Source organism: Nicotiana tabacum, chromosome 7 (assembly GCF_000715075.1).
Source record: "Nicotiana tabacum cultivar K326 chromosome 7, ASM71507v2, whole genome shotgun sequence".
Lineage (NCBI taxonomy): Eukaryota > Viridiplantae > Streptophyta > Magnoliopsida > Solanales > Solanaceae > Nicotiana > Nicotiana tabacum.
In genome coordinates this window covers 116,252,720-116,324,808 of record NC_134086.1, presented here as the reverse complement: position 1 = coordinate 116,324,808, position 72,089 = coordinate 116,252,720, and the positions used below count along the sequence as shown (strand labels likewise).

The following is a 72,089-nucleotide window of genomic DNA, read 5'->3' as shown; positions in this document are numbered from 1 at the left end:
TGTCTACGCATGTAGCAACACTGTATTGCCTATCAATATAGTTGGTTGCCTCTAAACAAACTTGTTGAAAGCACTTCAAGGCATGTGCGCACGACATGTGGTAGATGGTCCATTTCCCACATGAACACAACCTGCTGGCTTCATTCACCGTCTGCAGATTATTCCCCCGGTGTCCGCGTATAGCGGTCTTAACTTAAAAAATACCCCGGTCGTGATCGTACTGTAAAAATGAATGCCAATGTGCTCGCCTCTTGTACCTTTCAAATCTTCTCATCAGTATTGGCATAAATTGAACACCTCTGTCCATCCATGCCGATGCAGCTCCATGCCTTTTAACAAACCTCTCCGCACTCTGTTTGAATGTCATGAGGACCATGGCACTGACAGGCAATCCACGGGCAGACTTCAACAAGCTGTTGAATGACTCCGACACATTTATAGTCAGGGCTCCCCATCGTCTGCTGCCATCAGCATGCAATGTCCACATGTGAAGCTCATGTCCCATCAGCCAAGTATAGGCTCGTGGATCTAACTACCGGATCGCTTCCATGCGCCTCATGAATTTGCACTGCTGGTGCTTAGTTGCAGCCATCCACATTAAATCATGCAAGGCCTTGTCAGGATATTTCTTCTGGAAATTGGCCTTCAGGTGCCTCACACAGTAACAGTAGTATGCATAGGGTTCCTGTCATTCATGCAAGTGCCGTACAGAACTTAAAATACCACCATATCGATAAGATATTAGACAAATACCTAAACGCTGTTTGACAACGTGCTGCTTCAAGTGGTTAAAAAAAGCGTCCATGTCTCTTCGCTTTCGTTGGCACAAATGGCAAAAGCTAGTGGAAATACTTGTCCGTTGGCATCTACTGCAATCAAAAGCTTAATATCATACTTTTCATAGACATGAATACCGTCTATGGAAATTACAGGACGACAATGCACAAAACCGTCAATTGCTGGTTTAAATTACCAGAACACATAGTTAAAATTATATTCGGGTCTGTCCGGACTCCGCTCACACCTCCATTCAACAACAGTCCCGGGGTTAAAGTGTTGTAGTGTGGCCATGTACCTGGGCAGAGATGAAAAAGACTTATCCCAGTCGCCATAAATAAGTTCAAAGGCACGTTTGCGACCGAGATATGCCTTTCTTTTGGTTATAGTACTACCATACTCCTGGTAGACAGCTGCAATACACTTTTTAATCTTGAACCTAATGGAAACTTCCAAATATGAAATCAAGACAAGAGAAATCAAGTCTACATCCAGATTGTAGTGATTCTCAGTGAATGTACCCATTTCACATCTGTGAGTGCTAATAAATTTACCCACTTTCCACAAACCTGATTTCTTCTTGCTGGCACGCAACATCCAGTGACAACCCATAAAGTCTCTACGGCATACAACCTTGTATACCTCCGTAGTTGACTTCCTTACCGTCATCTCACAGCACTCTCTTACGTTGTAGATTTTTACAGCCCTGATTAGGCGAGCTTTATCAGGGAAATACATGCCCTTTGCAAGCACCGCTGGTCTAGACTCATCCCACATCGTTGACCAAAATTCATCATCATCCCTTGTGAGGGCATCCTCGTCCGGTATACTTGGCAAATTATCAAGGTAGGGAATATTTCGCTCATGAAAGGGCACGTGAGACTCGTACACTCTTGATCTAACAGGAGGTGGAGGAGCATGCTCCCTCGTCAGTTCAAGTTCGGCATCCACTTCCTCCTCGTCATCATCCTCATCATGGAAGGGTGTGTCATCTCCAGACTCATCGGCATTGTTGTCATAATCACTATCATCTTCCTGACTCTGCGCATCTGCCAAATCACGAGTCAGTACGTCGTCTATGGGCAACTGTGTGAGGTCAGGAAAATCAAGTTGCTCGTTTTCACTACACAAAAAGAACAAAATGATAAGCTACCCAACCAGATAAATACTTTACATACAGTTATATCATTTTACTTACAAGTCGTACTGTGTTGACGTTCCATGATGGATATTTTCTTGTTGGTGATGACTCCCGAATGGACCACCGTGGTCCAATACACCAGAACTACGCATATTCCAACTAGGGGCGGGATCATAACTTGTAAAATTCATATCCGGACGGTACCCCCTATGAAAAATAAGAGTGTTAATACAGAATCCAATTAAAACATAAAATAAACATCGCTAAAGCGTAGAAAATTGAAGTTTACCAGTCGTCTTGTGGATTAATAAAGTCGAAAAATTATTTTGTGGCTGCTCATTCGCCGGTGGTGACAAGTTTAAATCAAGGCAAGCTCTTTCATCAGCAATCTGTCCGGCAAAAATTGCTCCAGAATAACCACCCGGTTATCCCTACTATGCACACCCTCATTATTCTTCAACCTTAACGTACATTTCCAACAATTTTATTACAATAAATTCTTTGTATTCATCCGGAATTCGCAAAAAATCTCTAAGAGTTTCATCATCTTCGATGTTAAACTCAGAATAATAAGCAAACCCATGCGGAGTCACTGAATACGAAAATCTACCGGTTACTTTAAGGTTCACCGAGCGTTTCCCCACACTCATTTTTTTACGTAACAACGATATCAATTTATCGTACTCTATTGTAAACGACAATTTAACATGACACTGTGGAGGTGAGCTATACCTCACAGAGTTATTCTCCATTACAACCTCACCCCCTCCCCCAATATAATGAAACCTTTTTTTTTGGCTTTTCGGACATTATAAAAAATTATAAACAAAATGCTTGATAAGAAGAAGAGAGAAGTATGAACGAAAGTTTGAAAGAAAGTTTTGAATGGATTTTCATAAAAATCAAACGCCTTTAAATAAGGTAAGTCCGAGATCGGGATGTAGAATTTTTTTTATGTAAAACGCAGTATAATATCGCGTTTTATATATTTGAATTATTGTTATGTCAGTTATCCGCAGAATACTTATTGGTGGGTCCAAAAAGTAGTATAAAACACAGTATAATACTACATTTCAGTGTAAAACGTAGTATTATAATACGTTTTACACTAAAAAAACAAATATTCTCTGCAGTCCTGCAAAACTCTTATTATTGGTGGGCCCAATTTTATAGGGAAATGCAGTATAATACTACGTTTTCCTTAAACACAATATTATACTACGTTTCCCTTAAAAATAATTTTTTAATAAAATGCAGTATAATACTGCATTTTATGTAGAAATGTAACCTTTTTTTTAACTATATAAATGTATTTTATATCCAAAAAGGTAACATTTCAATTTCGGACTCAAAAAATTAGTTGTTCACAGGTACAACTCCCCCCATCTTTTCACAACATAACCACCTATTCAAACCCAGAAACACACTTGAACAGCCACGGGGAAAATTAGTCTATGACCAGATAGTGTCAGAAGAATCCTTTTTTTTTTTTGAATAAAATACCAACAGAGCAACTTGTGAAGGATAAAACACAGGAACACCAGATATGTAAGCTGTTCACAACGAACTGGCTCCAAACACATTCATGAGCACGTAAAGATTTGAAAAGACTTCAAATAACAAACTCTTGACAAAATTCCTCAAGACTGGCTTGCTCAACCAGAAGAATGACATGATAAAGTATGTGGTGTTATTTGATCGGCTAAAGGATGACTTTAAAAATATAAAATGTGTAAGGCTACCATTGGATACAACTCTAGGCCACTAGCAAAAGTATCATGATTTTCCAAAGAGATCTTCATGCAGTTGATTCCTTCAGATAAGCTATAAGATCTGCACGCTCCTGTGGCTTCTTCAACCCAGGGAAGACCATTTTCGTCCCAGGAATATACTGCACAAAAAACACCTCAGATGATTAGATGATACACATAGCATTCATGAAAAACTAATATCAAGATAATTCTAGCACATTCAATTGTTGCTTATGTCAGCATCACATAAAAAAAAAATTAAAGAGCACGACCATGTAAAGCAAGAAATGATAAACACAAGAAATATGCAATCAACCAGAGGATCAATGTACAGAGTCACTTCACACCAGAGCAATTGATATTGACTACCCCTGAACCTGCAGAAATAAAACTTTCGCATTTGGGTGCTGTATGATCGTGGTCATGCATGCTTGGCTTCAACTCGTATATAGCTTCCCACAGCAATTTATTTTTAAAATAAGATAGTATCATTGATCCCCTGTTAACGCCACCAAATGGAATACTACACATCACCCCGCAAAAAGGACGTAACTATACTCCATTCTGACCTCCCTCTTTTTACTTTCCTTTAAATGCATATTATCACATATGTCGATGGGTGGTTCAACTATGTAAACACCACAACTTTATCAGAAAAGAAACTATGTATACATAACTTTATCAAAAAAGAAACTATGTGAACAACAAAGTCGAAGGCCTTGAGCTCCTAAAGATGATCAAGCGGCTAAAGTTTACTCTATTTTCACACTATACAACCTCCATTTTTTATGGTCCTATTCAATCCTGAATTGGTCCAATTTTAACACCTTTAGAATCCAGAGGAGACACTGAGCAATTGAGTGACTACAAAAAAAATGTTCTTCAATGTTTCTTAAGCCCATAGTTAGAAGCTGACTTGTAAGTATTTCAGGCCATCTTGAGGTGAAAAACATTTAAACTAGTGCAGCATTAGTTACAAATTGATACTCAAAATTTCTCGAGTCTACAGGTGCAAATATCTCAAATTCACTTCCAACATTAGGATCTCAGGTTTTGGACATCAACTTTCTGCTTAAAGAGCATAAATCTCAGGACAATGCTGCTTAGATAAAGGTATGATTTCCTCAATGCTCAAGTTCTCTACTCATCCCATCATTTTCGCACATCTTAGCAATATCTTGCAGTACCTCCCTTACTTGAGTAGGAAATAACATTCAAAAACCTTAAACCCGGCTAATTCAGTAAGCATAGACATCTTTTTGGATATCATTGTTAAAGTCATCATGTTAGAACAAAAAAAATCCAAGTGCAACACTGACGAACTGACTTCCAGGAATTTATGGTATCTAAACACTAAAGATCAAAGAACAAAGGGAAAAGCTTGCTTTGCCTGCTGAAGCTTTATTTCAGTAAGTTGGGCTTCGGTATGCATAATCTACATCTAACAGCCTGTTTGGCCAAGCTCTTTTTTTGGGACCAAAAATGCTTTTTTTTTGCCACAAGTGCTTTTGGTAAAAAATTGAGGTGTTTGGCCAAGCTTTTAGAAGGAAAAAAAATTGTTTTTGAGGAGAAGCAGAAGCAGTTTTGGAAAAGCAGAAAAAAGTAGTTTCTCTCCAAAAGCACCTCTCTGAGAAGCACTTTTGAGAAAAATACACATAGAAGCAGTTTTCAAAAGCTTGGCCAACCACTAATTACTGCTCAAAAGTGCTTTTCAAATTAATTAGCCAAACACAAACTAGTTAGAGGGTGTTTGGCTAAGCTTATAAGCTGGTCAAACTGGCTTATAAACGCTTTTTGGCTTATCTACACGTTTGGTAAAATTAAAAGTGCTTATAAGTTAAGTGCTTATAAGCCAAAAATAAGCCAAAAGCCATAAGTTGGTCTCCCCAACTTATCAAATTTCAGCTTATAAGCACTTTAGGTTTGACCAAAATATTTACTATTCTATCCCTAAAATACTTTTTTTTAAAAACAGAATTCTTCATATACCCAATTCTTCAGCTGCTTATTATTTATTTCAGCACTTTTATCCAAACACGTAACTGCTTATTTTTTAAATCAGCTTCAACACTTAAAGTGTTTTTCAGCACCTAATGCTTATCAGCTACTCTAAATCAACTAAGCCAAACGGGCTCTTATCACCAAAAGCACTTTTTGAAAAAAGTGTTTTTGAGAAAAGCACTTCTCAAAATAAGCTGATTTTAGAAGCTTGGCCAAACAGGCTATAAATCAGCTTCACTCAACAGAACAGCCCGACTTTAACTAGATTAATCAAGTGCCAACACCCAACCTGCAGAAGGGTTTTTAAGATATGTGAAGGGATGAAACAGAACAAAGAGGATCATTTTTTAACATGGTTCATTCACTTGCTCATCAACTCACAGCTTCACAGGAGTGACCAAGAGAAGCAGGGGATGCCCGATTACTACATGCGGGGAAGATCTTCCTAAAAGCTTTACACCTTGGTTATTGCGAGTTAAATACCAGGATAGGCTGCCACTCGATTTCTATCCTCATTACTTTCTCGCTACCACCTATTTTTGCTGGATTTTTCCAATCTGGACCTCTTTCATTCATTTCAACTTACGCGGTCAAGAGACTCAAATGTCATAACAAACTAACAAACAAGAATTACGAGGCTAAGTAAAATCTACAGCTGTTTCAGAGATGAAAAATATCTTTTATTTTAATGACCAGGATGTTTTTTAACATACTAAACCCTTAAAAGTTATCCATGGTCGAGAAGGAGCCCCACAAGGCGTTCCTCCTTAATCGCTTTCACAATAAAGCATTCAAATAGAAAACTCAACATAACTGGCTGCCAAATCACAATGGGACTTGACTTGAGAAACAGACCAAATGATCAGTGAATGGATGTGTGAGACCATAACAAATGGACCTCAACTGGCACATGTTTCATCTTGCATGGTAAGGGAAAAAGCACAGGTAAAGAGCTAAAGTTGGTCAGACAAATTGGGATAACATAGAGAGAGATAATTATTCAGACAGATGAAATCCGCCAAAACTATCTTTAAGTAGGACTCAAAAGCACACAGAATGCCAGAACACAAAACACACATGTGAGAACACATACAGGTAAGAACACATATGTGAAGCACTAAAACCAGTCACCACATTACAAAACAAAAGTCATACACAAACATAGATGACCCTCACCTTCTTCGGATTGAGCAAGTATTCATATAATGTGTTCTCTCCCCAGATCACAGCCATATTCTTATTTGCAGCAGAGTAAGAGTAACCTGGAGTTGTACCAGATTGTCTTCCAAAGAGCCCGTTCAAGTTTGGCCCTGGAAAAAGTTAGACATGTTAGAAAACTTTGAATGTGTGCAAAGCAGACTAATTGCCGCCTCTTCTGCAAAATTATATGCAGGAGGAGGGAAATGCATAAAGTAAATTGTGTGCTCAAGCATCAACCATATGGTAGAATACAGAAGAATGGAAGAGGACAATATGGACAGAGACAGAGAAGGATGAAAATTGAAAATCTCAAGAACAAGCTTAACAGAATCCACACAAATATTGATTGCCATGCCTCCTGAAATACCTGAACTATCATACATGCACAATCCGAACAGTTGAAGACAATTCCATAATGATGTACACCTGACGATGATCGAAAATCTTGCAAGCGCAGCTAAATTTTAGTTAAAAGGGTGAACTATTATAGCAGCCGACACGTGCCTATCCTTTCCCAACCCTTACGAAGGAGAGAAATTAAAAGAGCAAGTTTCATACCTCAATACCACTATTTTATTTTCTTTCCCCTTTCTATATTTCAAACTAAATAAGAGGTACACATAATATAAAATCAACAACAACGGGCCCAGTATAATCCCACAAGTGGGGTCTGGGGAGGGTAATATGTACGTAGACCTTACCCCTACCCGAGGGGCAGAGAGGCTGTTTCCAGGACACATGATATAAAATCATAAATTATAAAATTCCTTAAACACAGTCTAATGCAATTTGGAAAATATAGCATAAATTTTCAATTGCTAATTCCCCTGAATTCTGCAGTTTATTATAATATCCATGTCCATAAGGCAAAATCATGCACATGCATCTCAAATAGTACATTGTGGCACCTTGATCCACCTTTGACTCCTAACAACTACAGATTTACCATTTCGTTATAATAAATGTAGCAGATATCAACCAAAATTGTGTATCTTATCGATATGTACCTACCTATCAAAAAAAATAAAAAAATAAAAAAATTATAGACATATTTATCACGACCTCCTTAAATTAGTTCTAAAAAGTAATCTAGAAGCAAATAAAAATACACATGGAAAGCGGCACAGCACACTGATAAGTAACATAGACAGGTTTACCAATACCAACTATGGATAGACACACATTTACACTTCGAATTTTACTCCATTGGAACCTCATTCAAGGAAACTGTGACAAGGAATATTCACTAATTGCATCCTCAGCTGCGGAAACAAAAAAAAATTACTATGTAAAATGTCTCCCATATGATCCTTCTCAAAAAAATAAATAAAAGTCTCTCATATGACTTACTCTTCTGGTTTTCTCTCATGGAGTTAATTCCTTCCCTCTTCTCCCTCTCTCAACCTCTCCTTTCACTACCTAACCAGTTTAATTCTTAATTCTACAGGTCATGTCTCAATAACAATGCTGCATTAGCAGTCAGTATAAATTTATTGAAAATCAAAACAAACATACGCACCACCTCAAAAGTCCAAACCAAAAAGTTAAATCCACAAGGAACCATCAGACGCTATCTAAAAGTTAGTGACTGCTTTTAAATTCCATGAAAGTCAGTGAATCCACTTATAGAAAGGCAGATCCGCGCGATGAATAAGAAACAGCAAATCAACTAAAGAGTAAAAGCTCCGCAGGAAAGCAAACAAAAATTCATGCAAAAACAAACATGATATATACTCAACGAAATTTAAAGCAAACAGAATACTCGTAATATATAAAAGTAACGACTAACGATGAAACGAGTCTATAATTGTACGACACGTGAATCTACTACACAGAAAATTCAGATCCATGATGAATGATAAGCGGTGAACTAAAAAAAGGACCAAAAACACCATAGGAACTCAGAAAATAATAATACATGTAAAGAAACAGCAGAAAAACACAGCGATACACTCAATCTTACTGTGTTTCTGTGTGTAACAGAAAAATACCTTGTTTGTGACCAGCGCCTTTATCGACGGTGTGACACTGAGCGCACTTGGTTTTGAAGATTTTCTCTCCGGCTTTGGGAATACCTGCTGGTGCTTCCTCGAACGTTGCCATTGTTTTCTGATTTCCAATAAGCAAAAGCAAATTGAGAAGTAGCAAAATGACAAGTTTAGTTTTGAGGTTCAGGCGAAATAAAAAGGGAAATTCTTCAGGGTTTTGGAGAGGTTTCTAGAGCTTTCTGATTCAACGAAGAGCCTTTTCGGGTTAGTGAAAATGCAAAGTGGAACGTGTCTCGAGGGCGGTGGCACGCGTCTCTTCTATTTTATAAAAAATGACAAAACGACCCCTCGCTTGCGTTTGCTGACTTTCCGTGCAAACCATGAATTAAGCTGAATTTTGTTTAACAAAAAAATTGGAAAAGCGATACTATAGTATAGAAGACTTGTTGACTTATATAACTTTCAAATATACCTGCTTAACGGGCCGGGTAGATCCGTTACCGAATCGGACCATACCGGTTGTAACCGGACCAGCCCGGACCAATAGTTAGGGAGCTGGGTTAGGGGGTTGGTCCATATAAAAATAAATTTGGTTAACTGGAATAGTCAAACTCGATAAATAAAAAATACTATTGAATTGGTTAACCGGCCCGGACCGGTTCAACGACTATTTTCAGTTTTAAAAAAAAAGAAGGGATATGACCGTTGGCAACGGTCAGCTTGAAATTTGGTCGTTGCCCAACGGGTTGATTGCAAGAATAGCCCTTTTTTGGGCAATTTTTTAAAAAGATAACACTTTTAGTAATTACTAATTTAGCCCTTTGAAAAACTATAAATACACCCCTCTCTTCTTCATTTCTTCACTCATCTATCATTTCTCAAACTCAAATTCTCAATTATCATTCTCTCATTCTTCACCTAAATTACAATCAATTATTTGGCTCTTATTTTTTTTTTTTGAATTTAATTTATCGTATTATTTATTATTTGAAGTTTGAACAATTGAACTTCTAACTTTGAACAATTGACGTTCTTCGTGGTAACATTAGAGTTGCGAAAATCATCAAGTGTTCAATATTGCGGAATTCGGTGCACTCCCTCCAACTCTTTCTCTTAATTACTATTTTATTTGCATATTTAATTTTTGCTAGTAGTTAAATTTTCACAATATGTTTAATGCTGCAAAAAGAGTTTGTAATAAGGTTGCTAATCGGGGAAATAGAAAAAGAGGTACTACTTCAACATCTAGTAGTAATTTAAATAATTTTACACATGTTTCTGAAGCATCACCTGATAATAATATAGATTATGAACAATTACAAGAAAATTCGGTAAAGAAGATAATGAATTAGAAGTTGAAGATGAGACACCACTTACACCTAGTAGTGCTGGAGTTGGTAGCAAGGGTGGTGGTCGTGGTGGTAGTAGTAGACCACCTGTGGTCCCGACTACTAATCGGAGAAAAAGAAGTAAGGTTTGGAATTTTTTTGTCAAAATAGAGAATACTGATAGAGTTAGATGCAAACTTTATAAAGATGATTTTAAACATAAGACTGGAGGACAATTAGGGGGGACTGAGACACTTAGTAAACATATGAGAATTACTCATCCTATAGAATGGGGCTCTGATTTAGATGAAAATCAAGAAACTCTAAACCCTAGTACTGGAGAACTTATGAAATATGATAAAATGAAGGATCGTGAGGAGTTAGCAAAAATGATTGTTTTGGATTGTCTACCTTTTTTCTTTTGCTTTTTCATCATATCTTATTATGTATATTCAAAGGATTTATAATCCTTTATTTAAAGGTATCCCTAGAAGTACTTGTAGATTTGATATCTTTAGACCTCATGGACAATATCAGACATACATACGTTATTTGTTTGACCACATTCCTTGTAGAGTTTTTCTAGCTTCTGATATTGGCCATGTTGTTAATGAAAATGATTATTTGACAATTACATGTCATTGGATATATAATAATTATTGTATGCAAAAACGTATTATCGCTTTAAATCTGATGAAGATCAAAGTCATATTGCTATGTTTATAAGTACTACTATTTACAAAGTTGTTGAATTTTATAATCTTAAGAAAAAAGTATTGTGTATGTTTTTTGATAATGCTTCTAACAATAATGCCGCAATTTCAATATTAAGACTGTATTTGCAATCACCACTTGACGAAAATTTTCATGTTAGGTGTGCATGTCATGTTTATGTTATAAGTGGCCTTGATTTATTTTCAACTATGATTACTCATGTTAAAAGAGCAGTTGGTGTTATTCAAGGAAATAATAGACAATCTTGAATTAGAAAATTTAAGAATAAGTGTACCGAGCATAACCTTAACCTCATATTCATGCCAGACAAAATTGTTACTAGATGGAATTATACATACTTATTTTTAAAATGTTGCTACAAATATAGATTGTCAATAACTGAAGTTACTAATGCACATTGTACTGATCCAAACCGTATGTTAACAACTACTACTTGGGAGGCCATTAATGATGTTGTTAAATTTTTACATAAATTTTATACAGCTACTGTTGAGTTTTCTGGAGCATATTACCCTACTGTTACTATGGCTTTAGTATATATAGCTGAAATTTCTTTTCTACTCTCTGAATTTAAGAAGAAAGAAAAATATAAGGATGTTGTTGAAAAAATGCAAGCAAAATTCAAAAAATATTTCATTCCAATTCCTCTGATTTACTTAATTGGTACTATTTTAAATCTTTCTATTAAGATGTCTGATTATCACCAATTAATTAATGCTTTATATACTTATATTGAGATTGGACCAACTGAAACCCTAGATATATATATTGTTGTATGAACAAGCTAAATGATTATTTACATCAATAATATAATTATTATGCAAATATAGTTGATGATGTTGCTCTTAATGTAGGCAATGTTAATCCCACTATGCATTGTACCACTTCTACTACATCTACTACTATGGATGATGATGAAGGCCTTGATGGTTTTAATATTTGTTCTACATTTTCTACCACTCAAACCAGTAGCAGGAACATTGATGAACTTCAATTCTACTTGCAAAAGCAAAAAGAGCCTCGCACAAATGAATTTTCACCGTTAGGATGGTGGAATGAGAATGAAAAGCAATTTCCTATTCTTTCCGCTATGGCTCGGGACGTGCTGTGCCAATTTCAATTGTTGCATCAGAGAGTGCATTTAGTCAAGCAAGACAATAACTAGGAGACACCCGTCACTCATTGAGAAGCAATGCCTTAGAAGTTTTAGTATATTTCAGAGATTGGATTAGATCGGAACGAAGAAATCAGGGACGTGAAGATGTTGATAGACCAAAAGACGAGGAACTTGGAGATATATTAACACATGGTAACCTATCTGAATTTAACACTCCAGAAGATGGCCAAGAAGTTCATATTGATTATGAATAACTTACTAAGACAATGCAAAACCTTTGAATTTACTCTTGTTTCATTAATTTACTTGTTGTTAAATGTAAACTTTAATTTGTAAGTTTGAAATAAAAAAAGCACTTGCAAATTATAAGTGCAATTTTTTTCCATCTTCATTGTATTCTATTATCTTACATTCTTAATGAAATATTCAAAATTTCAAATATAAGGATTTTAAATCCTTTGCATCATTTATTCAAACACTCTTTTCATAAGATTTTTTTTATACTTTTAATTTATACTAATATAAATTACGATAGTTATACAAAATGCAAAAAGAAAAAATAGCTCGATTTTGTAACGAGCCAGTTTAGAGTAGGTCTGTTGTGTCATTTGTGATTTGTGTACAAAATTTGAGGTCAATCGGACGTGATTTGATAGGTTTCAGTGTCGTTTGTAGAATTTGGAAATTTCAAAGTTCATTAGGCTTGGATCCATGTGCAATTCGTATTTTTTATTTTGTTTGAGGTGATTTGAGGGTTCGACTAAGTTCGTATGATATTTTGGGACTTGATGGTATGTTTGGTTGAGGTCTCGAGAGCCTCGAGTGAGTTTCAGGTGGTAGCAAATCATTTTTGCACTTAGCTTGTTAGCTGAAGTTTTCTGGTGTCTCTGATTTGGTTTCCTCTTATGCGATCACGTGGGCGGGTTCGCGATCGCGTAGGTGTGGCTAGGCTGTGAGTCACGAACGCGTGGGCTATGCCGTGTTCGTGAAGATATGAGGATGGCAGTTGGCTTTCTAATGTTTGTGCTTCGCGATCGCGTGATGTGAGACGCGATCACATAGATTGAAAGAGGCAGAGGTCCGCGATGGCGGGAAGGTCACCGCATTCGTGTAGAGTAAATTTAAGGGGCAGTCTAAGTTGTTCTATGCGAACGCAAGGATTCTTCCGCGTTCGCGATGAAGGCTTAACTGGGCAGGTTTAAAAGATTCAAAATGAGGGTTTCGAGTTCATATCACAAAATTGAATTGAGAGCTCGGTAGAAGGTGATTTTTGAAGGGATTTTCACGTGGATGTTTGGGGTAAGTGATTTCTATCTAGATTTGGTTAATTTCCATGATTATACCTTTGATTCTACCATTAAATTTGTGATTTAGGGTGGAATATTGGGGAGAATGAGGAAGAGTTCTTGGGCTAGATTTTTGAGGTTTTGAATGGAATTTTGTTATTGGCTTTGAGCAAATTTGGTAAGGTTAGACTCATGGTTGGATGGACTTTCGGATTTTGTAACTTTTGTCAGACTTCGAAACGTGGTCCCGTTGGCCGGGTTTGAGCCGATTTCGGATTTAGAGCTATAACTTCGTAATTTCTTATAGAATTGATTCCTTTAGTCCGTATTAATTGTATTATACTTCTTGTGGCTAGATTAGGGATATTTGGAGGCCAATTTACGAGCCAAAGGCGTATTGGAGTAGAGTTTTGGCTTGGATTGAGGTAAGTAACAGTTCTAAATATGGTTCTGAGGGTACAAACCCTAGATTATGTGTTATGTGATTGTTTTGGAGGTGACACACATGTTAGGTGACGGGCGCGTGGTCGTGCACCATGAGAATTGTGACTTGGTCCATTCTGTGGAACTGTAAAGTTGAATAACTTATTGTTAGCTATATGCTCACCATGTGTTATAGAAATTTGATTCTAAATCATGTTTAGGCTATGTGTTAGTACTGGAGGGACCCACAGAGGCCGTGATACCAGTTGAATTACTTGTTAATTGATACTTGTACTCAGTCGTAATCTTACTTGCATATCTTACCTCCGTCTCTGTTATTCCTTGTTGATATGTTATATTATTTCTGTTTTGGACCGATTTTCATGATTACTGAGTCTGTGAGACTAAAGAGGTTGATGACTTAGTAAAGGCGAGGGCCTGATTGTGATATATTGATACTATAGCACGTGAGTTATCCGTGCGGATCCAAATATTTATATTGTAGCATGTGAGTTCTCTGTGCGGATCCTAATATGATACTATAGCACGTGAGTTGTCCGTGCAAATACAGACATTGATACTATAGCACGTGAGTTGTCCATGTAGATTATAGCGCTTGGGCTGTAGGAGCCCCTCCGGAGTCTGTACACCCCCAGTGAGCGCAGGTACCTATTGGATGCGAGTGTTGACGGCTAAGTGCCGAGTGATGAGCTATTGAGAAAGTCTGAGTAACTGTTTCCTTGAGAGGTTGCATTTGTTTTCATTGTTGTTGCACATAGCTGCCATATATCACTATTTGAACTTCTAGGAGATATATTATCCGGTTTTTACTTGAACTTGGATTGTATAAACTGATTTGACTTAAAATGTCGGATTTGAAAGCATGCCTACTTTCTTTTGTTGAGACTACTGAACTTGAACTATAACTGTGTAGCTCGTCACTATCTTTTAGCTTTTTATTTAGTATTGTTGCTTATTGAGTTGGTTGTACTCACGCTACACCCTGCACTTCATGTGCAGATCCAGGTGTTTCTAGATACGATAGGTGTTGATCTTTTGCACAGCTGATCTTTGAAGACTATGAGGTAGCTGCCCGACGTTCACAGTCCTTGTTTCTCGTTCCCTATCTTTTCCGTTATTGTACTTAGATTCAGACTTTCATAGACATTTCTTTTCTAGACTGGTGATGTGTAGATGCTCATGAGCTCAGTGACACCCCGATTTGGGAATTGTTTTTCGCATTTGTGTTTTGGATTTTTAGCTCGAATATGAAAATTTTGTCATTTAAAACTACTATTATTCATTTTCTGTTAAGTTTTGGAAATGTTGGTTAGCCTAGTACCACGATAGGCGCCATCATGACAAGTTGTGATTTGGATCGTGACAAGTTGATATCAGAGCTAGGTTACATAGGTCTCGCGAGTCATGAGCAGGTTTAGTAAAGTCTTGTGGATCGGTACAAAGACGTTGGTACTTATCTTCAAGAGGCTTCCAAACCCTTAGGAAACTTCACATTCTTGAATTCTTGTCGTGCGAATCGGTTGATTCCGGTAACTAAACTTCTATTATTCTATTATTCCACAGATGGTGAGGGACACGTACTACTAGACAGGATGGTCGGCCACTAGTCCCACCAGTTAGGGACGCAAGAGGCTGAGGTCGTGGTAGAGGCCGTGGTAGGGGAAGAGGCGCAACTCGTACTCCTTCAAAACCACCAATCGCTCTAGCACAGGAGCAGGTCCCGGATATAGTTGAGCCAGTGGGGCCAGCTCAGGAACCAGTTGTGCCCATCGTGATTCCAAGCCTTCAAAAGGCCTTCGCTCATATTCTAACTGCGTGCACTAGTCTTGCTCAGGTGGTCACAGTTCTGGCCGCATCAACCACTTCTTAGGCCGGGGGAGGTACTTAGACTCCCGCTACTCGCACACCAGAGCAGGTGATACATGGACTCTAGACACCGGAGGCACTACTAGCCTATCTGGTTACAGTTGCTCAGGCCCATGTGGTTCCTGCTATGATTGATGATGAGTAGCGGAGATTGGAGAGGTTCGGGAGGCTCCAACCTCCATCTTTCAGCGGGGCAGAGTCGAAGGATGCCCAGGGTTTCTTGGACAAGTGTTAGAGGATTCTTCGCACATCAAGTATTTTGGAGACTAGTAGGGTCTCGTTCACTACTTTTTAGTTTTCTGGGGATGCCTTCAGTTGGTGGGAGGCTTATGAGAGGCACAAGTCGGTCAGTGTAGCACCACTTACTTAGAAAGAGTTCTTTGTTCTCTTCTTGGAGAAGTTCGTGCCACAGTCTCGCAGAGAGGAGCTGCACAGGCAGTTTGAGCAGTTATGTCAGGATGATATGTCTGCGACACAGCATGAGATAAGGTTTTCTGAGTTTGTCCGTCATATAGTTTGGTTAGTTCCCACTGATAGAGAGAGGATCAGGAGGTTCATCGATGGCCTCACATATCAGTTGCGGTTGCTTATGACTCAAGAGAGAGGGTATACGGTGCTACTTTTGACGTGGTAGTCGACATTGCTCGGCAAATTAGAGTGGTCTGTAGTCAGGAGCGGGGAGAGAGAGAGAGGCCAATCAGGTGGTTTTGGCGGTGTTCCTTCTGGGGGTCAACTCCACCACGGTAGGGGTCATCCTTACAAACATGCTTAGACGGATTGACCAACTCATCATGGTGCATCAGTTAGTCACGGTTCTTTCAGTGCTCGCTCAAGCCAGTCTTCATTAAGTGCACTACCAGCGCAGAGTTTCCGCTCAGGTTGTATAGGCAGTTGCTCAGGGTATCGGGAGCAGCTATTCCGGCAAATGAGGGGTTGTTTCTAGTGCGGAGATCTTGGTCATATCAAGAGAGATTGCCCTAGGTTATTGAGTGGGACCCCACAACAGAGTTCTCTGCTGATGGCACCAATACCATCAGCTACATCCCCGCTCAACCAGCTTGGGGTGAGGCTTAGTCAACTAGAAATCGCCCTAGAGAGGGAGGCCGATCAGATGGCGGTCAGGCCCGATCCTATGCTCTTCCTGTCAGGCTAGATGTTATTGCTTCAGATGCAGTGATGACACGTATTGTCTCAGTTTGCCACAGGGATGCCTCTATATTATTTGACCCTGGTTCCACTCATTTGTATATATCATTATATTTTGCTCATTATCTGGATATGCTCTGTCAGTCCTTAGTTTCATCTATTCACGTCTCTACGCCGGTAGACGATACTATTATTGTGGACCATGTATGTCGATCGTGTGTAGTGACTATTAGGGGATTGGAGACTAGAGTTGATCTCTTGTTGCTTCGTATTGTTGATTTCGATGTGATCTTAGGTATGGACTGGTTGTCTCCATGTCATGCTATTTTGGATTGTCACGTTAAGACCGTGGTGCTAGCAATGTCGGGGTTGCCAAGATTGAGTGGCGAGGTTCTCTCGACTATGTTCCTAGTAGAGTGATTTCATACTTGAAGGCCCAGTGGATGGTTGGTAAAGGCTGTTTATCTTATTTGGCCTTCGTGAGGGATGTTAGTGATGATACTCCCACTATTGATTTTGTTCCGGTGGTGCAGGAGTTTCTGGACGTGTTTCCTACAAACCTGCCAAGTATGCTGCCCGATAGGGATATTGACTTTGGTATGAACCTGGTGCTGGGCACTCAGCCCAATTTCTATTCCTCTGTACTGTATGGCACCAACTGGGTTGAAGAAGTTGAAGGATCAACTTCAAAAACTCCTTGATAAGGGGTTTATTAGGCCTAGTATGTCACCTTGGGGCGTACTAGTGTTGTTTGTAAAGAAGAAGGATGGTACTATGAGGATGTGCATTGATTATAGGCAGTTGAACAAAGTCACAATCAAGAATAAGTATCATTTGTCGCGTATTGATGATCTATTTGATCAGCTTCATGGAGCAAGGGTGTTCTCCAAGATTGATTTGAGGTTTGGGTATTACCAGTTGAAGATTCGAGACTCGGATATTCCTAAGACAACATTTAGGACTTGTTATGGTCATTATGATTCCTTGTGATGTCTTATGGGCTGACAAATTCCCCAACAACATTCATGCACCTGATGAACAATGTGTTTCAGCCTTATCTCGACTCGTTTGTTATAGTGTTCATTGATGATATCCTAGTGTACTCTCGTAGCCAGGAGGAACATGCCTAACATTTGAGGATTGTGTTGCATCGATGGAGGGAGGAGAAGATTTAGTCCAAGTTCTCCAAGTGTGAGTTTTGGCTCAGTTCTGTGGCATTCTTGGGGCACATGGTGTCTCCGAAGAAGATAGAGGTGGTTTAGTGTTGGCCCAGACCATCCTCAACTAAGGAGATTTATAGCTTTCTCGGCTTGGTTGGTTATTATCGTTGTTTCGTGGATGGTTTATCGTCTATTGCATCACCCTTGACCAAATTGACCTAAAAGCGTGCTCCTTTCAGGTGGTCGGATGAGTGTGACGAGAGATTTCAGAAGCTCAAGACTGCCTTGACCATAACTCCAGTTCTAGTTCTACCATTAGCTTCTGGTACTTATACAATGTATTGTGATGTTTCTCGAATAGACATTAGGTGTGTTTTGATGTAGGAGGGTAGAGTAATTGCTTATGCTCCGCGCCAGTTGAAGCCTCATGAGAAGAACTATCCCTGTTCATGATTTGGAGTTAGCTTCCACTGTTCACGCATTGAAGATTTAGATGCACTATCTCTATGGTGTGTCTTATGAGGTATTTTTATATCATCGGAGCCTCAGCACTTGTTCAAACAGAAGTATCTAATTTGAGGCAGCAGAGATGGTTGGAGCTGCTAAAGGCTATGATATTACTATTCTGTATCATCCGGGGAATGCCAATATGGTGGTCAATGCCTTGAGTAGGAAGACAGTAAGTATGGGTAGCTTTAAATTCATCCCTATTGGTGAGAGACCTCTTGCAGTTGATGTTCAGGCCTTGGCCATCCAGTTCGTGAGATTAGATGTTTCGGAGCCCAGTTGGGTTCTAGCTTGTGTGGTTTCTCGGTTTTTCTTATTTGATCGCATCATAGAGATACAGTATGATGACGCTCATTTGCTTGTCCTCAAAGACAAGGTTCAACACGGTGATGCGAGAGATATGACGAGGTACTTTAGAGGATTAGGGAAGTGGCTTACAAGCTGGCCTTGCCACCTAGTTTGTCGAGTGTGCATCCAGTATTTCATATTTCTATGCTCCGAAAGTATGTCAGTAATCCATCTCATGTTTTGGATTTTAGCACGTTCAGTTGGATGGTGATATGACTTATGATGTGGAGCCGCTGGCCATTTTGGATCGGCAGGTTCGAAGGTTGAGGTCAAAAGATATAGCTTCAGTGAAGGTGCAGTGGAGAGGTTAGCCCATTGAGGAAGATACTTGGGAGACCGAGCGGGAGATGCAGAGCAGATATCCACACCTATTTGTGACTCCAGGTATGTTTCTAGACCCGTTCGAGGACGAATGTTTGTTTAAGAGGGAGGATGTAACTACCCGGACGGTTGTTCTGAGAGTTGTAGCCTTGTTCCTCCATTTTCTACTCCTTATGTGCTTTACAACTGTTATATGACTTACCAGGCTGGTTGGTTTGGGTCCGGAGTGATTTCAGAGTGAATTGAGACACTTATAGCCTGTTTGGCCAAGCTGGAGAAATCAACTTATTTTGAGAAGTGCTTTTGAAAAAAGTACTTTTGGAGAGAATCAATTTGTGTTTGGCTAATCAGTCTGAAAAACACTTTTGAGAAATAATTTGTGTTTGGCCAAGCTTTTTAGAAAGTGCTTTTAAGTGTCAAATTACGAATAAGGACATGAATAGATTTACTTAATAATTAATATTATAAGTAAATAAATAATATCAAATTTTTGTTATTACATGCAATAATTAAAAAAAAATTATTTTATTTAAGTAAAATATGAAAATAAAATTAAAAAGCACTTAATTCTTTTAATATAAGTTAAATATATTAAAATTCCTTCAACAAATATAAAAGCATTCACCCCTAAAGTCACTATATATTAGAAAGTTTCCTAAAAATAAGAAGAAATATTTATAAATTAATATCCTAAGTATTAGGTTTAAGGGTTATTTTGGTATATACTATATTTTATTAAGGGTATTTTAGGTAAGAAGAAAAGCCAAAACTGCTTCTGCTTCTGCTTTTGGAAAGAAGCTACTTTTTTCTACTTCTCTGAAACTGCTTCTACTTCTTCCCAAAAGCACTTTTTTCCCAAATAAGCTTGGCCAAACACCTCAAATTAGGAAAAAAAACACTTTTTTGTCTTGAGAAGCTTGGCCAAACAGGCTATTAGTCTCATAATTGAAGTTGGAAAAGTTGACTAGATGTTGACTTATGTGTAAACGACTTCGGAATGGAGTTTTGATGGTTCTGTTAGCTCCGTTAGGCTATTTTGGACTTATGAGCGTGTGTGGATTGTGATTTGGAGGTCCATAGTATAATTAGGCTTGAAATGGTGAAAGATAGAATTTTGAAAAGTTTTATCGGGAGTGGACTTTTTGATATTGGAGTCGTATTGGATTTCGGAAGTTGGAGTAGGTCTGTGGTGTCATTTGTGACTTGTGTGCAAAATTTGAGGTTAATCGCACGTGATTTGATATGTTTCGGTATCATTTGTAGAATTTGAAAATTTCAAAGTTCGTTAGGCTTGAATCCATGTGCAATTCGTGTTTTTGATGTGATTTGAGGGTTCGACTAAGTTCGTATGATGTTTTTGGACTTGATGGTGTTTGACCAAAAAATGTTAAGCCTTTTTGTTAAACTAATTAAATAAGATGATAATGGGCAAATCCTAGTTAAATATAATAAATCCTAGATCTGATATTAATTGACGTCAATAACGTAAAACTGCATTCGAGGCTATTAAATACCAAGGGAGTGTTTAATAATATTGTTATGAATGAATGAGAGAGTAATGACAAGCAATAAATATGAGAAATGGCAATGAATGTAAATAGAGAGAATGATTCACCCAAATATTCGATGAGGTGGATGATTCTTTCTCTGACAATGATGTAAGGCAATCAAACATGGGAATATGGAAAGCTTTCTTGGATCTGATGTGGGAAAGCTTTGGACCAACAATGAATCAAATCTTTTGTAAAGAAAATGTTTGTAGTTACTTGAGAGTCAACTTTTCAAGAGAGAGCTTATCATATAGAATATTACATGCCTTTACCTTCTCTCTCTTTACCTACTTATATGAGACATATCCCTTACCTAACTGAAAGTACAAGTGCAAAGAATATTATGTAGAATATTCCTTTAAAATATCTTATTACTAAACTAGCCGTTTGGGGCCGATCTGAGTGATCGACTTCGACCCTAGCTGCTCGGCTCGCCAATGTTACTTCTTAAGCTTGACCTCGGCTTAGTCAGCTCTTAGTTATCCTTAGACAAGATTCCTTTGGTCAGATTTTGACCCATACAGTTAGTCCCTCCGCCCGTCGTGGTTGTCTTTGGACGAGCTCGATGGGTAAACTTTACCAGTCGCAATTTTGAGAAATCTGAGCGTGTTCGCTGAGGAGTGACCCTTTTATGATGAGGTGATGATATGGCGCTTCAAGAGCCATGTTTGACCGTTATGTCAGTTCGAAATGATGTCATTTCATCATGTGTCATTATGGCGCATGTTCCCAATACGTTACGTTATTTCCCGCGCCTGTTCCATTTCAAAAATCAATGTGGCGGTGTTTGGCTTTCTCGATCAGGGTACTAGTATTCTTATAAATAGGGATGGGGGTTTCTCATTTGAACTGCTGCATATCTTGAGCTTTTTGAAAACCCCAAGCTTCCCCTTCTTCTTCTTTAAATTTCTTGCATCTTTATCTCTCCCTCCTTTTAGCGTTTTCTGCCATTGTTATCCCTTTCACCTTTGCACTTTCTTCTTATATACATAATCAGAAAAATGGGTAGTGCATCTTCTAACCCTGAGGGAGCCACTGATCCTGTCTCGTTGGCTGTGGACATGCCTTGTCATGAAGAAGGAACAACCATTGTAGAAGACGAGAATTTCCCTACCGTGGATAATATAATTCCACGTTTGGGGAGGGTCAGGTCCGACTTTAAAAACCGACCCAATGATGATCCTGAACCCGTCATTTCTGAGATGAATGTGGTGGCGCTCGTTGCATTAAGGGCTAAATGACGAATCCCAGCCCACGTCAAACTTGTCCTTGCTGGTAACGATGTAGTACGGGTACATCACCTAGGGTACTGCGCATTCTATTCATACCCATTTGTCGTCGGCTATACACTTCCTCTTCCTTCCTTGGCGGAGGATTTTTGTCGTTATTATGGTGTATGCCCAGCTCAGATCTCTCCATACATATACAAGGTTTTCCTTATGCTTATCAAGTATGCGGAGCTAGCCAACCGTGGGATTTCTCTCCGTTATCTGCTTAACCTCTTTGCACCAAGTTTTTATAGGGGTACGATGATACACCTTCGCCACCGTGGGACCAAGGGAATGGTGGTGAAGATGGATGATAAAACTAATCACCGCTTTTGGGTCAATTTCTTATACGTGAGGACGGAGCACGCGGTGTCAAACCCCAACTGGTTCCCGAGGAGTGGAACTTTACTCGTAAGTGTTTCTCCCAAATGGTTGTTTGTTGTTTCTTTTTGGTGATCTGATCGTTCACCCTCTTCTTTTCTCCTTTTTTGTAGCTGAGAAGGATCCTTCTTCGTTAATCACTGACATTCATGACTGGGTGAGCCAGACTTTGCCCCATATGGTGGACATTTGTGTGTGGTCGTAGTTTAACGAGAGGTTTGGGCGCAGACCTTCGGCCAGTGAGTCATCTCGCTTTGATCTTAGTAATTTTGAACTTTGTACCGTCCTTTCTTCCCTTCCGTTTTTACTTGTCTTTCTTTGCTGGTAGGTCGAAGGGCTTCGAGAAGGGCGAGAGCTCCTACTACTGCTTTTCGCTAGTCAAGTACTTCGACCGAACCTATACTTGTTGTGGCCGCAAGCGATCCTGCTTATACTACTATTGCCTCTTGAACCCCGGCCTCGCATGGACCTAGCCACCAAGCCACTGCCCCACTAGTGGAGATTCCGCCTTCTTCAGTGCTTCATTTGGTGGATGAGTCATCACAGGGCGAAGATGAAGAGGCTCGACTGAAAAGGCGAAGGATAGAGGTTGACGGCGGAGTGATCGAGGATGAAGAGGCTACGGGGAGTGCACCTGAGTTTACCGCGGCCAAGATGGGGGGTGGTACGGCTTTGGATGTAGAGATTGTGCCTCCTTCGGATGTGAAGATCGTCTTCGTGGAAGGAGGGGAGCAACTAGAGATGGTTGCGGTCATTCTGAGGAGTGATCCTTCAACGTCAGAGCCGGTCGACGTTCCCTCTTCGGCTAAAGAAAGAGAGAAAAGAGTGGTCATGGATGATTACTAATCCGGCTCTGATGTCGATCCCGAGGAAGTAAGAATATTCTACGAAGGGTTTACCCAGGTAAAAGTGAGAATGGATGGATTCTCCCGCTCAATTGTAATCCTTTTGGACTGCGATTCGTTGGAGGATACAGTGGGCATGGTCCCTTCCTTTTCCCCTCTTTACCCTGCCACCGAGAACATGACTCTTCAAGCGCTCAGGGATTCTAACTTGTCACTAGGCATGTCTAGGATGGCTTTGAGGGTGAGTTTCCTTCATTATTTCTGCATTTTGCGTCCTTTTCATCTTTCTATCTACTAATTTGGCCTTTATTCTTTTTAGACTTTCATTTTGGAGACCGAGAGCAACCGCCGAGAATAGAAGCAGAAGGTTGTTTTCTAGACAATAGTTTTGAAGTACGTCCGTTATCGTGACAAGTACCGTGAGATATGTGCACAGTTCAGAGCAGGTGGTAACCTCCAATCCCTTAGAGATGAGTTGGTCCAGAAGGATGAGAATCTTGTGCGAACTATTAGTAGATGCAGCAAGCTCGAGGGGTTTCTTAGGGCCAAGGATGACAAGCTCGAGGTGAGCAAGGGGGTCATGGCCGAGTGCGTCAACCTTCAAGCGCAGCTGGCGACCTTGTGAGTCGAGCTTGAGTAAAGCTCAATTAGAGTTGCGAGCCTGAGTGGTGAGTTAACTGAGAAAGTGGCAGAGTGGAGCAGACCGAGGCGTCATGGGTTGCGTCTTTGGCAAAAATGGCAGCATTAGAGGACTATATCCGCATCCTCAGGTTAGAACGTGCAACGGATGCGAAAACGGCCACGCTAAGGGAGGCGCAGCTTGATGAGCGAATTGGTGGGCTTGAGAGAGATGTATCGAGCCTAAGTGATCAAGTTTCTGCTTTTGAGACTGAGAAGGCACGGTTGTTGGCTCGACTTTCCTCCTCTCATGCTTCTGCTTTCCCCCGATGTTCCTCATCATTTATATGAGATGTGGATCCATGCTGAGGCTCAGCTGGACATCTATAGGACTTTGATGACGGCGGGGAAGGTTTTTGAGGCCGATTTTGAAGATACCCGTGTTAAAGCATGTGATGCCAGGTATGCCTGTGGTTATGACCCCGCTACACCGGAGACCGGTGATAATGAAGAGGACTTGGACGGGCTTGCATGTGATGCTTGATATGACGATGAATTATGCAGATGGAGTGGGTGATGGTGGAGATGACGCTGCTGGGCCGGGCGGTGAAGGTGATGATGGTGCATGCGGGGATGATGTAGTGTGATACTTTTGTACTTAGCTTTTGCTCTTTTCCTTATTCTTTTTTGTGGGGGCATCTTTCTGGCCCTTTGTAAGAATTTTTTTTCATGGAATGGAATGATTGACTTTTTGTTGTATGTTCTTGGCCCTTTTTTACTTTTCTTCGAATGTTTTCCTTCGTAAGAGTTGTGTTGATACCTGCTATTTCGAACGAGGTTATAAACCAAACTTAAGTCAGCATGAGTTGAATTTGAGTGTGATCGAGTACGAATTCGAATGAGGTCGAATGTTTGATTAATCTGAAGGAGGTCGAATGTGAGTCAATTCGAGCGAGGTCAAATGCGAGCTCATTCGAATGAGGTTGAATGTTAATTAATTCAAACGAAATTGAATGTGAGTTGATTCGAGCGAGGTCAAATACGAGTTAATTCGAACGAGGTCGAATGTTAATTAATTTGAATGAAGTCAAATGTTAGTTAATTCGAAAAAGGTCGAATGTGAGTCGATTCGAGCAAGGTCGAAATGCAAGTTCATTCGAACGAGGTCGAATGTTAATAATTTGAATGAAGTCGAATATGAGTTGATTCGAACGAGGTCGAATGCGAGTTAATCCAAACAAGGTCGAATGTTAATTAATTCAAACGAAGTCAAATGTTAGTTAATTCGAACGAGGTCGAATGTGAGTTGATTTGAGCAAGGTCGAATGCGAGTTCATTCGAACGAGGTCGAATAATAGTTTATTTGAACGAAGTCGAATGTGAGTTGATTCTAGCGAGGTCGAATGTGAGTCAATTCAAGTGAGGTCGAATACGAGTTCATTCGAACGAGGTTGAATGTTAATTAATTCGAACGAAGTCTAATGTTAGTTAATTCGAACGAGGTTGAAGGTTTGATTCGAGCGAGGTCGAATGCGAGTTAATTCGAACGAGGTCAAATATAAGTCGATTTGAGCGAGGTCGAATGCGAGTTCATTCGAATGAATGTTAATTACTTTGAATGAAGTCGAATCTGAGTTGACTCGAGCGAGGTCGAGTGTTGACTCATTTGATTCAAACGGGGTTGAATGTTAATTTTAAGACTGACGTAATATATAAACTTGGTAGATAAATGAGGAACTCGTGTGTTTGCATATTTCGCTTTGTTTATACATTCATTGGAGAAGTTTACATGTTTTTGCTCTGTTCATGCATACATTGGAGAAGTCCCAGTCTACCTAGTCCCTTCATTGGTCGACCCGGAGAAATAGTTGAGAGGTCGAGCGATGAACTTAACTTCTAGACGCCCTCTTCGTCGCCTCGTTAAAAACCTCCCCGAGAAAACCAATTTGGACAAAACTCGGGTGAGGGAAAAAGAGTACGGCTCGGGAGACGTCTATCCTTAGAAGTTAAAGTATTTGAGGTGGCAAACATTCCGATAGTCTGGTAGTAGTTTTCCCTCCATCATTTCTAGCTTGAACGACCCTTTGCTTACCGTCGTTGTGAGTTTGTATGGGCCGTCCCAATTGGTTCCCAGTTTGCCTTCCCGTGGATCCTTGCTTTCTTGTGTTTTGGATTTGAGTACATAGTCCCCGACTTTGAGTGGCCTGACCTTGGATTTTTTATTGTAGTACCGCTTTGCCTGTTGTTTTTGAGCTACCATTCTTATGTAGGCCATGTCTCTTCACTCTTCAGCCTCATCAAAGTCTTGCCTTCTGCTTTCATCGTTGCTTGGCCCGCTCTCATTTGAATACCTTAGACTTGGTTTACCAACTTCAACCGGTATTACTGCATCAGTTCCATAGATTAGTAAATATGGTGTTTCTCCTGTGCTTGTTTTCGGTGTTGTGCGGTATGCCCATAGCACTTCCGGCAGCAATTCCGGCTATAGTCCCTTGGCGTTCTCGAGCTTCTTTTTCATGATGTTCAATATTGATTTGTTGGAGGACTTTGTCTGACCGTTGCCCGCGGGATGATATGGCGTGGAGAGTATTCTTTTGATGTGCCATTTTTTCGAAGAACTTAGTGGTCTTTTTCCCAGTGAACTGGGTTTCGTTATCACAACTGATTTCTTTGGGGATGCCAAATCGGCATATGATGTTTCTCCATATGAATGTAATTACTTCTTAGTCGCGTATTTGGGGAAATGCATATGTTTCTACCCACTTGGAAAAATAGTCAGTTAAAACTAAAAGAAATGTTACATTACCTCGTCCTGTTGGGAGGGGTCCGGCGATGTTTTAGGGCGAGGTGACTGAGTAGAGGTGATCTCCTTCTTGGTGAATCATGGGGGCATATTTTTGGCATTGCTCGCACCTTCTGACGAAGTCGGTGACCTCCTTTTTCATCGTGGACCAATAGTAGCTTGCTCGTATGAGGCATATGACGAGAGCTCGATGGTATAAACTTCATAGTGGCTTTCGTGTACTTCTTCAAGGACACGCTATGTTTGATTTGGTCCTAAGCACTTTGTTAGGGGATCACCAAATGTTCTTTTGTACAAGTCGTTATTGATGATATTGTACCTGGCCGCCTACATTCGAAGCTTCTTGGCTTCTTTTTTATCAGGTGGGACCGCTTCATCCTACAAGTATGAGATAATATGATTGCGTCTGTCCCAAGTCAGGTTTATAGTTTGTACCTCGATTTGATCTATTGATGAATGGAGGAGAGTGACCACGTCCCCTTCTCCAGTTATACTTTTGGTAGCCGCTTCCAGTTTAGCGAGGCCGTCCGCTTTGATGTTCTACGCTTGAGGTATTTGATCGAGCTGGCATTCGTCGAACTCGGGTAATAGTTTGCAAATTTCGGCCTGGTATTTTGTAGTCGTTGCTCCATAATTTGGAAAGTCCCTGTAACTTGGTTGACCACGAGTTGCGAGTTGTATCGTAAGATTACTCTCCGTGCTCCATACTTGAGTGCCTATTTTAACCCTATAATCTCGGCCTCATAATCGGCCTCATTGTTAGTCATATCAGAACATTTATGGACTGTCGAACTATTTCGCCTGTTGGGACCTCAAGCACGAGTCCCAGTCCAGATCCTGATGCGTTAGAAGCGCCATTGATGTACAGAACCCATTGGTCGTGTATTTTGGCATATGTACTGGCGGTTTCTCATTCGACTTCGGGCATTATCTTCGCACTAAAGTCGGCGACGAAGTCAGCAAGAACTTGCGACTTTATCGCCGTTCGTGGTTGATAGGTTATATCATGCTCGATTAGCTCTATGGCCCACTTGGTCAATCTGCCCGACAGTTCAGGTTTGTGCAGGATACTTCTTAGAGGTAAAGTCGTGGCCGCTGAGATGGGGTGGAACTGGAAATAGGGTCTAAGCTTTCGTGAAGCTATGACCAAGGCCAAGGATAGCTTCTCGAGGTGGGGGTACCTCGTTTCAGCGTCGACCAAAGTTTTGCTAATGTAATAGATGGTAGACTGCGTACCTTCATTTTCTCGTACCAGGACTGCACTTACTGCGACATTGGACACGGCTAGGTAGACAACGAGGCGCTCTCCGGGATCTGCCTTAGCAAGCAACGGTGGTGAAGACAGGTAGGCCTTTAGTTATTTTAAAGTGTCGACGCACTCAAAATTCCATTGGATTCTGTTATCCTTTTTGAGTATGCCGAAAAATTTATGGCACCTATTGAAGGACCGTGAGATGAATTTCGATAGGGCGGCTATCAGGCCGGTCAGCTTTTGCACTTGTTTTTGCTGGTTAAATTTTCTGGGATACCTTCTATAGACTTATTTGGTTGGGATTGACTCGATGCCTTGTTGTGATACCAAGAAGCCGATGAATTTTCCAGAGGTTACACCAAAGGCACATTTTTCGGGGTTCAATTTTATGTCGTATCTTTTGAGTATGTCGAAGGCTTCCCTCAAGTGGTCGATATGGTCTTCCTTCCTTTTTAACTTGACCAACATGTTGTCTATATATAATTTCATGGTTTTTCCGAGTTGATCTTTGAACATTTTGGTCACTAGCCTCTGGTATGTTGCCCCCGCATTCTTCAACCCGAACGGCATCAGCCTGTAGCAGTATGTCCCCTGGGGGGTGATGAAAATGTTTTTTCTTGGTCCTCCTCCACCATGAAGATTTGGTTGTAGCCCGATTAGGCGTCCAAGAAGCCCAGCAGTTCATATCCGGCTGTAGCATCGATGAGTTGGTCGATATGGGGCAACGAGAACGAGTCTTTTAGGCAGGCCTTGTTCAGATCTGTGAAGTCTACACATATCCGCCACTTCTATTCTTCTTTTTCACCATGACCACGTTGATGACCCACTAGGGTACTTCGATTCACTGATAGAACCTTTCACCAATAATTTTCGACCTCTTCGCGGGCCGCATCATTTATTGGGAGTTGAACTTTCATTTAATTTGCCTCAGTGGGGGGTAAAACGGGCCGACCTTCAACTTATGAGTTGCTATCTCCTTCGGGATACCTAGCATATCTGCATGGGAAAAAGCAAACAAGTCTATGTTAGTTTTTAAGAATTGACAAAATTTACCTAGATCTTGGAGCTTATGGCCGATGAAAGCTTTCTTTCTGTGGTCGTCATCATCTAGTTGGACGGGGTCGTTGTCTTCTATGGTTGACTCTATGGCTTCTACGATTTTGGGGTCTCTGATGATGTCTTTACTTTCATCTCCATCTGACCCCGACTTCGTTAATTGTTATGCTTCCTCGGCCTTTCCTTTTAATTATTAGGTATATGTGTAGTCTTGGGCGATGCGGTAGCATTCTCGGGCCGTGCGCTGCTCTTCTCGAATACAAAACACTCCTAGGGGGTGGGAATTTTAATGACATGGTATAAGCTAGAGGGGATGGCTTTCATAGCGTGTATCCAAGGTCGGCCTATGATTAATTGTATGTTGTATCCTGGTCTGTGATGTGGAATATGGTTTCCAAAGTGATGCCACCGGCCAGGACGGGCAGCGTGATTTCTCCAGATGTTCGCTCAACTGCATTGTTAAAGCTTGTTAGTGTGATGCAACACGACACTATCTTGTCCTCGAGCCTCATTTGGGTGAGGACTCGAGGATGGATGATGCACGCGATGCTTCTATCATCGACCATAATACATTTTACATCAGTATCAAATACACGTAAAGTAGTGACAAGAGCATCATAGTGAGGAAGGACCAAACTGTGGATATCTAACATATCGAAGATGATACTTTCTTCGAGTTTGTCATCCCATTCGTGGGTGAAGGACCATTTGAGTTTGTGGGTGGTGGTGAACTTTACGCTGTTGATAGATGCATCGTCGCTTCCTCCGATGATCATTTTAATGGTCCGAACTGGGGAAGGTGGTTTGGGCGGTCCCTGGTGTTGTTCCCGCCCTTGGGCGAAGTTAGACCTCCCACGATCGCTAGCTTTTTCAAGTGCCTTTGATGAAGCATGTTCACGACCTCTTGTCTTAGGGTGATGCAGTCCTCGATTTTATGACCCCGTTCCTGGTGGAAATCGCAGAGGGCATTTGAATTTCTGCTGCTCAGATCGGATCTCATCTTCTACGGCCATTTCACTTTCCAGTGCGTAGACTATTTCTAAGAGGGAAACATAAAAATTGTGAGCTGATAATAAAGGGGGCATACCTCTCTCATTTCGGTGAATTCCTATTCGCGGCCTGGATGGACCTTCATCGTGGCGTGGAGGTGGCATGAGGGTTCCTCTGACATAAGGCTGATGTCTTCCTCGATTAGGTCGGGATCCTGCTATATCTCTCCTACCGTTGTTTCTTCGATCTTTCCTAGACTTTATTTGGACCGAGGTCAGACGTTGGATAGGTCCATTGAGATCATCCTCGTCGGCTCTTTACTCGGCACAGTAGGCATTGTGTATCTTGTCCCAAGTGGTTGGGGGTATTTCATGTCGGCTCAGCAACTTTTTGGTCGCCTGTGATCCACTTCTGCTTAGTCCATTATGGAAAGTGGCTACCGCTATTCCTTCTGATATATTTGGAAGGGTCATTCTTATACGGTTGAACCGAGCAAGGAAGTCCCTGAGCCCTTTGCCAGGCGATTTCTTAATGGCAAATATGTCGTTCACCCTCGCCTCTACTTTTTGGCCCCGACATGGGCAGTGACAAACTTGTCTGCAATTTCCTCAAACATTTCTATGGAACTCGCAGGTAACTGTGAGTACCAAGTCAGGGCTCCCCCGGTTAGGGTTTCTCCAAACTTCTTCAGCAATATGGATGATACTTGTTCTTTTACGAGGTCATTACCTTTTATTGCAGTGACATAGTGGGTCACATGATCCTCCGAGTCTGTCGTGGCGTCATATATTTTCAAGTATGGCGGCATTTTGAAGGTCTTTGGTATGGCGTGTGGTGCAGCCTCGTTTCTATATAGTTGCTCAACAAACCGACCGACGTCTCTTTTTGATAGAAATTTTAGGGCACCCGATATTTTGTCTACCCTTTCTTGGTGTTCTTTCATTTGGCTATGGAGAATTTTGTTCTCGTTCTCCATCTCCTTCATTTTCCTCAAAATGGCTATGAGGAAGTCATTACCTGTATCACTAACATTGTGAGTAATACTTGATGCGGGGGGAGCGTGTTGTTCGTCAGCTACTGACACGATACCAGCTCTTGTTTCTTCTCTATTCGACCTTCGAGTGGGCTTGTCAAGGAAGTCGGTGAGCGTATTTGTCAACCATGCCTCAAGTAACTTTTTCACTGTTGGTGGTGCCTCTTCTATCGTGGATATAGATGTGCCCTTGCCGTGCGAGGTCGTAACGCTGCCGAGAGGTGGAGGCGAGCTGTTTCGCCTGGGAGAGGTGTTTGGTATTATGTCTTCACCCTCCGCTTTGTCCACTTCGTTAATGGTGTCGAGGAGATTGGCGGTGAGGTCGGCTATCTCCATTCTCTTTTTCTCTTTATTGCTTGCCATGTCAGATTTGTGCAAATAAGGAAATACGGGATTTTTCAAAGTTTTGTGTGTTTTTTAGATCTAGGAGAAACTAAAATTTTAATTAGAAAATTCTCATAGACGGCGCCAAATTGTTTGACAAAAAAGTGTTAAACCTTTTTGTTAAACTAATTAAATAAGATGATAATGGGCAAATCCTAGTTAAATATAATAAATCCTAGATATGAGATTAATTGACGTCAATAACGTAAAAATGCATTTGAGGCTATTAAATACCAAGGGGAATGTTTAATAATATTGTTATGAATGAATGAGGGAGTAATGACAAGCAATAAATATGAGAAATGGCAATGAATGTAAATAGAGAGAATGATTCACCCAAATATTCAATGAGGTGGATGATTCTTTCTCTGACAATGATGTAAGGCAATCAAATGTGAGAATATGGAAAGCTTTCTTGGATCTGATATGGGAAAGCTTTGTACCAACAATGAATCGAATCTTTTGTAAAAAAATATTTGTAGTTACTTGAGAGTCAACTTTTCAAGAGAGAGCTTATCATATAGAATATTACATGTCTTTCCCTTCTCTCTCTATTCCTACTTATATAGGATATATCCCTTACCTAACTGAAAGTACAAGTGCAGAGAATATTCTGTAGAATATTCTTTTAAAATATCTTATTACTAAACTAGCCGTTTGGGCCGATCTGAATGCTCGACCTCGACCCTAGCTGCTCGGCTCACCAATGTTACTTCTCAAGCATGACCTCGGCCTAGTCAGCTCTTAGTTATCCTTAAACAAAATTCCTTTGGTCACATTTTGACCCATATAGATGGTATGTTGGTTGAGGCCCCGGGGCCTAGGGTGAGTTTCGGGTGGTTAGCGGATCATTTTTGGACTTAGCTTGTTAGCTGAAGTTTTCTGGTGTCTCTAATATGGTTTCCTCTTATGTGATCTCGTGGACAGGTCCACGATCGTGTAGGCTTGGTTTGAGCGGTGATGACTTTATGCCTATGCATTTGCGAGTGAGGGTTAGCGATCGCGTATGTGTGGCTAGGCTGTGAGTCGCAAACGTGTGGGCTATGCCGCATTCGTGAAGAGATGGGGAGGGCAGATGGCTTTTTAACTTTTGTGCTTCGCGATTGCATAGATTGAAGAAGGCAGAGGTTCGCGATCGCGGGAGGGTCACCGCGTTCGCGTGGAGTAAATATGAGGAGCAGTCTAAGTTGTTCTATGCGAACGTGAGGATTTTTCCTCATTCGCGATGTAGGCTTAACTGGGTAGATTTAAAAGATTCAAAATGAGGGTTTCGAGTTCATATCACAAAATTGAATTGGGAGCTCGGTAGAAGGCGAATTTTGGAGGAATTTTCACATGGGTGTTTGGGGTAAGTGATTTCTATCTAGTTTTGGTTAATTTTCATGATTATACCTTTGATTCTACCATTAAATTTGTGATTTGGGGTGGAAAATTGGGGAAAATGAGGAAGAGTTCTTAGGCTAGACTTTTGAGGTTTTGAATCGGATTTTGTTATCGGATTTGAGTAAGTTTGGTACTTGTGGTTGGATGAGCTTTCGGATTTTGTCATTTTTGTCAGATTTCGAGATGTGGGCCCTGGGTCCAGGTTTGAGCCGATTTCGGATTTTGAGCTATAACTTCGTAATTTCTTATAGAATTGATTCCTTTAGCCCGTATTAATTGTATTGTACTATTTATGGCTAGATTCGGGACATTTGGAGGCCGATTTCCTAGGCAAAGGCATATTGGAGTAGAGTTTTGGCTCGGATTGAGGTAAGTAACAATTCTAAATCTGGTTCTGAGGGTATGAAACCCCGAATTATATGTTATGTAATTGTTTTGGAGGTGACGTACATGTTAGGTGACGGGCGTGTGGGCGTGCATCGTGGGAGTTGTGACTTGGTCCATTTCGTAGAACTATAAAGTTGAATAACTTGTTGTTAGCTATATGCTCTCAATGTGTTATAGAAATTTGACTGTAAATCATGTTTAGGCTATGTGTTGGTACTGTAGGGACCCACAGAGGCCGTGATACTTGTTGAAGTACTTGCTAATTGCTACTTTTACTCAGTCGTAGTCTTACTTGCATATCTTACCTCAAGTCTCTGTTATTCCTTGTTGATATGTTATATCATTTCTATTTTGGGCTGATTTCCATTATTATTGAGAGGCCGTGAGACTAAAGAGGTTGATGACTGAGTTAGGCCGAGGACCTGATTGTGATATATTGATACATAACACGTGGGTTGTCCGTGCAGATCCAGATATTTATACTGTATCACGTGAGTTGTCTATGCGGATCCTGATATGATACGATAGCACGTAAGTTATCCGTACAGCACGTGAGTTATCCTACAGATATAGCGCTTGGGCTGTAGGAGTCCCTCCAAATTCTGTATACCCCCAGTGAGTGCAGGTACCTATTGAGTTCGAGTATTGAGGGCTGAGTGCCGAGTGATGAGCTATTGAGAAAGTCTGAGTGACTGTTATCCTGAGAGGCTGTATTTGCTTTCATTGCACTGAGAGATATATTATCCGGTTTTTACTTGAACTTGACTTGTATAAATTGATTTGACTTAAATTGCCGGAGTTGAAAGCATGCCTACTTTCTTTTGTTGAGACTGCTGAAATTGAACTATAACTGTGTAGCCTGTCACTATCTTTCAGTTCTTTATTTAGTATTGTTACTTACTGAATTGGTTGTACTCACGCTACACCCTGCATTTCGTGTGAGATCCAGGTTTTTCTGGACACGGTGGGTGTTGATCGTTTGCACGACTGATCTTTGGAGACTACGAGGTAGTTGCTCGGTATTCGCAGTCTTTGTTTGTCTTTCCCTATCTTTTCCTTTATTGTACTTAGATCCAGACTTTCATAAACATTTCTTTTCCAGACTTGTGATGTATAGATGTTCATGAGCTTAGTGATACCCCGATTTGGGAGTTATTTTCGGCATTTGTATTTTTGTTTTTTACCTTGTATATGAAAATTTTGTCATTTAAAACTGCTATTATTCATTTTCTGTTAAGTTTTAGAAATGTCGGCTAGCGTAGTACCACGATAGGTGCCATCACGACAGGTTGGGATTTGAGTCATGACATGTACCTTTTTTTTCTTTCATGAGAAACACATGCATATTGAAGATTTTTTTTGAACATTTTATTGTCTCAAAGTTTTCTTTATTTAGGTCAATAAGTTTGACCATTCAAAGCCTGATAAGTGACTTACATGAGAATGAGGACACTAGATTATACCTATGGGCCAGAAGCTACACCCACATTGAAATTCATTTAAGGCTAATATTTCATATTCAGTTCCAAAAATGATGGGTTGCAAGAACACGAAGAGCCAATCCTTTCTACCAATGAGTTTGTGCAAATGTATCTTGGGCTGCAACTAATTATATTCCTTGTTCTCGATTTGACATAATTTTTGACATTTATTTTCCTAAAAATTCCCATATTATAGAAGTAACAAAATAAAAGAAGATTTTGGTGACAAGCAAAAATGACGTAAAAGTTAATCGTAAGCAGAATAAGAAGAAAAAAAGAACAAATAAAGATTATGGAAAATTAGAAAATTTAAAGAATGTCTATCGCGCTTGGCATAAGATTTGTTGACCCAAATTAATTAGAGGTTTAAATGTGGTTGATATTGGAATCCAGAATAAAGCTGCAATTAGCAAACATTGGTGCAATACTGAAACCTTTATTAAAAAAAGGCAAACTACGGTCCAATATATCCGCATCTATTATATAAAATGAAAGTCTGTATAGGAAGTAAATCCACCACAAGCATCTTAATTGGTGAGAAAGATATTGAAATCCAGTACTTTGAGGAAGCTTGGTTCACTCAAGATGATGTACGGAAAAATTTTCTATCACGAAGATGTACCAAAGACTGAGAGGGACATTTAATAAGGTATTTAGGAGGAGATTGGTGTGTAACAATTTTTAATTGTCCCAAATGGATATTCATCTTAAGGATGGTTGTTGTTTAACCCAAAAATAGAATTCTCGGTCAAAGTCAATATTTAGAAGAAATCGGGTTACTCATAACCAAGATTTACTTCACTTTATCTACAATTTGAAGAATAAATCAAGGAATGGAAATAATTGATAACGAAAATATGAAATAGACTAGTAATCACTCTCAAAATTACGATTTAGAACTTTGAGAATAAAGTAAAGAATGATTGCATAAATTTAAATAATTGTCTGATGTCCTTACAAATGAGATTTCAGTCCTTATATAGGAGCGTGCAATTATAACGGTTCCCTTACTTAATTCGGGCTTAATAATGGTATTAATTGCTTTCATTGCCCGTACCATATACAACCGTAACGGAAATATTTATGATTAAAGATTCTTTGTAACTATGATGATTCCCCTTCCTTATTTATGGCAAGTTCGTGTATCTTCCCTTCTTTACAGCCTTTATTCATCTCGTTCCTGTTTCTCCTTTTACAGATGTCAGGTCCGGCTTTTTCCTCAGTATAACTTCCTGGGTGTTTCTCCCGTGCCTTTTTCGCATTCTTTAATTCATCTAATTAAGAACGCCACTTGTCATTATACCAATGTTCCATGTACCATATATGTCATCCTTAATCCACGTGTCATATCTTTTTTCCACCAATACAAATAGTCACCCTACTTTCTGAATATTCAGAACTAAATATCCGGGAAGTGGTAAGTATTTATAGCAGGAATTCTCTGCCGCCGTTTCTCGAGTATCATTATGCCCTCCTTAAAATCAATGTGGCGCAAGTCACATTCATTTAATGCTCATGCCACGTGGCTTCACATGATTGGTTCTGTAGTTTCTCATTGGTTTTAAAGGGTTTTTTCTGCGACTGTGTGAGTCAAGAAGTGAAGGTTCTATTATGACGCATCATAATGACCAATTTTGACGACGATGGTATCTCCTTATAAATACTTCATCCTCTTTGATTTCTTGAAACCTTCTTCTCTGTGTCTATCATCTTACCCCTGCTTCTCAGTTTTGTATCTTTTCCTCTGTGTTTTGTTTTCTAACCATGTCTTCTTCAACACCAGACCCTCGCAGAGTTGTGATCGTCGATGAGCTTGTTCCTTCTGCTGCCCCTACTAGGAGTAGGAGAGGTGGTAGACTGCAGCCTTGGTTCGTTATCTACTCGAGTTTTACTTATCAAAGCAGCTCTGCCAGACCATCTTCTTTTAGACCTAGGGCTCCTTTGACCCCTTGATCTTCTTCTAAAAATAGGGACCAGAATAAACCCATGAGTAAGCCTACATATTTTGAGATGGTTCCTCAAGAGTTTTCTTTTGTAACAGATCATGAGACCACGAAGAATCAAGTTTCTTCTATAGCTTCCCTTAGCCCTGCTGAACTTTACCCAAGTTTGATTATTCCTGGTCTTCTTTCTTTAGTTCGACGAGAATTTCATTGGAAATCAGATTTCCTAGTTTTGATTCCCGGTGCCAACCAAAGAATCACCTCTTACCATGCTAGATTTTCTTTCGTGTATACCTACCCTTTTACTTTAGGGTTTAAGCCCCCATTGACCCAATGATCATCGAGTTTTGTCGCTATTTTAATGTTTGCCTTGGCCAGATTGGTCCTATTGTGTGGAGGGAAATGGCGTGCCTTTCGCTATTTGTCGGCTTTAGTTTCCACTCCTTTTACCTTCCGTCACATACTTCACCTTTACTCTCCCAAGATGTTTCGTGAAAGAGTCTTTTCCCTCGTGGCTAGAAGCAAAAGGGTTTTAGTTTGCCCCGAGGATAACCGTGGCCGTGGCTGGTACGCCTATTTTCTTGCTTCCCCCACTAGTGGGTTAGTGGGTGAAGAAAACATGTCTTTTCCAGAAAAATGGAACTTTGCATGTAAGTTTTTCTTTCTCTATTTGATACCTTGAGTTCCTTCATGTAATCACATATTCATTTTTTCAGCAACCATGGAAGTTTTTGAAGAAATTCTTGACTTCTGTGCTTGGGTAGAAAAATGTTGACTGCTGCTCCTATGGACAAAAGATCTTGGAAGTTTCTTTCACAAAAATTTGGTGGAAAGTGAAGAGTCACGGTACTCTTCATCCTTGTAGTTCTTCTCCTTCTTTTACTTGTTCATGTATATATTTTTCATCATCCCTTTTTTATAAGGGTTTGCTATTCATGGAATTAGTCACGCATCTGTTCCATCAACTAGGCTTTCTGTAAGTCTTGCTCAAGAACGAATTTTGAGTGCTTCTTCTTCCAAGAGAAAAACTATTGAAGCTCGTGGGTCTGATGATGAAAAGGATGTAGAAGAAGCTTCTTTCGTGAGAAAACTACGTGTTAGAAGACGCGTGGTTTCAGATGATGAAACCCATATTTCTCATGATTTCCCATCAAGTTCGATTCTCTTCAGACTTATTGATGAACCAGAGAATGCCCCTATAGAAATCTGTGATGAAGACGTTGTTAACTCAGATAATCCCCTCCCAAGTCTTGTTAAAAGGTTATTCGCCCATGGCTTTGAGGTCGAAGAAGGCCTCGGGCCTATTTATGAAGAACTACCTCTTGCTTCCCTTCTAGTTTTATCTACTGTTAACCCCTATATGTCTTTACCTGGTGTTACTTCAATTATTGCTCCTGCTGTTATTCCTCATGTAGAAGCTGAGCCTTCTAGCAACAGGCGAGAAATGAGAAAAGTTGTAATTGAGGTCCCTGAGGGAAAAATTTATTGAGGAAGTCTAGACAAGCTGATGTGTGGTTGAAGCCATTGTTAGGACCCGTGGAGAAGAAGAAGATGGAGGGTCACAATTCCTTGACCTTAATGAATGACATTTTTCATTCTTCTCTTAAGGTAAAAGTTTACTTACATTTTCTTCCTTCCTTTTCCTCATTCATAACTTTCCTTCTTCTACCTTTTTGTAGATTAATTTGATAGACACTGAGCTTATGAAAAGGGTCTTTCAGACTAACCAGCAACTAATTGAATTGCGTACTGAGGCTGATAACTGGAGAGAATAATTTGAAGGTCTTCAATTGGAAAAGGACGTTCTTGCAGAGGAGAAAGGAGCTTTGGAACAGCAAATGAGAATAATTTTCGCTGAGTTAGCGGTTGAAAAAGCTTCTTCTAGTCAAGTTGAGAAGGATAAGGATAGACTGGAATCCTCTTTTTCTGAACAACTTTCCAAGGCTACTGAAGAGATAAGGAGTTTGAAAGAGCTCCTTAATCAAAAAGAGGTTTACGCGGGTGAATTGGTTCAGACGCTTACCCAAGCTCAGGAAGATCTCAGTGCCTCTGTAGATAAAATTCAGTCACTTGAAAGTGCTCTTAATCCTTTGAAGACAACTTATGAAGCCTCGAAAGCAGAAAAGGAAGAGTTGAGAGCCGAAATTGATCAGTGGGAGAAGAATTATGAAGCCCTCGAGGATAAGTCATCATTGGATGTTTGCTGGGCTTTTTTGAACACTCGCCTCGAGACTTTAACTAAAGCCAACCAGGAAGGTTTTGACCTTAACGCTGAGATTGCTAAGGCCAAAGAAATAATTGAACAGACTTAGCGATGTCAAAGCTTTTTCACACCTGAAGACGAAGGTTCTAAGGGTGATGGAGATGGAATTGCTCCTGGTGAAGCTGATGTTCAACCCTCTTCTCCGTAAGTCGATCCTTCTTCTCCCGTTGATGATGCTCCTTAGCTTTTCCCTTATCTAGACTTTTTTTTGTTGTAAGTTTTTGTTTGTTGGTTTTTGTTTGGAGCTCCCTTGTGTTTTTTGGACAACTTTTTGGAAAGTTTTGCTGCCCCTTCTTTTTTTGGGGTTATGATATAAATACCGCCCCTATTCTTTGGGGTTATGATATAATATCTTTATTATTTTTGCCGCATACTCTTATTTCTGCCCTTTTAATTTTTGAGCTTACTCTTGCACTAAATTTTTTTTAGTGCAAGACCATAACTTTGATATACACGAATTTTTATAAAAGATGGCCCTTTTATATTAACGACACTGATGAAGATGAAGTCTCATCTTCATATTGGTGCAAATATATGAAACATGAATTAGATATGAAATGAGAAATAATCTAAGGAAGTTTTATGTTTTGAACTTTCAAATAAATAAATTTTTTATATCATTTTCATAACTGTTCATACAACACTTTCATAACTACTTTCATTGTAGCAGGTTTACAAATTTGGGTCTATTTTCCTGTGACTAAATTTTTGGCCTTAATCTAGAAACTCGTGGGAATATCTTGCATTCCTTTTGCGAGTTCGAACTCCTTTGAAAAATTTCAAGGATTTCTTCAAGGTTTTTTATTCAGGCTGAACTATGCCCTTGGTTCCTTTTCCTTCCTTGTGTAACATTCTATAGGCATAGTACCCCTAGTGTTGGAGCTTTGAAGTATGAAATCTCGAACACTGGATCAACTCCTTTATTTTGGTCCTTCCACTAAAAAGAAAAATATAAACGGGACATGGAGATAATTTCTTAGAGGATGACTGCATAACCCTTTTCCCATCAGAGAAGTTGTAGCCTAGACCGGAAATAATTTAGTATTCTGCGTGTCTTTCAATTTTAATATCATCATTTGGTATGGGATAGCTTTTTGCCTATCATCTAAAATGGTTAGTAAAATTCAAAAGAACAAAATAAAATCGAACTTATACCTGGTCGTGGGTATTATCCTCGCTTAGAAGTAATACTTTTTCAAATGGACTGCATTCCAGTTCGATGGTAATATCTTGTCATCCATGGTTTCCAACTCGTATGCTCCTTTTCCAGCGATGCCTCAAACCCTATATGGGCCTTCCCAATTTGGATGCAATTTTCCTGCATTTGCCGCTTTTGTTGACCAGAACACCTTTTTGAGGACGAAGTCCTCAATTTTGAAGTACCTCAAATTTGCTTTCCTGTTGTAATATCGTTCAATCATTTGTTTTTGAGCTGTCATTCGAATAAATGGTACTTCCTTCCTTTCTTCTAGAAAATCCAAATTTACTCGTAGCTCTTCCCCATTTGCCTCTTCAGTGGCATGCATGTACCTCATACTTGGTTCACCTATCTCCACTGAAAGTAAAACTTCTGCTTTGTATACAAGTGAAAATGGAGTCTTACCCGTACTAGTTTTTGTTGTTGTGCGGTAAGCCCATAGCACCCCTGGTAATACCTCGGGCCATTTGCCTTTTGATTCTTCTAATATCTTCATTAAGTTGTTGATAATAACTTTATTTGTCGATTCAGCTTGTCCGTTGGCCGCATGGTGATAAGGTGTGGATGTAATTCGTTTAATCTGCCTACTTTGGAAGAATTCTATTATTTTTGCGCTTATGAATTGTGGGCCATTATCACATACAATCTCCTTTGGAACTCCAAATCGGCATATAATATTTCAACAACAACAACCCAGTGTAATCCCACAAGTGGGGTCTGGGGAGGGTAATATGTACGCAGACCTTACCTCTACCCCGAGGGGCAGAAAGGTTGTTTTCAGGAGACCCTTGGATCAAAGAGGCAACAAGAGACACTATATTAGTACTATCAATAGACTCATAATAAAACACCATAAAATACATAACATAACATAAATAGCATAAAAACAAAGTAACAACAATATAAGAGATATAGGAAATACGAGAATATGTAGGGTATTAATACACAGAAGATAAATCCCATCATCAGTAGTTGATCAATAGCATCCTAAGACTAATTCCTAACTAACTAGTCTCACTCTAGTGTGCTGTAAAAAAGACATCACAATTTTCCCTAACCTACAACCTTAATGCTCGATCTCCACAATTCCCTGTTTAGGGCCATGTCCTCAGTAACCTTAAGCCGCGCCATATCCTGCCTGATCACCTCTCCCCAATACTTCTTAGGTCTCCCTCTACCTCTTCTCGTACCCACCACCTCCAGTCGTTCACACCTTCTCACCGGTGCATCAGTGTTCCTCCTCTGAATGTGCCCGAACCATCTGAGTCTTACTTCCCGCATCTTGTCCTCCATGGGGGCCACACCCACCTTATCTCGAATATCTTCATTTCTAATCTTATCCTTCCTTGTATGCCCGCACATCCACCTCAACATCCTCATCTCTGCAACTTTCATCCTTTGGATGTGTGAGATCTTCACCGGCCAACACTCGGTTCCATACAACATAGCAGGCCTAACCACTGCCCTATAAAATTTACCTTTCAGTAACATAGGCACTTTCTTGTCATACAGGACTCCCGTCGCTAACCTCCATTTCATCCACCCCACCCCTATATGGTGTGTGACATCCTCGTCGATCTCCCCGGACCCCTGAATAAACGACCCCAGGTACTTGAAACTACCCCTCTTAGGGATGACTTGAGAATCAAGCCTCACTTCCACTCCCTCTTCCGTCGGTTCTGCCCCAAATTTGCACTCAAGGTATTCCGTCTTCGTCCTGCTCAATCTGAAACCTTTGGACTCAAGGGTATGTCTCCAAACCTCTAACCTCTCGCTGACGCCGCGTCGTGTCTCGTCGATTAGGACTATGTCATCAGCAAATAGCATGCACCATGGCACCTTCCCCTGAATATGATGCGTCATAGCATCCATCACCAGGGCAAATAGGAAAGGGCTGAACGCAGACCCTTGGTGCAACCCCGTAATAACCGGAAAATAATCTGAATCGCCTTCTGCTGTCCTAACCCGAGTCTTAGCTCCATCATACATGTCCTTAATCGCCCTAATGTAGGCAACCGGGACCCCTTTAGCCTCTAAGCATCTCCATAAGACCTCCCTAGGAACCCTGTCGTACGCTTTCTCTAGATCGATAAATACCATGTGGAGATCCTTCTTCTTATCCCTGTATTGTTCCACCATCCTCCTAATAAGGTGGATAGCTTCTGTGGTAGATCGTCCCGGCATGAACCCGAACTGGTTGTCTGAAATAGACACCGTCCTTATTAAAAGCAAACAATATTTCTAACTTCTTTTTCTAACACCTATTTAAAAGCACTTGTATCTACCCATTTTGAGAAATAATCTGTTAAAACTAACCAAAATTGTAACTTTCCTTTAGCTTGAGGCAACGGCCTTATGATGTCCATGCCCCATTTCATGAAGGGCCATGGTGAAATAATTGAATGTAACAGCTCTGCCGGTCGGTGCATATTACTGGCATATCGTTGACATTTATCGCACCTGGCTACAAAGTCTTCTGTTTCTTCTTCTATTTTTGGCCAATAATATCCTGCCCTTATTAATTTTTTCACCAACGATATTCCCCCGGCATGATTGCCACAATTCTCCTCATGTACTCCTCTGTAATAGTCCGAGGCATCGTGCTAAAGATCTATCAAATATTTTACGATATAAATTCCACGAATTAAGCAGTACCAGGTAGCTTTCAGCTGTAGCAATTGTGATTTCTTCTTATCTTCAAGCAAGATACCATACTGCAAAAAGTTCATGAATTCGTTCCTCCAATCCCAAGTTAAATTATTAAAATTTACCTCACTCTTGGTTTGATCGAGTGTTAAATGAAACAAATGTATAACTATGGCATTTTTTGCATTTGTTACATCTGCGACAGACGCGAGGTTTGTCAGTGCGTCTGCTTATGCATTTTCCTCCTTGGGTATTTGTACGACTTTCCATGTCTGAAATTGTCTGAGCAATTCTTGTACCTTTTTTAGGTATTGCTGCATTCGTGTCTCTCTTGCTACGTAAGTCCCATGCATTTGATTAACCACCAGCTGCGAGTCACTTTTGATCACTATTTGTTTGATACCAAGTTCTCGTGCCAATTCCAAGCCTACAATCACAACTTCATACTCTGTCTCATTGTTAGTGATTGGATAATATTTTATTGCTTGTCTTATGATTTCACCTGAAGGTAGAATTAAAATAATTCCTAAACGTGCTCCTTTAACATTTGAGGAACCATCAGTAAATAGAGTCCAAGTCCACAGATTAGCTCTGGTATACACCAGTAGTTCCTTCTCTGTCTCAGGAACTAAATTCGTGTTAAAATTCGCTACAAAATTTGCTAACACCTGCAATTTTATTGCAGTTCTAGGCTGATATATGATATCATACTCACTAAGTTCTATTGACCATTTAGCTAATCTACCTGATAATTCATGTTTATGCAGTATGTTTCTTAGGGGAAAAGCAGTTATAACAGAAATAAGATAATATTGAAAGTAAGGTCGTAACTTCCCAGATGACATAATTAATGCTAAAGCAAGCTTTTTAAGGTATGGATACTGTGTCTCAGCATCTAGTAAAGACTTACTAACATAATAAATAGAGGATTATTTACCTTTATCTTCTCGTACCAACATCGCACTTACCGCTTCTTTTGACATAACGAGGTAAATGAGCAATCTTTCACCGTCTTTTGATTTGGATAACAAAGGCAGATTTGATAGATATGACTTTAGGTCCTTAAGAGCTTGTTGGCACTCGTCAGTCCATTCAAACTGATTTTGTTTTTTCAGCGCTGAAAAGAATTTAACACTTTTTTATGATGACTTTGATATAAATCTCCCCAGAGCTGCTATCATGCCTATTAATCCCTGCGCTTCTTTCTTGCTCGTGAATATATCTGGTATCTCTTCAATAACTTTGATCTGTGTGGGATTCACTTCAATACCTCTATAAGAAATAAGAAAACCTAAAAGCTTACCTGAAGCCATGCCAAAAACACCTTTTTCCGGGTTTAACTTCATATTATACTTGCAGAGAATCTCAAAGGTGTCTGACAAGTGTTGAAAATGATCCCCTGTCTGTGTTGACTTGACCAACATACCGTCTATGTAGACTTTCATTATTTTTCCCATATGTTTGAAATATTTTAGTCACCAATCTTTGATATGTGACTCCAGCATTTTTCAAGCCAAATGGTATGACTTTGTAACAATAGTCCCCCTATCTGTGACATACGAAGTTTTTCTTTCATCTAGAGGGTCCATTTTATTTGATTATATCCTTAATATGCATCTAAAAAAAATTAAAAGTTCATGACCTGCAGTATAATCAATTAACCGATCTATATGCGGTAAAAAATGAATCTTTAGGACAAGCCTTATTTAAATCAGTATAATCTACTCAAACTCGCCATTTTCCATTCTTTTTTGGAACCATCACAGTATTAGCTAACCAGTCAGGATACTTTACCTCTCATATTGAACCAATTATTAAAAGCTTTTGTATCTCATCCTGGATCACTTGATTTTTGAAGGACCCTTTCTTCCTCCTCTCATATTGAACCAATTATTAAAAGCTTTTGTATCTCATCCTGGATCACTTGATTTTTGAAGGACCTTTTCTTCCTCTTCTTCTGCTTGATAGATGGGTGTAATGGATTCATATTTGGCTTGTGAGTCATCACCTCTAGAGGTATACCTGTCATATCAGAGTGCAACAAAGCAAAGCAATCTGCATTAGCACGTAAAAATTCAATTAACTTACCTTTCATTTCTAGGCTCAAATTTGCTCTGGTGTAAACTTTTCTGTCTGGCTAGTGGACAAATAATATTATAGCTTTGAGCTCCTCAGTAGTTGTTTTAATATTTTTGTTTTCCTCTGGCTATTGAAACACATCGGGTCTTGAATCGACATCACTCTATCCTTGTGTGTCTTCAGTGAGGTTTTTGCAGCAGTGTCCTCAACTGAATTCTGTAATTGCTATTTCGTATCTGCATCATTGGCGATCGTGCTCGCGATCACCACTGAGTTAATACTTCATTAAACTTGTTGATCTCCACGGATTTGACGGATTCCCCATTGTGAAGGAAATTTGATAACTTGATGCAATGTGGATGGGACAACGTCCATATCATGAATCCATGGTCTTCCCAAAATTATATTATAGGCCATGTCTGCGTCTATCACCTGGAACTTTGTATCTTTGACGACCCCTTCTGCAAATCTGGTAAGTACAACTTTTCATTTCGTAATAACACTTGAATTATCAAACCCAGACAAGGACCGTGCTTTTGGTATGACCTTATCATTAGCTTGCATTTCATTACCACTCTCAGTAAAATGATGTTCACTGAGCTACCTGGATCAATCAAAACTCTTTTTACATTAGTATAATATATGAGTAAAGATATTTCCAGTGCATCGTTGTGAGGAATCACAAGTCGTTTGCGCCTTCATCATTAAATGTTATATTGTCGCCATCCAAGACTTGGTGAACTCGCTTTCCGTGAGTGACTGTGATATTTGATGTCTTTTTCGCAACTGTATATGTTACTCCATTGACCTCATCTCCTCTAATTATAATGTTGACTGTTCTATTTGGTGATGTAGGTTTTTGGAGTTCCTGTATGTTCTTCATGTATGATTGTCTTCCTTTCTTACTGAACAGATCAGTAAGATAGCCCTGCTTCAATAAATGTTCGACATCTCCTTGCAAAATCCTACAATCTGTTGTTATGTGGCCATGGTTATTATGAAACTCGCACCAGAAATCTTGATTTCTTTTGCTTGGAACTGATCTTATTTCTTTTGGCCATCGCACTTTATCCCCCATACCTCTTAAAACAACCACTAATTCGGAGGTGCTGATGTTAAAGTAGTAATCCCCTATTCTTGCCTACGGATTGGAATCACTGCTTCGGACATCCCGCTCCTTTTTAACCTGTATGAAGAACTCACATCTTTTTGCCTTGATCTTGAATCAAATCGCACATTCTTCTGTTTAGATCGAGAGTCTCGCCCTGCAGGTCCCATGTACGACTCGTACCTGTTTTTGCTGGGCCTTCTCTCTAATTCTGAATGTCTCGAACCTGGTCTTTCATCGGCCCTTGGGTGTGTGACCGTATCTTCTTCCATCCACATCTTCGTACTGTACCTATTGTACACATCATTCTAAGAAGTTGTAGGAAATTTTCGCAAACTTTATTTCAACTTCCTTGTGGCTTCTGAACTTTTCTCGTTCAAATTGCTCGCGAATGCCATAGCCACTCAGTTATCAGGTACTCGAGGAAACATCATCCTCTCCCGCTGGGATCTATCTACGAATTCCATGAGCAATTTTGTACTCTCTAATTTAACCTTAAAGATGTCTTCCATCCCTTTTTCAACCTTTTGAGCTCCCGAATGTGCTTTTATAAATGAATTTGCAAGTACAGCAGAAAAATCAATAGAATTTTCAGGTAAAAGAGAATACCATATTAACACTCCTTTTGTGGGTGCTTCACCAAACCTTTTAACCAAAACCGATTCGATTTACTGCTTGGTTAAATCGTTGCCTTTCACGCTGATAGTGAATGCAATTATGTGATCTCGAGGGTCAGTTTCAGTTGTTCCATCATATTCAAGAATAACAGGAATTTTAAACTTTTTGGGAATTGGGAAAGGTGATGCACTTGGCTTCCAAGGCTGTTGTGAATACTTGTCAATATCCACCCATTTGATCACGGGGAGTACTTCAGGTATTTGCTCTATATGATCGTTTTGCTCCTTCAAATATTTTTGCAAAGTTAGCAATAAACTTTTGTAAATTAGAATTATTTGGTGTACCTAACCCTCCATCACGAGATTCATTAGGAATTACTCCACTTCCAGAATTATCAAGCCTTGAGCGCGGGTTCTCCAAGGTTGTTGTATTAACTGGTGGAGGAGTTTGTGTCGCATTGGATAATCCTCTGACAAAAGCCTGTAGTGCACTATTCACGTACTCTGCAATCAATTGCTTTAGAGCATCCTGCTCCACGGTTTGGTCGTCTCCCTGCTGATTATCAATGCGCGAAATAGACCTTTTAGGTGAACTTCCACAGGACTGCTGAGGGGATCTTGTAGCTGTGTGGTGTGGTGGAGTTCCACCTTGTTGGTTCAACCGGTTGTTGTCGTTAGCGGTTGGCAAACTTGGTTGTCAAAAAATGGAATTTGGAAAGTGAATAGATTATTAGATTTCCAATAACGGAACCAATTTGTTTAATCCAAAAATAGAATTCTCTGTCAAAGTCAATATTTAGAAGAAATCGGGTTACTGATAACCAAGATTTACTTCACTTTCCCTACAATTTGAAGAATAAATCAAGGAATGGAAATAATTGATAACGAAAATATGAAATAGACTGGTAATCATATGATTGCATAGATTTCAATAATTGTCTGATGCCCTTAGAAATAAGATTTCAATCCTTATATAGGAGCGTATAATTATAACGGTTCCTTTACTTAATTCAGGTTTACTAATGATATTAATTGCTTTGATTGCCCGTTACCATATACAACCGTAACAGAAACATTTATGATTAAAGATTTCTTCTAACTGTACTGATTCCCCTTCCTTATTTATGGCAGGTTCGTGTATCTTCCCTTCTTTATAGCCTTTATTCATTTTGTTCCTGTTTTTGCTTTTATAGCTGTCAGGTCTGGCTTTTTCTTCAGTATAACTCTATGGGTGTTTCTCCCGTGCTTTTTCCGCATTCTTTAATTCATATAATTAAGAATGCCACTTGTCATTATACCGATGTTTCACGTACTATGTCTTGTCATCCTGTTGTTAATCCACGTGTCATATCTTTTTTCCACCAATATAATAAAAAAAATTTTCTATACACAAGGGATAGATTTGTAGCAATCAAGACTGTGTAGCAATCAAGACTGTATACTATGTAATGCAGTCGATGAATGTAGAGCACATATATCGTACTGAGATGTTCATACTTGTCTTCAGTTTGGTCCAAACTTATGAATTAACACCATATGCAGAGACGAGCAATGGAGTGGCCTAGTAATAAGCCTGGGCGAGAAAGTATGCTAATGAAAGAATGCCAAAGCCCACATTTATAGAATGATATTGGCCCTAGTATACAAGGCAGGAGAGGAACAACATAATCTTTCCTTCTTCTTTTTTTTTTTTTTTTTTTTTTTTTTCACGCGGTGCCCGATATCCATATTGGGGCCGACTAAATTCAGATTCGCGCCGAAAATTCTCACATTCGACGGTAAACGAACAACATAATCTTTCAAGGTATAAAGAGGAGCGCAGAATGCTATGCAGGATGATCGTGCAGGATGTGCTTTGCCTGTACATAATTTTCACTTGGTAATTAAATTCGGAGGAGGAAACATAAACGATAGGCAATTTGCAAGATAAATCTCTGTAGATCTCTCCTTTTTTTGTTCATATGATATACATGTAACATGTGGGTAAGAAAAGTTTAATCAAACAATAATAATATGAAACCATTAAAATTATCCGCATACTACATATAAATAATAAATAACCTCTTAATCGCTAAATAATGTCATCGAAGACTCCTCTGAAAGCAATATTTCGCTAAACAAACAAGCAAAATTTTCTCTATTTAATTAGTCAAGCGCTAACAAACAAAAATTAAACATATGGCGAGTTTGCCTAAACATTTATGCATTATCAATTTTGTTTAATAAAATGTTTATTATATCATGGTCGGCATTATTTTGTTAGCAAGGGTCTTGACACTAGGGGTGTGTTTGGTATGAAGGAAAATCTAATTTTACATATTTGATTGGCTTAAATATTTTAGAAAATATTTTCCTCATGAACTCATTTTCTCCAATTAGAGGAAAATATTTTCCCTATCAAAAGAAAGGAAAATATTTTTCAAAACTCTTTTTCAACCTTCTCTACCCTATTTCTCATGCCCACCCACTCTACCCCCACTCACCCACCCCCAAATCACCCCCAACCCTGTACCCTCCACCACACCACACCCACCTCCCATCCCCACCCCCGGACTTCACCTATCACCTACCCTAAATAGAACTATTATTAAGAGTACTTTCTTTTCATGTTGTAGATAGAATATTTTTTTTTCAACAAAATGAGTATATTCTTTTATGTAATAAAAGTATTCTCTTTCATTCCAATAAAATGAGTACTTTTTTTATGATGTAGAAAAAAAGTGTTATCTTTCATTTCAACAAACTAAGTATTTTCTTTTCCTGAAATAGGAAAAGTATTTTTTTCCCAACAAAACGAGTACTTTCTTTTCATAAAGTAGAAACAATATTTTCTTTCATTTCAACAAAACGAGTACTTTCTTTTCATCATGTAGAAAAAAGTATTTTCTTTCAATTCAACAAATTGAGTATTTTCTTTTATTCAACAAAATGAGTAATTTCTTTTCATGTTGTAGAAATGATACTTTCTTTTGGACAAAATAACGTATTTTCTTTTTAGTTATCGAGCTCAAACTTCAATGTTGTTCTTGCGTGAAAAAGTAAAGTAACATATTAGTTACTATGGGTTTATGTGAATTTTAAAAATATAATTAAATTCTCGAAGAAAATAGATTTGGGGGAGTGGGGAGGGAGGAGAATAGGAAAAATGGGGATCTTGGGAAATGTGGCTTGAGAAGAGTAGTATCAAAAATTATTTTTCTAAAAATATTTTATACTCTTTAACCAAACACTAAAAAATATTTTTCGAAAAAAATTTTCATTCACCAACCAAACAAAAAAAAATAAGTAATAAAACCACTAATTTTTCAAGAAAACATTTTCTAGGAAAATATTTTTCATACCAAACACACCCTAGAATTACTAAATTGTTATTCTGTTGTCGGCTAGCCAGCCGTATTTCTTCACGACGAAGTTGTTTATGATCTGACCAGCAACTTGTTATTTAGTTGTCTTGAGTTGTCATTTGGATTTTTTTTAAATTATTTCTATTATTTGGAAGATATGGTCAGCTGTTCACATTAGTTTCTTGATTAAGGCATCGTTACGCAGAACTTTTTTGAAGATTATTTAGAAGGTTTATATAGTAAATCTCACTCATATAGGTTAAAAGTGAGATAAGGAGATAATTAAAAGCTATCAATTGCATTCCAACACTTAAATGCACGTCTATGTACCAATATTAGCTAATTTAACTCATACATTCTTAATATTAAACAATCAAAAAGGTATTTTTATGAATAAAATCCTAACGAGCCAAATTTTGTTTATTACGGTTTAGATTTATTTTCTTAGTCATGGTTTAATATTCTATTTCTTTGATCATAAATCATATTTTCAAATCTTAACGCAGTTTACCTGGAGTTTTACTTAGAATCCTATTTAACTCAACAATTAAGTGATAATTATTTCTATAACCAGAGTGATACATGTCATAAATTTGTTTATCCGGCGCCAAATGAAGCTTCTTAATTGGAGTAGAGCCCTCATTTTTTCTCAAATAGAGGCGAAAGTAGCATGTTACATTTTTGACATGGTATATAATGGAAACAATAGTATTGTCTCAAAATAATAATATAAAATTTGTATATTTTTTGTATATATATACATTTTGTATGTTATATACAAAAAATATATAAATTTTATATATTTTTTTAGCTACCAAATATAAATATATTTTCTAGCTATAAACAGTAAGAGAATATTTTTGGGAATTTTTCATAAAGCACCATCTTTTTGGTCTAATTAGCCATTTATAGATACCATTTGCTATATTACGTGTTATAGATACCTTTTATGTTTTTATACAATGTATTCCATGTATTTAAGCTGTTGTATTCATTAATACAACCAAAAATATAGGCGTAAAAACTGGAATTCCAGCTAAGTTTGACATGTATTTTGCTGTATTCAAGCGACACTAACATTAAATACAGTAACGTATCTGCGCTAAAAACGGAAGGAAATCAAATCACATGATATTCTCCTAAATTAACTCAACGAACTGAAACGATCCCTCATTAATCTGTATTTGAAAGATACATAATAAAGATTATAGTTGAATAAAGAGAAATACATATGAATAATACAGTTGAATACAACAAAATACACCTTAATTCATCTGAATAAAACACTTGAATACAACAAAAATACAACTGAATACAGCTGAATAAACTCTTGAATGTAACAAAATACAACTAACTTCTGTTGAATAAAATAGTTGAATATAACTAACTACAACTGAATACAACTGAATACAGTTGTATAAAACACTTGAATGCAACTAACTACTGCTGAATAAAATAGTTAAATACAACTAATTAAACCTGAATACAAGTGAATACATCTGAAGAATACGTTCGAATACAACTGAATACAAATAGGCGATTTGAGCGATCTAGAGAGAGAAACGGCCCTATGGCTTCGCCGGCCGGCGGCCAGCCATTAATTCCGGCAGCCAGCCATTAATTCCGGCTGGTCAGCCATGAGGCAAATTCATAGAAATCCTCATTGATTTTAGTGTAAGCGTCCAAATTCCGAAGCTTACTGAACACTCTTTCCATTTCCACCGAATACCTTAATTCATAACCGAACTTTTACAACAATTGAGAGCACGGAACTTTGAAAGCTCCGAAGCTATCTCCGGTTCAGATCAGTTTGTAGGCCGCCGGTGCCGGAGAGCAAAAACGTTGCCTTGGGTTTAAGATTGGGCCTGGGGCTTTACTTGGACAGAGGAGGTGGAAGAAGAGTTAAGAAACTAGGGTTTGTGAGAGAAGATAGTCTGGTTGTATGCAAACATAGAGAGATTGTATTGGGGTTTGGGTAATTATGTGAGAGAAAATACAAAAAGGGAGAGAGAAAAATAATATTTAGCATATATAGTGCCTTAATTGTAGAATGTAATTATATTTAGATTTTTTGCTATAAAGGATAAAAGGTATTTATAGGATGTAATATTTTAAAATAGTATTTATTTAAAATAAATAGGGTACTAAGGTTTTCTATTGTGCGTAAAAATTCCAAATAAATATCAGATTCTAAACAAATAATTTAGAAGCAAGTGGTTTAATGAACTTTTTTTAAAAGTCAAACCCACTAAAACTTAAATTCTGAATAAAAATGAATTTAAAAAGATTTCTTAATTTCAATTATGAATTCATTGGGCCTTTTAAGAACATCCCTTCCAATTGAAAACTTTTATTCCTCCTGCCATTTAATAACTCATAATTAGATCTTAGTAGATAATTATTTCCAACTTGAAAATTTAACACAAATTTTTCAAGTGATTATTTAAATATTATTTAATAAATGAAAATGATAGACAATTAAACCCGAACCATGATGTATCATTATTTTAAATCCATTCAATTTGAGTTGATAACTTTTCCATCATAATTATTGTAAAGAAACATCTAAATAATTAGTCTTGGGCAAATTATTTGTGAAATTGTATGTACAATAAAAAATGAAATGCCCCTCAAATTGGATCAAATTATACTTATTTAAATTCACTAAATAGTGATACAATCAGCTAAGCCTAACTTGACCGACCATCCACTCTGAAAAAGAAATGGAATTTGGAATTCGTGGGAGGAAATTTGTCTTTCCCCACTTCTCTTCCATTAGTTCCTCTCTAAATCACCACTTCAACATAAGAAAGCAATATTCTTCTAATTTATTTATCTCCTCTTAATTCTTTTCTATTAAAAGATTCTACCCACTTTTCATTGAAAGACAGCTTAGAATCTCGCAAGGCTGTGGCTATCCTGCATAGACCACATATAGAGTAGATGTCACGACTTATCAGAAGAGGAAATTTGATGATTGTAGGGGCTAAAGACCTAATAATAAATGTCAGAGGCTGGGAAAATGTAAATTCATTTTAAGTTAAAAACCTTGGATGGCAAAAGGGCAAATGAAAAGCACTCGAAGAAGAGGGTGGGAAACCACAAAAAGGTCAAAACCACACGAAGAAGAGGGGGGAAAACCACAAAAAGGTCGACTTATAATGGTCTTAGCATCCTTAAGCTGTTAACCAACAGGCATCACGACTTAATTTCTTTCGGGGCAAATTTGGTTCATAACTTCATATAGTATTCATTCCCCATAGGTGTATTTGCAATACAAACTACTGTTCGGTGACTCAATATTCAGCTATATGGAATACAAAAGAATGAAAGAAAACCTTTTATACAGCAAATTTTGTTAGATTTCACCTCTCCATCATGTTCGCAAGTCCTAATTATTACTAGTAAAAAATGTACCAAACATCGAAATCACTCAGATAATGAACACAAACAATATAAAACCCAAAAAAGTGACCTTTCAGTTATAATCCACCACCATGACAGTAATAGGAGAATACAAGAAAGATACAGCCCCAAGAAACTATAAGGGACCTTGAGCTTGTGAGGGTGGTAGCATAGGCCAGCCAAGAAGTTGAGGTGAGCCAGGAGGGGATGAATGCTGACTAGGAGAGAATACACTTAATTCCACAAAGGCCCCTGAAGTAGTTTCATCCTTGTCCGTTGTTCGAAAGGAGATGGATCCTCGCTTCGTTGAGGTAGCTGAATTTCTCCCAGGACTGCTGACCATACTTCCTCCAAGGTTAGCAATTAGAGAAACAGTATCATTTTGTTCATCACTTAACCTTCTCCTAGCCTCTATATCCCTCTCTGAGCTCTTCTTCAATGCTAAAGAATCCCACACGGGCATGAAAACGAGCATGAAGATGCCCAACCCAATACAACAAAAGAAGGAAACAAAACCCACAAATGCAAGAGCTTGAAAAGGTAAATATTCTGGCTGAGTTTTAACAGTTAAACCAAGCAATAGAACCCTTATAGGAAAGAAAGCAGAAACTGATACCACTAGCATGTATACTCTCTTTTGCAGACTCCTATTGATAACCAAATGCAGGATTCTTCTACCAAGCCAGAATAAATAAGAAGTCAGTATGATGGCAAAAAGACCAAGGCAGAAAGTATTCAACAGAGGGTAAGTGCAGAGGGCAACATCCTGATCATTCGTAGATCGCTTAACTGGACTAGTGAAATAATGCGGCAATTTGCTAATGTAATCCTTCTTAAATTGCGGTCCAGCCAAAATAAGTATGAGCTGTAGAGCAAAAACCGGTAGGCAAAAGAGAAGTATATATCCAGCTGTTTTGCCATTCCATTTCTGGCCTAAAGTTCCTGACTTCTGTAAGGACGCCCGAAGGAGAAACACGACCGTGAGGTAAAGGCAAGGTTCTGCAAAACCTAAGCTCGAAACAATGTAACACTTGCAAACAGTTTCCTGCCATTTGAAGCTAAGAGCATTCAACAATCTCCCGTCGCCTCTGAACAAGTTGAGCCGAACAACCTCCCCAAAACCCCACCAAATTGCAAACAATATAAACGTAATACGGATAATCCAAGGACCATTAAAATAGCCAAGCTGAATATAACCTTGCCCGTAAATCCTCGTGTGAAGGTAGACCAAGTACAAGATGCAGAACAACCCAAAAAGTACCAAAATAGAAACAAGCAAAATAGTAAATACACCTAGTGCATCACTAGCAACTCTCGAATGGGGCATTACCCAAACCACAAATTGCACGCATGCTCTCTGACAGCATGGAGACCTGAAATCCCTCTACCACATGAACCACCCTCCTCACTCCTCCTCAACAGCAACAACACAAGTGAAACCACAGATTTATTCTTGTTAACACCTTTCAACCTCAAAACTACCATATATTAACAGTCTCTCAAGATCTGATCACCAACCCCACCTCACACACACCCCAAAATATCAATTCTACTCTCCTTTCTTCGCTCTTCTTCAACAATGAACTCTACCTATATTCACGCCCAATTCAATGTTCAACGTTATAATTGCTCTAAAGACAACCTAAAAAAACATACAAAACCATACACAAAATGATCACAATCTACATATATAAAGTACAAAACTTGCGCATTAACCTTGAAACAAACCCTAACCAAAAATCAACAAAAAAAGTACTGACATATGCGAAAAATAGATCAATAGAAAGCTTACAGGATGAAGAACCTTGATCTGGAGAGCTCAAATTTTGAATCTTCCGGTCGCCAGAGAGAATCGCGAAAAAAAAAAACCTAACCAGAGGAAAAAGAGGGAGGATTGGTGGAAGAGAGGAGTGAGGGGAAAAATGGGGGAGAAGATAGAGGGGGTGGGGTAGTGTGGTAGGGGGGAGCTTTGTTGGAAACAGGCTGTCGCCAGCGAATAAACCAAACCCAGAAATGGAAATTATTATTGAGATTATAATGTAAGGAGTAATGTTTAATGGGACACAGAAAAATAAGAGAAAATAAAAATAAAATAACAGGCTGTATACAGCTGGATGATTACGAGCCTCTAGCTTTGGAATGCTCCGAGCCTAGTTGGCAACCTGACCGTGGCGGCGTTTACGGTGAATGTTCTAACTTTGATTTTTCCTCTATTCCTTTTTTTGTTTAATTCATTAATTCATTAATTAAAAAGTTAGAATAGTGACAGTCGAATGGACTTTCACACCCTGGAATTACATCATACATTCGTTGGTTTTGTAGAATAAATATTTTTCTCTCTCTTTCATCTACGCATTATAAATAATCTGTTTTTTTTAAATTAATGTAAATATTCTTTTATACAGCTTTGTCTATGAAGTATTTATAAAATAAAATCAGTTTAATGGCAAGTGAATTTTAATCATTAATGTTAATAGATAACTTTATAAAATGTAACTAACTTATTATAATAGTTTAAATTGTATTAATTGATCGTGTAAACAGTTGTTATATCGTCAATGTGTGTAAAGTAGATTTTTTTTATATATAGTTATTAAAAAAATTGTAGATTAATTTTTCGGGTATTTGGTTAAACTTAAATAAGGTGACAGCAAATGTGAGATACTGCATGGTGATAAAATGTTTTGAGGGTCAATTTCAGTATTAAAAATGACAATAATGTGATAATTTCAGCAAATAATATGACAGAATTATTTGAGATACTTTCAAAGAAGTATGCCCAAAATTAATACAAACAATTTCCTTGGTTTGAACCGAGATAAAAAAAAATCCCTCCGGTTTGGAACTCTGCTCTAATCAAGTCGCTAGTTAATTACAACAACAACAACATACCCAGTAATATCCATATTGTAGGGTCTAAAGAGGATAGTGTATACACAGACTTTATTCTTACCTTGTGAGGATAGAGAAGATGTTTCTAATAGACCCTCGGCTCACGAAAGCATAAGCAACATATTAATGAAAATATAAACAAGAAGGGACAATACCAAAAAGTCATATAAAAGCAGAATAAAAACAACAAGACAGTAAGATAATCAACAATGAAAAATAACTGTTAGTCATAAAAACCTACTACCAACAGAAAGCGAGATTGTATGTCAATGCTACTGTTATGAACACTCTAGACTACCTACTCTACTACCCTAATCCTCGACCTTCAAATCTTCCTATCAAGGGTCATGTCCTCGGTCAGCTGAAGCTGCGCAATGTCTTACCTAATCACCTCTCCCCACCTCTTCTTTGGCCTACCTCTACATCTTTATAAGCTCTCCAATGTCAACCCCTCACACCTCATCACCGGTGCGTCTGTGCTCCTCCTCCTCACATGACTAAACCATCTAAGTCGCGCTTCCTGCATCTTGTCCTCAATAAGGGTCACACCCACCTTATCGCAAATAACCTCATTTTTTATCCTATCTAACCTAGTGTGCCCCCACATCCATCTCAACATCCTCATCTTTATTACCTTCATCTTCTGGACATGAGCGATCTTAACTGGCCATACACTCAGCCTCATACAACATTGTTGGTATAACCACCACTCTGTTGAATTACCCTTAAGTTTCGATGGCACATTCTTGTCACACAAAACACCGGAAGTAAATCTCCATTTCATCCATCCCGCTCCAATACGATGTGTGACATCTCCAACAATCTCCCCATCCCCATGAATAATAGACCCAAGGTATTTAAAACTCCCTCTCCTAGGGATGACATGCGAGTCCAGCCTCACCTCCCCTTCCCCTCCTTGAGACTCGCCACTGAACTTACACTCCAAGTATTCTATCTTAGTCCTGCTCAACTTGAAACCTTTAGATTCCAGGGTCTGCCTCCATACTTCTAATTGCGTGTTCACACCGTCTCGTGTCTCGTCAATCAGTATAATATCATCTGCAAATAGCATGCACAATGGCACCTCCCCTTGGATGTGGCGCGTCAGTATGTCCATCATCAGAGCAAACAAAAAGGGCTGAGTGCCGACCCCTGATGCAACCCCATCATAACCGAAAAAATAGTCTGAGTCCCCATCAACCGTTATCACTCGGGTCTTTACTCCATCATACATGTTCTTAATCAACCTAACATAGGAAAAATGTATACCTCTAGCCTCCAAACATCTCCACAAAACCTCCCTCGAAACTTTATCGTACGTTTTTTCTAAGTTGATGAACACCATATGCAAGTCATTCTTTATCTCCCTATACTGCTCTATCAATCTCCTAACAAGGTGGATGACTTCTGTAGTCGAACGCCCCCGTCATAAACTCAAACTGGTTCTCGAAAATAGACACACTCATCCTCACCCTTAGCTTTACTACTCTCTCCCAGTCTTTCATATTATGACTAAGCAGCTTGATACCTCGATAGTTATTGTAATTTTGGATATCATCCTTGTTCTTGTATACATGAACTATCGTGCTCCACCTCCACTCATCGGGCATCTTCTTCGTTCTAAAAATGACATTAAATAACCTAGTGAGCCACTCCAAGCCTGTCTTACCCGCACTCTTCCAAAACTCCATGGGGATTTCATCCAGCCCTGTCGCTTTGCCACTGATCATCTTACGCATAGCTCCTCAACTTCATCAACTTAATCCGCCTACAATACCCCAAAGTCACAACGACTCTCAGAGAGTTCTAAATCACCCAGTACAATGCTCTTGTCCGCCTCCTCGTTCAAGAGACTATGGAAGCAGGTCTGCCATCTCCGACGAATAAGCCCCTCATCCAACAAAACTCTACCTTCTTCGTCCTTGATGCATTTCGCCTGGTCCAAGTCTCACGCTTCCTTTCTCGCGTCTTAGTTAACCTGAACAACCTCTTATCCCCACCTCAGCCGTTGAGTTCCTCATACAAACGACAAAAAGTTGCAGTCTTGGTCGCCATAACTGCTAGCTTTGCCTCTTTTTTAGCCAACTTAGAATGCTCCTTATTCGCCCTCTCCTCCTCATCATCTACACTTTCCACTAGCTTCAGATATGCTGCTTTCTTGGTTTTCGCTTTTCCTTGCATCTCTCCATTCTACCACCAGTCTCCTTTGTGATCACCAGAGTAACCCTTTGAGACCCCTAATACCTCTCTCGTGGCTTCCCTAATGCACTGCACAGTCGTGGTTTACATAGCGCTCGTGTCCCCACTAGTCCTCCACATCCCCATAGTCACCAGCTTGACCTTCAACTCCTGCACTTTAGCTTCCGTCAAGGCTCTCCACTTGATCCTATGTTGGTTATACATCGCCCTCTTCCTTCACTTCCTTGTGATCTCAAGGTCCATGACCAGGAGCCTATGAAGGGTCGAGAGGTTCTCACTCGGGATGACCCTGCAGTCCGTGCAAGTCGCCAGTTAATTATTTACTTTTTTTTCATATTTGCTTTCTTAACCTTTTATATAATTGAGAAATCTTTTAACATAAGTATCTCGGCGTTGGAAACCTGGTGGGAATAATGACATCGCCACTATATTCTTCTCTACTTAAATATTAAGTTTTATATTCGTCTCTTAAGTATCAAGTTTTATATTCTTCACTTAAATTTTAAACATGAGTCTAATCAACACACTCTCCCTCCCTTAACAATTATCATTGGACAAAAGCTCTCGACAAATATTTATTTTTATACTCAGGAGGGACAAGTGATAATTGGAGACTATCTGCCTATCTGGTTCTTCGAAAACAGTTTATACCATATTAAACAGGCAATATATATCAAACATTAAAAATGATATAATAGCACAAAATTTAGCAATGTATTAATCAAAGAATATTTCTTAATCCAGTTGATGCCCCCGAAGTGAGTTCAAATGTGCTTCAACTATTTCAAACGGTTCTTTTTATGCAGTTTGATTACTCAAGGAAGCACCAGTTTCTGTTAAGTTAAAGAATATAAATAAAACGAATAGAAAGGCTAGATCACCTCTTCATTATTGCCAATTTTCATACCTTTACCAGATTACTTCATAAGGAATTGAGATCAGTTAGTTCCTAATACTTTCTTCTTCTTCTTCTTTCTTTTGACATGTCAAAAGAGTTTTTCTTAACCCCTTCCCCTTGGGCTTGGAGTGGTAAAGGAGGAAATAGATTTTTAGCTCATGAGTAATTTAGGGCCCGTTTATTCATAATTTTTTTTTCATTTGCCCTTTTTTCTTTCAAAAATATGCTTATCTATGAAATTTTTGGAAATTTTTCGAAAATAAGTTTTTAAAAACTAGAAAGATGATTTTGATCACTTTTTCAAAATTTTCGGAAAAAGTTTTTGCCCACTCACAAAACTGCAATATTTTTTCAATTGAAATGCATATTCAAACATAATTTCAAATTTCAAATGTTATTTTTTAACTTAACTACAAATACTACTTTTTTTTAAAAAAAATACGATTTTTATGTCCAAACGCCTACTTAGCTTATGGATGCGGTGGGGGGAAAAATTAGCTTATGGAGGCAACAAAGTTTTGGTCTGGTAGATAGCATGTTAAGACTAAATTGATCTAAAATCTAAACACGAGTTAAATCTTTCTATTTTCATTGCATTCTTAAAATTATGAGTTCATAACTCTAGATATTTTTAGTAATTTTTGACATTTAGGTCTTTCTTTTCTGCAAAAAATAATAAGTTAAATTTAACTCAGCACCTAAATCAAGATAGTTTTTGAAAAGAGAGGGGAATGTTCAAGTTTCATCAAAGTTGAGTCTCAAAGCAATTCATGCGTTTGTGTTTTTTGTTTTATATGATGTCAATTTGAATCAATTGAAAACCAATGGGAAGGGATAAATATGCTAAAGCATCCTTTAAATTTGAAAAAGAATATTAGAGTAACCAATGAAAGCTTCTCTTTAGACATGTGATATCGCCAAAGAGACCCACAACTGTTGTCCTCTATACAGTGCTGCTATTAGGAGCCCTTTGATTTTTGTACGGAGAGGGTGACTCTCTTAAGTATATGTCGCCATTTTGGCATCTTTTATTTGCTTTTATATCAATGCCTATTTCAGAATTAATTTCAACAGAAAAAGTGTCCACAAACTAATAATGGTAGATGCAGCATTGCAGCAGCAAGTTTATTTAAACCCAGTATTTTTTACGTCGGACATAAATTTATGTGCAAAAGTTTTAAACATAAATCTAAACCTAGTATTGTTTAGATAAAGTTTATCTAAATAATTTTTTTCACTAAAATTGTAAACAAATCGTTGATTGGAGCCCATAATTATAAAAATATGAGTGGATACAAAGCTAAAAGTTTAATGTCGATACTATAAAGCTTAAATAATGGATTCACCTCTCATATTGGTGCTTATTTACCACTAGCTGTGAACTTCTAAAAGGGAACAAAACTGGAAGTCTGAACATTTTTTTTTTTATATTTACTCGAGGAATACAATCATTTCTGACAGGATTACAATCATTTTTACCTCCTCCCCTATTTTAGAGCTTTTCTATTTCTCCCTTTCTCCCCTTTGAGTGCCACAACAGCAGGAATGCTACTTACACTTAACTTACAGAAACAGTCCATTTAAGACCACATTGGCCATCCCATCAAAACTATGAAAGTTTATAATACCTTTTTGTGGAACAAATTATGGCAATTGTTCATTCAACTGGCCAACTTGCCCTCGACACAAATTTATTAGAGTTGCGAGTATGCACTCCAGGCTCCAAGTTCCAAAAGAAACTTGGCTTACAAATTGTAGTATGCTGTAACAATTTATTTACAGTGTACTTGAATCCATAATACAGGAACAAAGGAAAATATTGATTAAACACAGTTTTTTTCCTTCACATTTGGTTCTTTAAATTCCAAACGAAACTATGTTTATTCTCACGTAGGATTTTTTTATCATCTCTTTCTTTCCCCATATTACTCTGTTTCCAAAACTCAAGAACAGGTAATAGAAACGTAGGGATGGCAATGGGGCGGTGCGGGTGCGAGGCGGGGCGGGGTTTGAAATTTTGCGGTTGCGGGGCAGGTTCAATTTTTAAATTTAAAAAAAAAAAAAGCGGGGCGGGTCGCGGGTGGGGATTTAATTTTATAAATGGATAGATGAGAAGTAAGGCAGTTCCAACTTTCGGCGATCAAGTGATTATCCGGCTCTCTCTTTTTCTTATACTTACCACCATGTTGACTTGTTCCAATTTCTTTAGGAGTATTTTTTTTTTTTGGATAAATAAAAGCAGCAGGAGTAGTTATTTCGTTTTGGTGTGAGGGATTTTGGGGCTTTTCACCAATAATTGGTGCAAGAGTCTTGATAAAGTATTTAGGGAATATTCACAAAATCACCTATGAATCGAGTTGCTTCGTTCAATTTCTATCGGAAAAACCACTAGATTTACAGGCAAAAGATGGGAATTTAAGAACAATTTGGATATAATTAATTGTTTTATTAAAAAAAATCAAATTTAAATCTAGTTTTCTAAAAAAGAAAGAATTTTTACAAAAAAAAAAATGCGGGTGGCATGCGGGGTGTGTGAAAACGGGTGAAGTGCGGGGCGGATGAATGCGGGTTTAAATCCTAGGCGGGGCGGGTTTAAATTTCGCGGGTTCAGACAAAACCCGTCCCGCCTGCCATTCCTAATAGAAAGGTTAGAGAAAAACTCAAAAGAACCAAATCACTTCACTTCTATCAGTTCACACAATCAATTCAGTACTTTGATTTAACACTTCCCAGGCAGAGCAGATGCAGTGTATATGTAATGGATTCATTAACCCAATAGCATTGGCTCAGACCCTATATATGCGTTAAAAAAATCACTAAACAAGTAATAGATTTCGAACACAATAAATAAAATGAGTTGTAGTAGACTTGTAGCATTCCGAACTTGAACCAATAAAGTTCAAATCCTGGATCCCCACTTCTACCCTGATAGAATGGTCGGATAAGTTGCTCTTATAAAGTTTATCAGTTCTTGTGTATATACATCTTATTTCACTTCAACTGACTTAAACAAGGGAGATCCATGAAGACATCAGAATAGACAAACAACAATTCTATTCACGAATCTTTCTTCGATCAACCCCAGCAGCTAAACTTCTGTTCATGAGTTGAGATGCAAAACAATGTCCGGAAACAAACCTCCTATCACCATCTTGATTACAAGTCAGCAGTTTCCTTCCTGTAAGCCTGGAGCCTCTCCTTCAACTTCTTGCTCTGCTCAAAATTCGCCTTCCTCTTTATAGCTTTCTGCAGGAGGACATTCTTTTATATTGACTCATACACGGGGAACATTGAAGAAGATATTTTCAAAATCATACAATTTCCTAATAGGTAAAGCAAGAAGACTTACCTCCTGCCTAAAGCACCGGTCAAGCTTTATCTTCAGATCTGTGCATTGCCCAAGGAATTTTCCTAGTGGGTGGTCTGTATGACACTTCTGAAACTCCTCAATAATCTGCACCAGAGACCTAGCCATCTTCATAATGTATTTGAGATGCTTTTGACACTTATTTCTTAACATTTACCGGGAAAAAACAAATTGACCAGCAATACATAGAGACTACATGTCAATGCAAATAACAACATGCAAAAAAACAGCCATTTAAATCAATTTGCAACAAGAAAAGTATATGCATCTTCTAAATGCAAAAACAGATGCTATATTATAACTTCACCAAGAAAACCTGCAAAATGCATTGTCCAGCTGTAAAATGGCTATCAGCAAAACAAGAAAGAGAAAAACAGAAGGGAACAAAACCACTTGGCGCAAGTATCTACCATAAATTGACATAATAAAATGAGCAATCATTCTAGTTATTAAGAATGTGAAAACTTACATCAGCACATAACGGGTGCCTATGTAGAGTCAAAGGGGGATGCATCTTCTTCCGTTGACTTCAAAACCTACTGAAGTAAGATAATTTTCCAAATAAATACTTCCCTTTCTCCATAAATTAAGAAAAATCATAAGAACAAGAATCAAGAAGACAAAAGATTAAAGCATAAGGGAAACAAGTTTTTTAGGTAGTGAAACATCTTAGATTTTTTCCCGACCAAATAACAGCTGGGATCAAGTACTGGAACCTCCATAACAACTCTATAAAGGCACAGCACATTTTATTTTCAACCACTTATTTAACTAACCCATTGCACCATATATTATGCATTCCATATTATTTTTTTTTGAGAATAAGAAAAAAAAATATGGAATGCATAATATATTATGCATTCCAGATTTTCATTCTTATTGTCGACTTTTCTTCCTTTTTGCAGCTCATTTTAACTAAACCACTGCACCATAATCCCATGGCTCACTTTGCATTCAACAACAACCCAGTAAAATCCACCAAGTGGGGTTTGGGCAGGGTAGAGTGTACGCAGACCTTACCCCAACCCCGAAAGAGTAGAGAGGCATTTTGCATTCAACAACGTAACCAATTATTAAAGAAAGGGTATGCAAATCAACTGGTCCAATCAATCCAACCTTCTTAATATACAATAAAAAACATGGCGAACATATAACTCATTCTTCCAATATAATCATGAAAGATGCCCCAAAGTGTTCCGTCTCAACACGCCCATTGATACGATATTCTTTGGTATAATTAATAGAAGTTGGGCAACAGTTATACGGGAGGCTTCCGAAGCAGTACTTAGACTGTTGAGTCAGTTTTAATACCCGTCAGCTTGATTGCAGAATAGTCCTTCTATCTTTCTTTATTAATTTCCTTATTTCCACTTTAGTCCTTCTTCGCTTTAAAGTCATTCGAGAAGGTTATGAATGAAGTGTTTGCTTAATTTCCTCTATAGTTTTTTCTTTCCTTCTTCAATTAGCTTTACTTTACCTATATTATCAGTTCCATCTTGCATCACCCATCGATTCAAATGAACTTCCATAATTATAATTCCTTCAATAAATCATACTATATAATTGGTCATGAGCTCTTTTACCTAGGAAAATCATACAATTACCTAGGGGGAGTTGGCAGCAACCGTGAATGATATCAATACCGGTTGCTTAGCAGGAATTACCTAATCAGAGATGACCAGAGGTAGAGGAGGAGGAACGGCACCAGAGAGGAAACCTATAGATTAAATACCGATTCTCTTTCTCGAGTTATACTTAATTTAGTTTAGGCAAACACTTCATTCATAACCTTCTGAAATGATTTTACAGAGTAGATATACTGGAAAGCGAAGAATGACTAAAGTGGAAATAAGGAAATTAATAAAGAAAGATAGAAAGATTATTCTGCAATCAAGCTGACACGTATTACAACTGACTCAACAAACTAAGTACTGCTCCGGAAGCCACTGCTGTACAGCTTCTATTAATTATACCAAATAATATCATATCATTGCGTCTCCCATGCTTCCTTGAACTCAAGGAAGAAATGCAGGAAACCGAGCCTTCACCACAAAAGCATCTTCCCAGGTTACAATTTCTCAGTAACCTGCCCCATTGAAAACCAGTGAGTAACAACTTTATTTCCTTTCTGAACCATCCTACGTTGGAGCACTTTAACAGGCTGAGGTCAATACAGATTAGCAATGTCTAATAAGGAGGGTGAGTGGCCTGCTTAGGCAGTTCATGACAAGGTTTCAGCAAGGACACATGGAAGTAGGGGTGGCAAACGGGCGGGTCGGATATGAGCGAGTCAAGACAGGTAATTTAAAAAAAACGGATAAATTATCCGACCCGACCCGTATTTGAGATGGATAAAAATGGGTTTATCCGGCGGATAATATGGATATCCATGGCTTCTTAAATATGATCACTTATGAGAGAATTCCTAGTCTTCCAAACTTGAGGAACTCCAATTTGAGGCTTTACAAATGTAAAAGGTAAACATATTAGTTATCCATTGGTTATCCATTTGGTTAACCATTTTCTAAGTGGATAGTACGGTTCTTTATCCATATTCGACCCGTTTTGAAATGGTTCATTATCCAACCTATTTTTTATGGATAATATGGGTGGATAACTGGTTTCTTTTAACCATTTTGACACCTCTACATAGAAGGTAGGATGCAGCTGCAACTCAAAGGGTAAGGCTAATTTATAAGCAACCTGGCCAACCTTCTCAGTAATCATATATGGTCCATAATACTTGTAGGACAGCTTATTGAAGTGATGAGTAGACAAAGTAACTTGTCTATAGGGTTGAGCTTTCAGATACACCCAATCACCAACACTAAACTGCCTGTCAGACCTGTGATTGTTAGCCCGGGATACCATCCTCTGCCGAGACCTAGCTAAGTGATGTTTGAGATGATGAAACTTAAGTTCCCTAGTGACTAAAATTCTGTCAATATCTTCATAAGCAGAATCCCCTGCCATATAAGGAAGATGAAGAGGAGGAGGTTGTCCATAAAGAGCTTCATAAGGAGTCAATGGATGGATGGATGAAAGCTGGTATTGTACCACCATTCTGCAAAAATGAGGAACAGAGACCAAATAAGTTTCCAAACCTATTAAGCACCTCAGTCTGCCCATCAAAATGTGGGTGATAAGCCATGGAAGTGCTCAAAGTAACCCCTTGGATTGAAAAGAGTTCTTGCTAGAATTTGCTGGTGAATATTGGATCTCTATCACTGACAATATCAGCAGGCATCCCATGCAATTTGTAGATGTACTATCATTTTACAAGCTCACTAGCAGAATAAGGATGAGACAGGGAGATGAAGTGTGCATCTTGGTAAGCCTATCAACAACCACCCAGGTAACTGACTTTCCCTTAGAATTAGGAAGACCCTCTGTAAATCCATACTGATACTACTCCAAGCAATGAGAGGAATTCGAAGAGGTTGGAGTAAATCAGGCTAAGCTGAGGTGTCATATTACTTTTCTGACAAAGGTGGTAACAACCTCTTTGAGACCCTTCCCGTAAAAAATAGCCGAGATTCTCCTGTAAGTATTATCCACCCCGAGTGTCCTCCCTGAGGAGAGGAGTGCCACAATGTAATAATTTCTGACCTCAAGTCTAAGTCAGCACCTACAACCAACTTCCCATGTCTTCTGAGTTGCTGGTTAATGAAACTGTATCCCTTACATTCCTCTGGTTTGGATTGTAATTGGAGAATAAGTGCTTGCATCTCTGGATTAAGTCTCCAACTGTCTTGGATAGAATCCAGTAGATTAGTCCTCATAGTGGACAAAAACAAAGTTGCCAGTTCAACTGTAGGAACTCCAGATAAGGCATCCGAAGCCTTGTTCTCTTTGCCCTTCTTATTTCAATTTCAAAGTCAAATTGCATAAGTTTGGTGATCCCTTACGTTGAGACCCTATATTTAGTTGTTGTTCAAGCAAAAACTTCAATGCTTTCTGATCAGTTCGAACCACAAACTGTCTGCCTATCAAGTACTGACTCCATTTGGTAATCGCCATTACTAAAGCTAAGAGTTCCTTGTCATATACAGAGAAGATAAGTGCTTGACTGATAATGCCTTACTCAAATAGGCAATTGGCTGCCCTTGAAGCATCAGTACAACACCCAGAACCATGTCACAAGCATCAGTTTCCACTATAAAGGGATTATCAAAATTAGGCAAAGCTAAAACTAGGGCTGAAGTCAACACCCTCTTCAATTCCTCGAAGGAATGAGTGGCTTCATTAATCCATTTGAAGCAATCCTTCTTCAACAAATCAGTAAGAAGTCTGCTAATAACTCCATAACCCTTGATGAACCTCCTACAATACCCTGCTAATTCCATAAAACCTCTGAGTTGGTTGAGGGTGGTGGGAGTGGGCCATTTCTGTACTACTAAGATCTTCTTAGGGTCAGTAGCAACACCTTTAGCAGAAATATAGTGCCCCAAATACTCCACTGTGATTGCAGAACTTCGATTGTCTGGCATACAGCTGGTGTTGAAGCAACAACCTAAAAATAATCCTCGGGTGCTCCACATGTTCAGAAAGGTCTCTACTGTATACCAAAATGTCATAAAACAATACAAGAATGAACTTCCTAAGGTGCTGCTGAAATCCCTCTACCACATGAACCACCCTCCTCACTCCTACTCCTCCTCAACTACACAAGTAAAACCACAGATTTACCCTTCTTAACTCCTTTCAACCTCAAAACTACCATATATGAACAGTCTCTCAAGATCTGATCACCAACACCACCTCACACACACACACACACACACACACACCAAAATATCAATTCTACCCTCCTTTCTTCGCTCTTCTTCAACAATGAACTCTACCTATATTCACGCCCAATTCAATGTTCAACGTTATAATTGTTCTAAAGACAACCTAAAAAACATATAAAGCCATACACAAAATGATCACAGTCTACAAATATAAAGTACAAAACTTGCGCAATAACCTTGAAACAAACCCTAAACCAAAAAATCAAAAAAAGAAGTAAAAAAGCAGTACTGATATATGCGAAACATAGATCAATAGAAAGCTTACAGGATGAATAATCTTGATCTGGAGAGCTCAAATTCTGAATCTTCCGGTCGCCAGAGACAATCGCGAAAAAAAAAAACCTAACCAGAGAAAAAAGAGAGGATTGGTGGAAGAGAGGAGTGGGCGGGGTGGGGGGGGAAGGGGGCAACCTGACCGCAGCGGCGTCGTTTACGGTGAATGTTCCAACTTTGATTTTTCCTCTCTTTCTTTGTTTTTAATTTTTTCAACTCATTATTCTTTTGTGTAGAAAAGAGAAAAAGTTAGAATAGTGACAGTTGCATGGGCCTCAGTTCTCACCCTGAAATAATCAGTTTCTTTTATTTTTTTATATTATTATGAGTATAAAATATAATGTAAATTTTTGTATATAGCCTGTCTATGAGAAGTATTGATTAAATCTGTTAAATGAAAAATGAATATTAATCATTAACGTCATTGACAGTTTCGTAACAATAATAACTAACATATTATAATATGTTAAATTACATTGATCGTGTAAATGATTGTTACATTGTCACTGACTCACTGTATACTATAGCATAGATCATTCTTTATATGGGTTATATTTAACGGAATATTTTGTAGATTAATTTTCATATGTTTGGTTAAACTTAAATATTAAAGTCTAAGGTGACAGGAAAATATATAAGAAAAGGTATGGTGATAAAATGTTGAGAGTCAATTTCAGTATAAAAAAATGACAATAATGTCACGATTCGAATTTTTCACCCTCGGGAGTCGTGATGACGCCTACTAATGTGAGCTAGGCAAGCCAAACATTTAATCTATTTACTTCATTAACCAATTGTTTCTTTTTAACAAATATAAGACGATGACGTGGTAACAACGAAAATTCAAATTTAAGCGGAACACAACAATAAGATTTATGGAAAATGCATTTATTACAAATACTTAAGCCTTAACCACTCAAAACCTGGTGTCACAGTGTCACAGACTGTCTAAAAGATTACCACATACAAAGTCTGAAGAAAATGACAATACACTATTTCTGAATAAAAGGAAAAGGAAACAGGAAATAGGAATAGAGGAGACGTCAGGGCCTGCGGACGCCTGCAGGTCTACCTTGGATCTCCGCGTGGACTGAAGGTAGCCTCCACACTACGGTCCGAAAGCTGCTCCGGGATCTGCACATAGTGCAGAGTGTAGTATCAGCACAACCGACCCCATATGCTTGTAAGTGTCTAGCCTAACCTCGGCGAAGTAGTGACGAGACTTGGACCAGACTACCAAATAAACTCGTGCAGTTATATAATATACAGCGAAAAGTAAAGCAGAATAAACAAATAAAGATGAGAAGGAGAAATATGCTTCGGGGAATAACAGGTAAAACAGAATATCAAGAGAATTATAAAGGAACAAATCAACCACTAACAAGAATAAGGAAAACAAAGACAGATTTCACTTTCTTTTCACATCTTGTTGCAGGCGTGCAACCCGATCCCAATTCCTGTATCTCGTGGTAGGCGTGCCACCCGCTCCCATTTCGTTTATCTCGTGGCAGGCGTACCACCCGCTCCCATTTTATTTATCTTGTGGTAGGCGTACCACCCGCTCCCATTTCATCATATCTTGTGGTAGGTATACCACCCGCTCCCATTTCATTATATCTTGTGGTAGGCGTATCACCCACTCCCATTTCATTATATCTTGTGGTAGGCTTACCACCCGCTCCTAGTTACAAGCCAACAATAATCACAAGGAATCCCGGCAAGGGAACAAGAGTAATATAACAACTTCCCGGCAAGGGAACAATGATATTTCAACAACATTCCGGCAAGGGAACAATGATATTTCAACAACATCCCGGCAAGAGAACATTACTATCAAAACAAACATCCCGGCAAGAGATCATTAATATCAAACAAACATTCTGGCTATGGTGATAATAACATATGAAGCGCAATAAAACACAACAGAGTCATAACAATTATAATACAAGACTCACGAGCATGCTTGACACCAACGTATAGATACTCGTCACCATGCCAATACGTCGTACTCCACAATTAACATGTAGCAAATAAGACACAACTCCTAATCCCTCAAGCTAAGGTTAGACCAAACACTTACCTCGATGCCACAAACACAATCACAATCACAATTCAACTATAGCTTTACCCCTTGATTCTACCATCAATTCGCTCATATCTAGTCACAAGTTACTTAATTACGTCAATAAACGCTAAATGAATCAACCCCAATGCATGAAAATAAATTTTTTAAAGTTTTACCCAAAAAGTCAAAAATCGCCCCCGTGCCCACATGGTCAAAACCCGAGGTTCGAACCAAAATCCGATTACCCATTCCCTCACGAATCCAAATATATAATTTTTTTTGAAATCGGACCTCAAATCGAGGTCCAAATCCCCAATTTTTGAAAAACCTAGGTTCTACCCAAAACACCCAATTTCCCCAATGAAAATCATTGATTTTGAGTTGAAATCATGTTAAAAGATGTTAATGATTGAAGAAAACGAGTTAGAAATCACTTACCAATGTTTTGGAGAAGAAAGGTTATTTGAAAAATTGCCTCTTATGTTTTGGGGGTTTTGAAAAATGAAAAATAACTGAAAATCCCGTCTTAATATACTACTTTCAGCTGCCCTGTGCGGACCGCATAAAATCAACTGCGGCCGCACAACTCCCATGTGAACTGCAGTGACATGCTTTAGTATTTTGGCCAAAAATTTCTCTATTGATGTCCAAATTATGATTTCTTTAGCTTTCTGGAAACTAGACACGAAGGGATACAACTTTCATTTTTGAATCATCTCAAAATTCCTTGTATATCAAAAGATATAGGTTTCCGAAGTCGGACCAGTGAAATGTTCTTCACCGCGGACCGCACAGAATCTAGTGCAGCCGCAAAGCCCTCACCGCGGTCCGCATAAAATCCAGTGCGGCCACACAAGCCCCTCCGCGGAAGCATTCCTTTTTGTGCGGATCGCACTGGTTTGGCCTTCCACTTCTCTGAACCTGCAACAACTATATTTTTAAGCCTAAGACATCCCGGAACCTACCCGAAACTCACCCGAGCCCTCGAAGCTCCAAACCAAGTGTGCATACTAACTCAAAAACATCATATGGACCTAGTCGTGCGATCACATCATCAAAATAACATGTAAAATCATGAATTAAACCTCAAAACTCAACATTTTCATCAAGAACTCTCAAAGTTCATAACTCTTCAACCGGAAGTCCAACTCACGTCAAATAAACTTCGTTTTTCACCAAATTTCACAGTTATCTTTCAAATACTATAACAAGTTTGTACTAGGCTACGGAATCAAAATACGGGCCCGATAACAATGGTTTCAAACATTAATTCTTTTCTTTATTTCTTAGATAATTCAGTAAAACAATTTCTTTCAAATATTGATTTCTAAGGCTTGGGACCTTGGAATTCATTTCCGGGCATACGCCCAAGTCCCATATTTTAATGCGGACCTCCCAAGATAATCGGAACACGGATCCGGGTTCGTTTGCTCAAAATGTTGACCAAAGTCAACCATAATTAAATTTTAACTCTAGAATTTCTATTTCTCATATTTTCACATAGAAGACTTTCCAGATATAGGTCCAGACCATGCACACAAATCAAGGTAAGGTAAAAGGGAGGTTTTTAGGCCTCAGAACACTGAATTTACTTGCGACACAAGTATGACCTTTTGGGTTATCACATTCTCCACCTCTAAAATAACCGTTCGTCCTCGAACGGACATAAGAAGGAAGTACCTGAGTCAGGAAAAAGATGGGGATAACGGCTCCCCATATCGGACTCGGACTCCCAGGTCGATGCCTCAAGAGGTTGACCTCTCCACTGAACACGAACAGAAGGAAAACTCTTCGATCTCAAGTGACGAACCTACCAGTCTAGAATAGCTACCGGCTCTTCCTCATACGACAAGTCCTTTCCAACTGGACAGTGCTGAAATCTAACATGTGGGATGGATTGTCGTGATACTTCCGAAGCATGGACACATGAAACATTGGATGCACGACTGATAAGTTCGGTGGCAACACAAGTCTATAAGCCACCTCTCTCACTCGATCAAGAATCTCAAACGGGCCAATGAACCTAGGGCTAAGCTTGCCCTTCTTCCCAAATCTCATCACGCCCTTCATAGGCGTCACTCGAAGCAATACCCGCTCACCGACCATGAATGCCAAATCTCGAACCTTGCGGTCGGCATAACTCTTTTGCCTGTACTGAGCTGTACGAAACCTATCCTGAATAGTCATGACCTTGTCCAAGGCATCCTGAACCAGATCTGTACCTAATAACCGAGCCTCTCCCAGCTCAAACCATCCAAGTGGAGACCGACACCGCCTACTATATAAAGCCTCATTTGAAGCCATCTGAATACTCGACTGGTAGCTGTTGTTGTAGGCAAACTCTACTAAGGGCAAAAACTGATCCCACGAGCCTTCAAAGTCAATGACACAAGCTCGGAGCATATCCTCCAAAATATGAATAGTCCGCTCGGACTGCCCGTCCGTCTGAGGA

At 38.9% G+C, this 72,089-nt stretch overlaps 5 protein-coding genes across 5 annotated transcripts; all 5 read right to left on the bottom strand.

Annotated features, from left to right (window-relative positions):
* Positions 1 to 3,467: 3,467 nt before the first annotated feature.
* Positions 3,468 to 9,153, bottom strand: LOC107808274 (cytochrome c-like). The gene is made up of 3 exons (XM_016632784.2): positions 8,862 to 9,153; positions 6,847 to 6,980; positions 3,468 to 3,809 (listed from the first exon to the last, which is right to left on the bottom strand). Exons 1-3 carry the CDS (start codon positions 8,971 to 8,973, stop codon positions 3,717 to 3,719), a joined length of 339 nt encoding a protein of 112 aa, XP_016488270.1. The 5' UTR covers positions 8,974 to 9,153; the 3' UTR covers positions 3,468 to 3,716.
* A 30,877-nt stretch (positions 9,154 to 40,030) lies between these two features.
* Positions 40,031 to 40,447, bottom strand: LOC142162246 (uncharacterized). The gene has a single exon (XM_075218575.1). It carries the CDS (start codon positions 40,445 to 40,447, stop codon positions 40,031 to 40,033), a length of 417 nt encoding a protein of 138 aa, XP_075074676.1.
* A 2,380-nt stretch (positions 40,448 to 42,827) lies between these two features.
* LOC142162245 (uncharacterized) lies at positions 42,828 to 44,042 on the bottom strand. The gene is made up of 3 exons (XM_075218574.1): positions 43,901 to 44,042; positions 43,566 to 43,714; positions 42,828 to 43,478 (listed from the first exon to the last, which is right to left on the bottom strand). Exons 1-3 carry the CDS (start codon positions 44,040 to 44,042, stop codon positions 42,828 to 42,830), a joined length of 942 nt encoding a protein of 313 aa, XP_075074675.1.
* A 9,015-nt stretch (positions 44,043 to 53,057) lies between these two features.
* Positions 53,058 to 55,155, bottom strand: LOC107808272 (uncharacterized). The gene is made up of 2 exons (XM_016632781.2): positions 54,943 to 55,155; positions 53,058 to 54,792 (listed from the first exon to the last, which is right to left on the bottom strand). The coding sequence occupies exon 2, from the start codon at positions 54,475 to 54,477 to the stop codon at positions 53,287 to 53,289; it is 1,191 nt and encodes a 396-aa protein (XP_016488267.2). The 5' UTR covers positions 54,478 to 54,792; positions 54,943 to 55,155; the 3' UTR covers positions 53,058 to 53,286.
* Positions 55,156 to 66,534: 11,379 nt separating this feature from the next.
* On the bottom strand, positions 66,535 to 66,996 carry LOC142162244 (putative mitochondrial protein AtMg00860). The gene has a single exon (XM_075218573.1). The coding sequence runs from the start codon at positions 66,994 to 66,996 to the stop codon at positions 66,535 to 66,537; it is 462 nt and encodes a 153-aa protein (XP_075074674.1).
* Positions 66,997 to 72,089: the final 5,093 nt, after the last annotated feature.

Excerpts from the sequence above, each read along its gene's own strand:
- LOC107808272 (XM_016632781.2), bottom strand. The coding sequence starts at position 54,477 with ATGCCCCATTCGAGAGTTGCTAGTGATGCACTAGGTGTATTTACTATT.
- LOC107808274 (XM_016632784.2), bottom strand. The coding sequence starts at position 8,973 with ATGGCAACGTTCGAGGAAGCACCAGCAGGTATTCCCAAAGCCGGAGAG. Across the intron at positions 6,981-8,861 it reads AGGCGCTGGTCACAAACAAG|GGCCAAACTTGAACGGGCTC; the intron begins GTATTTTTCTGT and ends AACTTTTTCCAG. Across the intron at positions 3,810-6,846 it reads ACTTGCTCAATCCGAAGAAG|TATATTCCTGGGACGAAAAT; the intron begins GTGAGGGTCATC and ends TTTTTTGTGCAG.
- LOC142162244 (XM_075218573.1), bottom strand. The coding sequence starts at position 66,996 with ATGCCAGACAATCGAAGTTCTGCAATCACAGTGGAGTATTTGGGGCAC.
- LOC142162245 (XM_075218574.1), bottom strand. The coding sequence starts at position 44,042 with ATGAAAGTCTACATAGACGGTATGTTGGTCAAGTCAACACAGACAGGG. Across the intron at positions 43,715-43,900 it reads TGTTTTTGGCATGGCTTCAG|CGCTGAAAAAACAAAATCAG; the intron begins GTAAGCTTTTAG and ends AATTCTTTTCAG. Across the intron at positions 43,479-43,565 it reads TCGTTATGTCAAAAGAAGCG|TATCCATACCTTAAAAAGCT; the intron begins GTAAGTGCGATG and ends GCTGAGACACAG.
- LOC142162246 (XM_075218575.1), bottom strand. The coding sequence starts at position 40,447 with ATGAAGATATTAGAAGAATCAAAAGGCAAATGGCCCGAGGTATTACCA.